General features: G+C 54.5%; 10 protein-coding genes across 10 annotated transcripts; 9 read left to right on the top strand and 1 right to left on the bottom strand.

The window, feature by feature from the left end:
• Positions 1-26031: 26031 nt before the first annotated feature.
• E0L32_012031 (uncharacterized protein) lies at positions 26032-27854 on the top strand (the record flags this gene model as incomplete). The annotated part of the gene is made up of 2 exons (XM_031134827.1): positions 26032-26131; positions 26200-27854. The coding sequence occupies 2 exons, from the start codon at positions 26032-26034 to the stop codon at positions 27852-27854; spliced, it is 1755 nt and encodes a 584-aa protein (XP_030999389.1).
• Positions 27855-38603: 10749 nt separating this feature from the next.
• E0L32_012030 (uncharacterized protein) lies at positions 38604-39201 on the top strand (the record flags this gene model as incomplete). The annotated part of the gene is made up of 2 exons (XM_031134826.1): positions 38604-38998; positions 39090-39201. The coding sequence occupies 2 exons, from the start codon at positions 38604-38606 to the stop codon at positions 39199-39201; spliced, it is 507 nt and encodes a 168-aa protein (XP_030999388.1).
• Positions 39202-40564: 1363 nt separating this feature from the next.
• On the top strand, positions 40565-42975 carry E0L32_012029 (uncharacterized protein; the record flags this gene model as incomplete). The annotated part of the gene is made up of 3 exons (XM_031134824.1): positions 40565-41193; positions 41275-42820; positions 42886-42975. The coding sequence occupies 3 exons, from the start codon at positions 40565-40567 to the stop codon at positions 42973-42975; spliced, it is 2265 nt and encodes a 754-aa protein (XP_030999387.1).
• A 709-nt stretch (positions 42976-43684) lies between these two features.
• E0L32_012028 (uncharacterized protein) lies at positions 43685-47043 on the bottom strand (the record flags this gene model as incomplete). Its single annotated transcript, XM_031134823.1, has 2 exons — positions 43685-44746; positions 44797-47043. The coding sequence occupies 2 exons, from the start codon at positions 47041-47043 to the stop codon at positions 43685-43687; spliced, it is 3309 nt and encodes a 1102-aa protein (XP_030999386.1).
• Positions 47044-47924: 881 nt separating this feature from the next.
• E0L32_012027 (uncharacterized protein) lies at positions 47925-50334 on the top strand (the record flags this gene model as incomplete). The annotated part of the gene is made up of 5 exons (XM_031134822.1): positions 47925-47998; positions 48066-48198; positions 48264-48548; positions 48613-49408; positions 49463-50334. 5 exons carry the CDS (start codon positions 47925-47927, stop codon positions 50332-50334), a joined length of 2160 nt encoding a protein of 719 aa, XP_030999385.1.
• A 720-nt stretch (positions 50335-51054) lies between these two features.
• On the top strand, positions 51055-52839 carry E0L32_012026 (uncharacterized protein; the record flags this gene model as incomplete). Its single annotated transcript, XM_031134821.1, has 5 exons — positions 51055-51344; positions 51575-51816; positions 51873-52124; positions 52198-52639; positions 52707-52839. 5 exons carry the CDS (start codon positions 51055-51057, stop codon positions 52837-52839), a joined length of 1359 nt encoding a protein of 452 aa, XP_030999384.1.
• A 442-nt stretch (positions 52840-53281) lies between these two features.
• On the top strand, positions 53282-53851 carry E0L32_012025 (uncharacterized protein; the record flags this gene model as incomplete). Its single annotated transcript, XM_031134820.1, has 1 exon — positions 53282-53851. One exon carries the CDS (start codon positions 53282-53284, stop codon positions 53849-53851), a length of 570 nt encoding a protein of 189 aa, XP_030999383.1.
• An 895-nt stretch (positions 53852-54746) lies between these two features.
• Positions 54747-55576, top strand: E0L32_012024 (uncharacterized protein; the record flags this gene model as incomplete). The annotated part of the gene is made up of 2 exons (XM_031134819.1): positions 54747-55302; positions 55374-55576. The coding sequence occupies 2 exons, from the start codon at positions 54747-54749 to the stop codon at positions 55574-55576; spliced, it is 759 nt and encodes a 252-aa protein (XP_030999382.1).
• A 417-nt stretch (positions 55577-55993) lies between these two features.
• On the top strand, positions 55994-56629 carry E0L32_012023 (uncharacterized protein; the record flags this gene model as incomplete). The annotated part of the gene is made up of 1 exon (XM_031134818.1): positions 55994-56629. The coding sequence occupies one exon, from the start codon at positions 55994-55996 to the stop codon at positions 56627-56629; it is 636 nt and encodes a 211-aa protein (XP_030999381.1).
• Positions 56630-58680: 2051 nt separating this feature from the next.
• Positions 58681-60612, top strand: E0L32_012022 (uncharacterized protein; the record flags this gene model as incomplete). The annotated part of the gene is made up of 2 exons (XM_031134817.1): positions 58681-58746; positions 58831-60612. 2 exons carry the CDS (start codon positions 58681-58683, stop codon positions 60610-60612), a joined length of 1848 nt encoding a protein of 615 aa, XP_030999380.1.
• Positions 60613-62048: the final 1436 nt, after the last annotated feature.

Raw genomic sequence — 62048 nt, 5'->3', positions numbered from 1 at the left:
GTGATCCATGGTGATGGATCACTAGAGTCCCAAGCGATCCGGTGGTCCGTGCGTTTTCTGCCTATCTTATCTTCTCTGACCGCCTTAGGAGGTGCCCCCGCGGTAACTGCGGTTGGTTTCGTGACACTATCTTTAAAATAGCCTAAGATTTTATCTTTAAGATCCTTAATACTATAGATAATTCTGATCTTCTAGGTAACTACTGACTTAATACTTTTTTAAGTTATTATTAATATATTAGAAAGAAGTATAATAAATATCTTAAATTTATCTATATTAAATCTATTATAAAAGAGTAGTTAGAGGACTTCTACTAATACTTTAGATATTACTAAAAGAGGAAGAAGATTAAGCTAAAGAATATCTATAACTTTAATAAGACTAGAGTTTCTATTAGACTAGCTAGAGATAATAAAGTATTAAAGATAATATTAATAAGATATATATATATTTAGTATTCTAATAACTATAAATAGATAATAATTAAAGAGATAATTTTAGCTAAGAGCTAGTATCTAACTCTTATAGTTATATTTATTAGTAAGGCTCTTTAAGAATAGTAGTTTCTAGCTAAAATTAAAGACTAGAAGTATTTCTATAGTAAAAATAAGTAGATAAATATCTTAATAGCCTATAACTAACTAGATAAGATCTTTTTAAAGAAGATTAAGCTAGATTATCTAGTCTATTAATAGATTCTTATTCTTAATAGCTATACTACCTATATAGGTATTAATTTTATATAGAAGGCTTAGAATTAATAGATTTAGTTAATTTATCTACTAATCTATTTAAGCTATCTAATATAACTACTTAATATAACTATTTTTAGACCTCTAAAGATCTATTATATATAAGAGATAGCCTAACTTAATAGCTATAATTATTTAACCTCTATTTAAAAGAGACACTTTCTTATAGCCTATTTTATAATATTAGAGAGGGCTTTTACTATAGCTAATATTTATAGTAGATTTAAAGATATAGAGATCTAGCCTTTAAATTTAGTAAGAGTCCTAAAGAGTAAAGATATTATAGATAAGACTAAGAGACTATTAGAGAGCTTTAATAAGACTAATAGCTAGACTAAAGAGGCTAGAAGGCTATTTTAGTATAGTAAGAAGCTATAGAAGACAGTTTATTAGATTAAGATTAAACTAGATCTAAAGTAACTAGATATTTACTTACTACTATTTAATACTATAAAAGCTCTTAACTAAAAGAATACTAAAATAGCCACTCTTACTAATAAGATTAAGCATCTAGAGATTAAGATAGAGACCTTTAAACTATATAAATAATCTAGAGTTATTCCTAACCTTAATAATAAATTCACTAATATTAAGGCTATTCAAAAGGCCTAAAAGAAGGCCAGCAGCTAGAAGGAGGACTAGATAGCTAGAAGGCCTAAAACACCATAAAAATAATTGATATTATAAATCTCACAGCAGAAATGGCTTTATCTGGACCTATATACCTATTTGGCAATTTTGCACGATTTTTCCGGATCATAGTAGTGCAAATAAAAATTCTCTTATTAAATTGATGGTGATTCTGGCCCCCTTGCACTGCTGTCCGGGATTGGGGTGTGGCCGGTTGTGGGGCTGACCACACTACCCTCTCCGCACAAGAAAGAAAGAAAGAAGAACCTGGGAGAGATACGGCAGCATCCCGAGCAAGCTAAAAGGACGCTGACGATGGGTGGCAGCACCTGCCGGATTGGTGCTGGCTCGTTGTTATGCGCCATCCGTGGCGTTCACCGGTCTGCTGTTGGGTAGCTTTCCTCTCTCTGCGACACGCGTGCCACTCCGGGGAAGCAGGGGTGGTCCCTCCCGGCGGGACGGCCGTCGCCCCCCCTGCACATTGGTGTTGTGTGCGGCGCGCGTGGGGAGATTGCCTTCGCGGGGGTGATGGAGATACCTAATCAGATGAGCTTTGCTAGTGCGGTAGTGATGGTGGTGGTGGTGTGTGCACCTTTTGCTGACAGAGGAACAACGCACTGATCTAATGGCAACCTGCTTCCTCGGTCGCCAGAGATGGCAGCTCTTGATCCAATCCATCCCACGAGGCTCGGACTGGGCTCCAGGGGATGGGGTTTCAAGGTTGTGGATGGTGTTGGCGATGGTCCCTTTTGGCAAGATCTGGGAGGGGAAAGGCAACCCACTCCGAAAGCCTGGGACATCATCGTTCAATCTATGGCAAGGTACTCGGGCTACATGAGCGGTGCTGGGGTGCCGCTACGCGCCATGTATCGTGGACGGACCTACCTAAGCTTGTCTCGCCTTCTTCCCCCAGACAGAGTTTTGTCGGCAATCCAACGCTTTGCGAGATCTAAACCTACGAGTTAGTCGCGGGGAAGAGGCGTTGCTCCTGTTAGTTAGCTCGTAGATCCCCCAACAAAACACCAAGACAGCCCAGCCCGCTCGGCAAATGCACGAGACGGTGGCCGTTGTCGCAGTGGCGTCGCGGTAGCTTGAAAGCTTGAAGCATCGTATTTGACTAATAACTCGGCGGCGGCTGCTTGTTCGGCAGTAGGGATGCGACGCGATGCGACAAGAACAAGTAGTATCAGAGTATCAGTCAGTCAGTGTGTGAGCTGAAGCGAGCTGACCGCCGTCCACGTCCAAAGGGATAGTTATCCAGAGTCTCTCGGCGATGGCCTGCAGCTTTGCCGGCTAGTTATTCCTGGACAGAAAGAGAGACCTTGCTGTTCTCTCCAAAATTGGAATACCAGGTAACTTATCACGACCAAAATAAATAAATGCAGTCGGGGAATGCTATTTGCAGGAACACACCCAGCCCAGCATCCGCAAGAAAGAGGCACAGCCCCGTGGAACAACGCGCTGGCACCGTTGAAACCGGTGAGCTGTCGCCGCCAAGCTCTAACGCTGCAACCCTCCCCCCTGCCAGCCGGGAAATGACCTGCCAGCGACGCAGATCGGCACTGTCGTCATAGGTCGAGTGAGTGTTCGAGCTTGGTTGCTGTTTTAGCGGTCGGGGGCACACCCGTGACGCGCCTTGCCAGTCTGAGATCGAGCTTTCATCGACGACGGGAAGCAACACAACAACACAATGCTTGTTGCATTTGAGACTGGTCGGAAAAGAGAGAGGGGAGAAGAATAGCTGCCGGGGAGGAGATGCGCATCATCAGCAGACCTTTTTTCCCATGTCTCCCTCTCCCGCCATGAGCAATGAAGCTATGCATCCACGGTCATGATCAACAAATACATCTGAATCATGGGTACGCGATATGAGATGAAGCTGCATTGATCTCGCAGTGGGCACCCGCAAAAAAATGATTTGCAAACAAACCTCAAGGGGCAGCGACGGGACGAACGCCTCTCGCACCCATGGTTCTTCCCAACTGTGGTCGGACACTTTTCTTTCTCTTTTGCACAGCACGGTTCGCGCGGGCGGGCGTGTGTGGCAGCGAAACGAAACGACACACTGGCGACACATGCCGTCCCGCCCTGCCACCGGCTGCGACCTCGCCCGGCCAGTTCTGACACGGTCAGAGCCTGCGAACGAGACCGTGCGCGCGCACGCCGCGCGCGCCAAACAATTTCAACACAGTCGACGAGCGAGCGTGTTCTCCTACGCGTGCGGATCAACCGCCAACTGCTAGGTATTGCTCGGGACACGTTGGCCTGGCTCCGCGGAAATCTGATGGCAGCTGGGGACCGAGCTGTACGTAAGTACGTACTTGTAGATCTGGCCATGCGGCCCGCGATGCGACCATCTTGAACGGCCTTCTCGTCCTGCGACGGCAGATGCGACCGGTCACTGTCTGTGTTCGCACATCTCTTACCTACCTGCAACCAAGAGAATTGGGACTTGGACTCAAAAGACGCTCGGCCGATTTATTGCTGCTGTCTGACTCGACTCGCCGGAGTCAGCTGGGCATGGTTTCTAGGTAGTTACCCTCCATCTCCGCTTCCCGCGTCCATGCTCTCGACGTCAGTGAGGAGGGAACTGTGGGTTCAGCGTGCGCGTGGTGCAAACAAGCATATGCAGGGACAACGCTGCCTGAAACTTGAGCATCATCTACTGGGCAGTCTCGATGTAGGTAGTAACTACCTAACGGAGTAGAGGGACAAGAGCAAAGTACCTCGCTGCCCGCCGCCGGCCGGATAAGAGCTCAAGTGGGCGGGCGGCGGGCGGCGGGGGGGCATCCGCAATGCCGGCGAATCAAGAAGGACAGAAAGGCCGCTAGACTGCCACCGTTTGGTCACTCGTGTTCTTTGCTCACAAGGGACCTCGGAAACGGGAGCGGGATGGGTCCCAGACTTGCTGACCGAGAGAGAGAGAGAGGCCTATGCGGACGGGTGAGTCGTGTCCATGGCCAAGGGTGCTGGCCAGAGCTCGACGGCTTTGTTTGAAGAGGAATGTCCTGGTGACTTTGGCTCCGTTCCCTGTCGGCTTCCTCGTCGGCAAGGACTCAAGGAGGAATACCCATGTTAGTTATTGGCGTCGGAGGGCTTCACACCCTCAATTCTCTCTGGCGCTCCTCCTGCTATGCCCATTGTGGAGAGGAGGAGCTCCGACTTTTTCCTTTGGCGGTTTTCTAGAAGGGATCCAGAATACCCGCCAGACCGGCCCTTCTCTGCCTGGTGTGCCTGGGTAAATTGCACACCAGCCTCTGGGAACCAGGTTTGAGAGATGGCCTCTTGCAAGGGTCCCGAGTCGTTCTCATCCCCACTTGGTACCTGTTTTTTTTTTTTTTTTTTTTTTTTTTTTTTTTTTTTGAATTTATCGATTAATTCGCAATTACACTTTCGCTCACTGTGAGAAAAGAACAAACCAGGCACTCACTCACTCATCCATCCGCCTCAATATTATCTTTTCCCAGTCCTTGGGCCCCACGCCTCGAGAAGACTCGTTGTGTTCGAGATAGCTTTCGTATTTGCGGGCCGTTTGGTCCAAGGGGAAAAGAGGACCCTGATTTCCTTTTGTCTGCTGGGTCTCACGAGCCCTGGGTAAGCGCGGGCGGCTCTGCTGCAAGCAATGTGTTCGCTCGCCACATAAGCAGCAATGTCTTGCATTCTGTTGGCTTGTTGGCCGCTTCCGTCAATCCTCCAACGACCAGGAGAGAGAGAGAGAGAGAGAGGAGAATGAATGTGATTCGTGCGCATTTGTGTGAGCACTGTGAGTGGTCGCCATTGGAGGAAATAAATTGATGCTCGACTCTTTCAATAAGCTGTAGAGGAGCCTCCCTCTGTAGCTCCTGGTCGGGATATCCTTCTGGTCGACTTCTAAAGCACGAGCTAAGCTACTGCAGGCATAAGGATCTAGGTAGCTGCCCTCTGACCTACTTGGACACGGTGACATACTCCGTAATAAACTCCTCCGAGGCAAGGGAGCACTGTATGGAGCAGGAGTAATTCCTTGTAGTTGAGCGAGTCAAACCACAGACACACAGACGCACACACATCCACACACATCCACAGAAAGTCCACATACACAGTCCCTCTCTCTCTCTCTCGGCCCTACCGTTTGCGCCTCGTCTCAACAATGGAGGTTGGCGGGTCGTTCATGCGACCCTCTCGTCTCAAGTGCTCAAACCTTTCCAAGGCTCGGATTCTTGCGTTCGACACGCGCGCGTTATGCACCCGCCCCTCCTGCATACGTGGACACTCCATATGCGCATTGCCACGGTGCATGAGAAAAGTGTTTTCTTCTAGAAGACCGCCTCCTCTTGCAGCGGCCAAACCCGGGTTTCTTTTTTTTCCCTTTTTGCATAGCTCCACAAAAGGAGAAAGGAGGTTTCTCGGAGAATGCGACACTTTGTCAGGCAAGTCCGGTTTGTCTCTTGTCCTCCCCTTCACCCGAAGTGAGTTGCCTCTAGTTTAGCTGGGAAGGCAGCGGTACACACGCGTCGCTTCTTTCGAGGTGGTGTATGTGTGTGTGTGTGTGTGTGCATGTTTTTTTTTTCTTTCGCGGTACCTAGCCGGCCGGAGTGCGCGAACAGCCAAATGTCGGTTGCAACTGCCGGCGCTGCCCCGGATTGGCTTGTCTTGCAATGAAAAGCGCGCCCGTCGGCAAAACGCCAAAAAGGAAGTTGTCTGTTTGGTGAGAGGGAAGGCCCTGAAAGACCTGGGTTGCCGAGCCGGGCAAGTGATCGGCGCTACTATGACATCAGGGCCTCGGGCTAGCCTCGAGGCGGGCCGGGGGGGGGACGAAAAGCAAAGGAAAAGGCTTATTACTGAATCGATAAATTGAATTTTGGATCAAAAAGAAAAACTAAAATAAAATAAGATAAATTGAACAAAGATCTGGGGAATGTATTTCTTGCGGGAGGGAAAAGGACGTGGTGCATGTCAAAAGACATCCCGATATGTTTCTCGATTGGTGGGGGGGGGGAGCCTTTGCCTGTTTCTGGTCGTGATATGCACCGTCTGTGACGCAGCCTGATCTCGATCTCGCCAGTTTTGGGAGATGGCTCGCTGCTATGTTTTTAATTGTTTTACATTCTACGCCCTCTTCTGGCCCTTTACCAAAGCCAGAGAGAGAGGAGTCGCCTCTCCCTCAGCCACCCCGGAGAGCCATGTCCGGGGAAGTGGGAACTGTGCCGTGTCTCTCTGCCCAGCCGTGCCGCATTTTAGATACAACAATCGCTGCCAAATTTGGCGCGCGTCGGAGGAGGTTCGTCACGGCGTGAGACGTGGGAGTAGTATTCCCGTCCTCTTTTCTTTTGCAGGGCCCTTGTCATGACGCAAAGCAGGAGGATGAATTCCGCACGTAGGAGAGAGTTCCGTTGGGGAGTTCGTAGAGTTCGTCGAGTTGATCCCTATGTCATATGTGGGGGGGTTTTCTCCCTCATCTGCGAGGCTTTTTTTTTGAGACAACTGGCCGTTGCCGGCATGGGTAGATCGCCAAGATCTGGAGGAGCCAAGACACGCCTTTGCCCCTGCGTTTGACGTGCATACAGAATAGATTATTGTGGTTTAGTCTTGGTTCATCCACTCGAGAGCCAGAGAGCAGATCCCGATCTTGAATTGCTTGCAAGTTCAAGCGGATGCCAATTCTTGTGCCCATGTTTCAAAAAACCTGCCATAGTCTTAGAGCGGGCTCTTTCCACATTCTCCGCAACTACTTGTAGAACCACGATGCTATGCCACCTCGATCGCACCTGAGCTCCGCACTTCTTTCTCCCCAGCTAGACAAGCCGGGGCCATGATCTACCTGCAAAAAGTATTGAATACCCTCACTCGTGTCCGTCCGACAATATCTTCTCGTTTGCCACGCGGGATGATGTCACGGGTCCCGTGTCAAGATACCTCCCTCCGAAAAGAATGTCGACCGGAGCCATTCCTCCGACTGGTGAGACGCGGGGTGCGTGGAGCAAGGCCGGGGGGGGGGGGGGGGGGGGAAAGCTTGGGCGCCGGGGCCGTTACGGTGAAATGTGGGGCCGAACACCGGCGCCGGCCTCCCCATTTTTTTCCTTTCTCCCTGCTACCGAGGGTCCGACGACGTTCCGAAACGACAGGCCGGATAGGCCGACGCTTGCCGTATACTGTGGAGGCAGTTGCAATTAGACTCGAGCAATAACGCAAACACAGACAATTCATTAACCATCTGATCTCTCTTCTTGTCAACCCGCTCGACGCCACCGGGTTTGTGTCATTGGATTTCGGGATCTTGCTTGCTACCTACCATAACTTACAGATAGTGACTTTCCAAAGATTTTATTGAAGAATTAGAATTGGGGGCATTTTTAGCTCCATTGAGAAATACACGGCGCTCGCCATAAAACCAGATGCTGTACCTAGTGACATTTGTCGCGGCGTGGAAGAACTGCCAGCAAATTGCAGGCGACCACCCTGCACTCGAGTTTCAAAAATATCAAATTTTATATTAAACAAACCACGATCGAGATTCATTTCATCGATGATCTTCTTTTCAATCGTCCACCTGAACCATCTCGTTTTGGGTTCGACGTCCGTACGAAGAAGATCACATCTGACATTAGCCCCGTCCCGTCCAAGGAGGGAAAAAAAGCTGCAGAGAGGGGGACTCGGCTCCCCTTCCCAATGGCCAGGGCCCTGTCCCGGCCGTGGTCACGAGCTGCCATTCTGATCTGCATCGCCCCCCCCCCCCCCCCCCCCCCCCCCGCGAATTGCTGCCTCGCCCGCTGCCGTTCTTCAGCTGTAAGCGAGCCTCGCTCCTCAGCCAACGAAAGGAGAAGCCGTCTGGGGTAGCAAGATCAGCAGGCTATGAGTTTATGTCGGAGGGAGGTCGTTCGTTCGTCTAGACCGCTACTCGGTCGGCTTTTTGATTGCTTACACCCGCAAACTGCCAGGCATGAACTATGTCGATCATGTACGTCTTGTCCACATGGCTCACAGAAGTCGTCCGGTGTCCTACCATACCTTGTTTGGTCCACGGGGTTCATATATCGAGTTTGAGAAAAGGGCTAGACCCTTTTTTTTCCTCGTCCCAACTCCTACATTCTGGACCGTTCGGCCACGCCTCTCTCCCTCACGCTCCTGAGGGGTCCTTCCGGTCGACCGGTCGGGAAACAATTGTGTCTTGGAAGAGAGGGCCTGTCATTCCCAAAGCGGCCGCTGTCTTCGAAAAGGGGGGTTACCGCACGACATCTCCACGAGGCAGCGTCGCCAAAAGTAGAGAGGAGGAAAAAGGCCCATCCACACTCTAAATCAGGAGATCATATGGTCCCAACGCACTGAGGGGGCCCGGGCGCGGCTGTGCACCCCGCGCGGCTTCGGCGCATCGTCGGTCTAGGAGGGAGGGGGGGGGGGCCAAGCGCGGCAGATGAGGAGATGAGTGGCAAGCTGGGGTTCGGTAGAGGAGGGGTGGAGGAGTGTGTGTGCTGTCATATAATCCCTTCTGGCTCACATGGACAAACGCATCCCCCACACTCTATGGGATGGAGGATCGCCTCGTTCAGCCCCCAACGGGCTTGGGTGTGTTGGGGGAGGAGGCGTGCGATCCATAGCAGGTCTCAGATATAGGCAGACCTCTCTCGCTGTGTCGGAAAGGCTATGCGGATTGCCGGGAGGCGGGCTGTCTCCCCTCTTGAAGCCCACGATATCAAAGCCTCCAGGGCAGTCTTCTTTACTGACTGACTGACTGACTGACAGGATTGACTGGGAACACACACCGTCCAGGCTAAACTGCCTACCGACATTTCTCCCACGGCGGCGGAAGGGGGGGGAGTACATACCTCATTGCAGTAGCCTTGCTGGGTGGTTGAACATCGACAGAGCACAACCACATGAAACGAAACAAGAGACACACATCGCCTCCCATTCCCCACGGTACGAGGCGGTGAGCGCAAGGCCTGGACCGAGCTCTTCTCATCTGCTCCCTCCCAGCAGGCAGGTGCACCGTTCGCCCAAACTTGCCTCCTCACCCCCCCAATACAGCGGCGCGCGCGCTCCCAGTCATCGGCACTGCTGGTAGTTGCCGCCGGCTAAATAGAACAGCTGCGCCGGGGGCCCCGGGGCGTGCGCGCCGCCAGCAGTCATAGGGCAGAAGCGCATTCAGCCGGCCACTTTACCCGCTGAACCACACGCCCCCCTCCTCACTTGAGATGGATGGGTGTGTGGGAGAGGTGTGTGTGCGTGGTAGCGAATGGTGAGAGAGTGAGCGTGCGTCCCATGGTACCTAGTGTAAGGCAGAGGGCGCGTGTGCAAGAGAGAAGAGAGAGGGTGTACGGCTCGTCTGTGCGTGCCTGCCGGAGGGTGTGATCGCATGCCGGGAGGGCGGGTGGCGGTCAAGGTCCCCCAGGCCCCCCCCCCAGGACCCTGAAAATAGCGCGCATGCGTGCTTCCAAAACAGCAGTGAGAGTGAGAGGACTCTGGAGTCAAAATCTGGGACCGATCTGTCGGCTCCTGGACCAAAGGTTGCGCCTCCGCATTGACGAGGGAGGACGGGGGAGGGGGGGAAGTATGGGAGCTGCGATCTCCGGGCCGTGTCCAGCGCGGAGGATGGTTTCTAGAAGGGGCAACTGTCATCCGGGGCGCTGGGACACACGAACACTTCCCACCTCTCTGCCGAAATTTGATTTGGTGTTCTGTACGCGCCGAACTTGGGTCATTCAGCAAGGAAAATGCAGAGGTTGGCTGGGTTCAGGGTGCAAGAGAAGCGAACCAAGGAAAATCGACGACCGGTGAGGAGGAGACTCGGGACGGCTTGCCTGCTGACTTAGCAGGCGAGACACCCATCCCACTCTGTCGGTGACGTGGGTTTTTTTTAATATCGATTCCGCAGTAAGATTTTCCGGGGTACATGGGCGAGTTTCACAGGGAGAGCTTTGTAGGTATTCTTTGCTTTGATCTGATTTTATCTCTTGATTTGATCGACCTGGACATTGGTGCGAGAAACATCGTGGCCCCGGGACCAACCAACCAACCCCCTGCTCGTCGTGTAAGCCGGCCATCCGAGGGTTGACATAAGCCAACCTGACGCAAGACATCTGACCTACTACCCGGCCCTGCAGCAATCGTCAAGCAGGCGAGATAGGTGCTGCAAGCCACAATCTTGTCAAAGCTCGTTGCTGGATCTGACACACCGCTCAACACTGGACACGACCCCCGTCCACCGTGGCCCTCGCTTTTAAGCTTGTTCAACCACTAGGAGAGCGGACGAGACACAGGGACGGACCACAAGCGTAATTTCAGATAACATCAGATGAACAATGCCCATTCTCCCCTCGGGAGATATCTGATCCAGTCACTCTTCGTGTACGGCTTCACCAAGTCTTACTCGCAAATAGCGGGCGGTGCCATTCTCGGAGCTATGGTGAATCTCCTTTCGAAGTCTTTCTTCGACCCTCTTGTGACGCAAACGCTTACGGGAAATGTCACCCAAGCCATGCCCTACTCGGACAGGCTTCCTGGGCGGGTAGTCTAGTCAAGTGCTGGGCAGCGATCGTCACATATCAAGTCAAAGGGGTAAGCAATAAAGGAACGGTCCGTGGCATTAGGCTTACTCTGATGTACACACCCGCGACCCCCCGGGTCCCCTGCCCCGGCCGCGCCGCCGTTGTCACTGTAAGATCCCTAATGCTACCGGCTCACTCAGGCCAAAAGGCCTGCGCAGCCGCGCATCTTTTCTTAGGATCACCCCCCCGGGATGCCACATGCCCTCCATGTACATCGTGGGGGCGTAGGCTGACCAATGACCGTTGGCTTTTATGTTTGGGCAGGCTCATTGATGTTATGGTAGAACAGTCGGTGGTGGCGTATCTGATACCATTGTTTGATATGCTCATCCGTTGTTCTCAATCTGCTGATCCCAGCCTGGAAGGTTTAAACGGCTTTGAGGACACATCGGGCCAACAGCAGCAATGTCAAGAGCCTATCGCCGTATGTCAGGGCCGACTCATCACCGCAATCAAAGGTTTTGGCATCCATGTCCACCATCTAATATCATCATTCATTGGCAAAGTTGATAGGAGGTAATACGACTTGCCAGTGACTGCAATGGAATCTTCCAAGTATAGGGATCCTTGGTCAGCAGCAAATGTAATAGTTCAGTTCAGCGCTTCAAAAGTGTAGGGCCGCCCTCGGACGAAGGACCATCCGTCGTCTATGGCTGACCGATCTTCACGATGGCCGCAAGGGCTGCCATCTGACCATGTTCTGTAACCCCAGATGGAGGATTTGAGCACCTCCCGACACCTCGTAAAAAAAGAAGTCGCCGTCCGCACGAGACCGCGCCCTGGGCCACCCCTCATCTCTGTATCCCCAGCGTCGCTTCGCCGCTCGTGGCATTGGCTCAGACTGCCGTCGCACCAAGGTGATTCAAGCGTTGTGACACTTCTTGAGCGCACCCACAAGTGGAAGATTGAGGCCAATTGCACCGGGGTCCATCTTGTCAGCGATGATGGGCTTCAGGCGGTATGGAATTGGGCAGTTCGAACCGGCGATCCTGGATCGTTGTTGTGATTCTGTGTCACAATCAACTGGCCTGCAAGTCTATCGATTGACAGCTTCAGGAGAGGGATGCCTCAAAACCGAGGTGAAACCTCGAGCTCGAAGCTCGCAGAGGTTCAGCCCTCCAGGGGTCAAGACCACTGCAGCTATCAGAAATGATCATCGCCGCCAGCAGCCTCTCTGTGCGTTTGGTGCCACTTGGACCAGATCGATGGGATAGGATGTGCGACCGACACGGCACCTCATCCCCTCTTCAACGATAGGGGTTTCCTGCCACGGAGAGGGTGCCATCCGAACGCTGAGTAACGATGGTCCGTCGATCGTATCAGGCTTTGGGATGTTCGCCATGCATCCCGTCCGGGGCGTTATATGATGCCGTGAGTCGTCAACGTCCGTCTGAGTAGCGGTGTCAGGTCGCTGCTCACAGATCGGGCCAATTGCAAGAATCAGGCCGGTCCCGATCTTTACACACAGGCCAACCGCGGGAAGCGATGAAGGGCAGATCGGGAGTTGACAAAGCTCATCGCAATCTTTTTGACTCTGAATCTGCCGAAGAGACGCTGAGGGCGGCAACACCCTTGTGGCCGTGCTGACTCTGACTCACGTCCAGGCCGTTGTACATGAAAAAAGCAGGAAAGGAGACAGGTGATCATTTATCGCCGGGTTTCCCGACGTTGTAAGGGGGTGCGAGGGGGGCCAGCTGGGAAAGCGTCCAGCGCGGCGCAGTGAGATCATTTCCTCCTTCCCCGGACCTATTGGAGCCCCGGGCTGCCGTGATGACCTGCAGTATGGGGGTCAGCACAAAATTCTTGACCGGTGAGACTGCAGAAATGCTCGTCTGACTCTGGAGCTGAGCGTAGAAATTACGGCATTGTCCCACGTTACAGTCCCCCCCAGGGTCGTAATCAGACAGCGAGAGACAGAAAGAGAGAGAGAGAAGTGTGGGGGGTCCTTCATCTGTAATGAAGTACACGATCTTCAGGGACCCCAGACCGAGTTTTGTAGAGAAATGAATCAACCTGCCATCAGCTTTGACAACGAGTTGAGACCTGCTATGCTGTCTTACCCTCCACCCTGATACAGGGTTTGGGGAGATGGAAAGAATAAAAAGAGATAAATTCATATCCAGAAAACAAAAGAAGAAAAAAAGGAAAAAAAGAAAAAAAGAAACACGTAGACAAGAAAGCTCCTGCTGACTTGTTTGATAACCGTCGCATCAGAACGGTGAATTGCCTATGGAACATGACGGTTGCCGTTGACACGTTAGCTCAACGGCTTTCCAAGGCTCTGCGCAGGCATGGCTCGACGAGAGAGGAAGAGAAAGAGTGTATATGTGTTTTACACAAACGCGATGCGACGCGGCTGTGCGCCTCAGGAAGCCATCCCCCACTGAGCTGCCATTGTAGTAGGCAAGCCGCAGACAATCAACTACACGAGGTTCGCAATGATCAGCTTCCGGTTCAGAAGGATATGACATATGGCGCTTGTCGAGGACATGGCTGGAATTACAGTAGAAGATAAATTCAAAAGTAAAATCATTGGAAGAAGTCTAATAAGAACGATAAAAACGGGACAGAGGCGTACAAAACCCTTACCATTCCAAGGTATCCCTGCTCTTCAACACCCAGCCTGGAGACTGCGCGGGTGCAGAGAGTGGAAATGGCCCGTACTCTGCATGACAAAAGCGTATAAAGCTACTTACTGACAATGACTGCTCAGGTGTTGGCGGCCATTCAAACTTGTCAATCTACACAAATCACGGCTGGACGTGCGGCAGGGTTGGCATTAATGACATCCATGACTGCCTACCCAAGGCTGATCCCGCCTTTCGTAGCTCGATCAAGCCCCTTTCTTGTCCGTAGTATCTCCCTCCTTAGAAGTCATCATATGCATCCTCGAGGCTGGCTGGCGGCCACGTACCTTCAGGCCATGCCTTGTTTCGCGGGGATACGATGACGACGTTGCGTTCGACTTCCCGCGCGCGCGTATACGGTGTGTACATACCAAAGCAGTCATATAAGCTATGCCAACGAATACATACGACACTACTAGGTAGGTAGATGTCATACCACGGGAAGGGTATTCCATGGCTCTGCTGCTCATGCTCATGTCATCCAACTGTCCTATCTCTAGGTATCCGTCATTGCTACCCAAGGACCCGTATGTCGAGTTGACAGACGGCTAGGTATTCTGTCCAACGCTGGGACACAAGTGCCGTCACTTGACAAATGGCCACGGTGGGGGGGGGGGGGCCACTACAGCGGACAAGCGAGGCGTACGCCTCTGTCGCGGGAGGCGCGGTGGTGATGCGGGAAGCGGGATGGAGCAGAGCAAGCCACTCTGAGTTGCGACTTGGAAGCTGGGTCACCTGGACGGCATATGCCTGCGTTGTCCTTTGGAATGCTTTTGACTTGCCGCCAGGATTTCCAGGGTAAGCCAGCCAACAAAACTTGGGTTCTGTTGGCCAACTCCATGGGGATGGGATGCTCGAGCGGGTCGCCCTTCGCCCGCCGCCAGAGACGGACCCCCCTGGTGTGATGAGTGAATGACGGACTTGAATGCACTGTCTGTCTGTCCCTTGTCCTGACTGTACACCTGGTGCCTGGGCAGCCCGCCGAAACTCCATCGTGAACCGGTTTTTGCTGCTCGACATATCGGGCCAAGTATCGTCTACTCGCCCTCGTGGGGTCGCATCTCATCTCACCTGGGCGCGCATGCAAGAAATGGATGGGACTGATGATCCTCTCCACGTTACAATGCATTAGGCGGCCTGACTGACTGACCGACCGACTGACTGACCGCCAAACCTGGGCGGCGTGCCGTAAGGCATGCCACGACGATTAAGTTGTCATGCCGCCGGTGCCACAGGCTGCCATTCAGAGTAGAGGACAAAAACCAAATAAAAACCAATTCATCTCAAAATAAACCGCATGGCGAGAGTCAACTGACCGCTGCGCTGGCAGGTCCTCGGGCGGCAATTGGAGACAACAAGAATAGGGGTCTGTTTCCATCACCAAGGGTCCTTCATAGGAGCCAGCGAGTCAAACCAGTGTCTCAATCATCACACCCTCAAGGGCGGCTAAGAAAGAGTAAAAAAAGGGGGACACGAAGAGAACCGATCTCCATGTCTTCCCCTTTCTCGGGGCGTCGATCACAGGATAACTTTAGAATTATCGGAGAGTATGTCTTTGCATCACAGTATCTGTCTGTCCTATCGTGAAAGCCGGGATGACATAACTCAAAAGGATCACATCGCAAAAAGCGGTGATTTGATGCGTCTTTTGCACGGTAAGCGCTGAAGAAGGGTTATTTTGGGACCACACCACAGGACAGCACAGCACACCTGTCAGTGCTGCCACCTCTGTTTGGCGGAGATGCACCAGATCACAGGGCTGAGCTACAGGTGAAGCGGCCATATGATCACAACGTGCAGCGGCTATCACTGCGTCCGTCGCAGAAAGTGACTTTGCAAACCCCCTTCTTGTACCTATCCCCCCCCCAATGGCGACTGCGCTTACAAGCTGAAAGAGACGGGACTGCCGCTGTGACCCAGAAAAAGAGTTGCTCCCTCCCTCATCAGCCCCCAAACCCCCGTGGTGATGCACTTGTCGCGGTGACCAGCCACCCATAAACCCGGTGTCTGCCTTGTTTAGTTTATTGCGGCCCTGTTCCTGAGGGGGGGAGGCGCGACGATGGTTGATGACGACCCCGTCCAATCTTTTCTTTGCGTCCAGCATCCGATGGAACGACGACAGGGTCCAGGTGACGATGTTCCAACAGGGCTCAACCAAGGCCCCTCGGCCCAGGTACTTTTCACACAAGGCCGAACTACCTATCTAGGTACCAAAGGAGGCAGTTCACTTCTCGGGGAAAGGGGAAAATAGGTACTGCCCCCAAAACATGGAGTTTTACCCAAGTAGTCAGGGTCCTCGTGGCATATCCTGGGGTAACAAGCGGTGTGTTGCTACTTCGCAATGAGGTAATCCAATCCCAATCCCGCTCGTACTGCCAGCCAATACAGAAATTCATATTTCCATTATATTTATTTTATTGAATGGCTGTTGTTGTTTCTCCCACCCAAAGAAGAAGAAGAATAATTCTGACTCGTGCGTACAGAACAAGAGGATGTTCGGGGTACCTACCTGGTCTACCTTACTTAGTGCATCAAGGCAGAAGAACACTTGCAGCCTCACTTGGCTCGTTTCCTCCTGGCTGGGTGAACGAGTTTCGGGCTGTTCAAGGCGAAGCGACTGCCGGGATAGGTACCTACTTGGTTTGGTCTTTGCCTCAGCTATGTTACTTTACTTTGGGGGAAAGGGTAAGTTTCGTCGGCCGCTAAAGCGCCTGGTTCGGGGACTAAGCCGAAGCTCGTCTGAATTGAGGATTGGCTGCGGAGAATCGTCGGGAAAAGTCGAAAGGAACTTGGAGAGCTACGAAGTAGCGCCGGCCCAAAGAGCCTCGGGCAGGCTAGAGCAGAACCCTCGGCCTCACTCGTAGCTCGTATGCTCGGCTTGTGGACCCCGTCACTGTCCTTGTTGTGGGCGGTACTCGTCGGCTAATAGTTCAATTGTATGCCGACAGGAGCCCTCGAAGTACAAGCTAGCAGCCAGACCTTGTGGAGTGGGAGGGCCACCAGAGTCGGGAGAGGTCGGGAAAACCTGGTGCGGAGTCGACTAGGTTGGACCCTGAATGAGAGGACGACCTGCTCTGCCCAATGCGACGCTTCTCATAGGTAAGTGAATGGTACATTGGGTTTGTACCTCACCCGAGAAGACACTAGAATTCGAAAAACCCTCACGGGGCCATGTCTGAACACTGTGGAGTTGGCAGACAGGACCCTGAATGCGGAGAAATGGCCTTGATGCCGGGCGTTGGCCTGATGATCAGCCGCCACAATCGTGGTCATTGGCAGAGCAGGAATACAAAGGACGCTGTTGACGGGCGTTCGAGGTTCCTAAACACACAGGTATCCGCCCTCGAGCCGCCCAGGGCAATGCAAATCGGGGTCTGTTGCTCTTGCTCGCGTGGCCCCCTTCCGACATGTTGCAAGTGTAAACGAGGAGCGCCTGGCCGAGTTCCACCGCCTGTGTGCCGGGCGAGGCGACGGCAGGAGAACGAGTCATCTGGCCGCGCTGGTGCCGCTTCACCTTCTGACTCCTGCAGGCGAGTGAAACCAAGGGGTCCAGCCCCGCCAAGGTGAGAGAGCCGGGAGACCTTGACCGAGACCCGGGCTCCGGTGCCGAGAGCGTCGTGGACGTAGCTAGTACGTTGGTGGCTTGTTCGGCTAAGGAAAGGAAGTGAAAGTAAATCCCGGAATAATGATATGTCCCATTCGTGCCGAGCGAAATAAATAAAACTCGAATTAATCGATGTTGCTGCAAACGCTAAAGAATAGCAAGTGAGACTATTCCCCAGGTTTACGTTCTTGCCTACCTACCTACTCTGGGGTGGATGATGATGGCGCCCCCTCAGGAAGCTAGAGACCTGGAGTTGTTGCTATCTCAACCTCGTCTCGTGCTTTCTGCACGAAGGGTCCCCCATCTGTTGAGGAAGCCCTTCGGCTAGAAAGTTCGGCCCCGATCACTAGTGATTCTGGTCGCGGGGCAAGGTCACCTACCTATCCCAAGCGTTTGGTAATGGCCAGAAGGCGAAGCAAGATGATTGGGGCGATGGCCCATTGCCAAGCGCAATAGGCCCATCCTGCTTGGAGTCTTGGAGGTGTTCATGGGGAGAGGTGTTGGGAGGGTGAGCTTTGGGATCTTGGTGACGACAGACAACTAACTATTGTCCTGTCACTTTCTCTCCCTCGCGAATAGCCCGCAAAGCTGCGCGCAGAAAAGAGGATGTCGATAAAGGTCTCAGCTATTGACGTCCGGATACACTGATCCCTGCAGCTGGTGGAATGTCACTGGTGCTTCCAATGGCTTCCGGAACGTTACTGTCGTTCCGAAATTAGAGCGGCGCGAATGAAGCTGAAGAGAGTCAAATTGATCACAAGCAGACGGAGAATTCCCCGACGCGGGCAGAGCTGTGGTGCCAGGTGGTATTCCCGACAATTATTACCAGCTCCCTAATAATGCTCTGACGGTAGGTACTGACTGGCAGAGGTGGAGAGAGCAGGAGCTGGCTGACTCAAACAGCCAACCATCTGTGGTCTTGGCCAGGTGTGGGGGAGCAAGAGCAACCAGCTGTCAATCGCCCACACAGATCGGCCTGGACACGTGGGAATTATGGGGATCGAAATACATGTGACTTCCCAGGGCGGACTTGCCACTGCGCCAGGCCAACACAGGCCAGTAGAAGAGGCAGCCTTGCGGGTGTCGGGGCCAATTTCCAACTCCGCACAATCACATGCTCGCTCACTGAAGCGTCTAGGCAGCGAATCCCCAGGGTTAGGTACTTTACCTAACACAGGAGCACGATACCGGCCAGACACAAGGTTCTTGCTCTCTCGGAGAAGCCCGCTTGGATACCCTCCAAACAATGTGTAAATCTTTGTTTGAAACAAGACGGTCTCTGGTTGGAGGGTTTTCTTGAGGCGTCGCATCAAGATCCAGCGGCGCAGCCTTGGAGGGCTGGGCGGATTTGACGGAAAACAGCGTGCGAGGTGGCGGAAAAACTTGGTCCGCGGCGAGTCGCATAGAGCCTAGGGGCGACATCAATAGCACTCTCAGCGGGGTACGTACACCATGGTCGAATACGAATTCCGGGCCGAGTTGCTGTTTCCGGTAGAGTAATCCGTACGGCCCGAGACCATTGACTTTTTGCGCGGCGAAGCGCCTAGTTGTCTGTCGCAATTGACAAAAGAAACAATCATCATATTTTATCGCATTTAATGCATCTAGTCAATAAACCCCAATTGAACATTGATGGCGCATACCTGGAATGGGGTTTGTTGCAGTCTATCGAGATCGCCGAGCCCAGCGCGGGCGTGTGAGGCTAGACCCTCTCGCTCTTCTCCTTGGATTGCGGGGGAGGCTGTCCAGGTCTGGGCCAATTGAGGCAGATCTCGGTCTCACTTCGCTAATCTGGCATCCACCAGCCTGGACTTGACAGTTGCTTTTCTCAGCCGATGGCATGATATCTTTTGGGGGGAATCCAGTGGAGTGGGCGTTGCGCGGTTCTTGATGAAGCATACGCAACAAAAGAGAGACGACCGACTGCCACTTTCATCTACTCTCATGATAAGAACGCCTGAAAAGGGGAGCGATCGCCCACGCGCTCATCAACGAAAAAGCAGGTGATATTATGGCGCATGCTAGCGATCTCGAGAGTGGCATGCCCGTCCAGCCCACGCCTGCAGTGATCAACAAAGCTAGGTCTGCGCGGCAGCCCTCCCGCGCTTCCGTGGCGCCAGGACACGCCGGTAGAAAGCCACCCCCAGTCGTCGAGAGCATTGAGACACCCACACACAAGCTATCACCTGAGATATGCTGGACATCTTCGCGCGCGCGGAGTGCCTGGAGACGCACCCACGCCTGATCGCAAGGGAGCTGGGGCATTTCTGACTGCTCACAAATCCCCCTTGCTGGCTGAGAAACAAGAAAGAAGGCCCTTCTCTGGAAGAGCTACGAAACACATGCTTGGTACTTCGTTTGCAAATCATGTCGAAGATATGCGCCACATCGACCAAGCCGATGACTGCTGGCACGAAAACACTCCTGGACGGACGATGCCTTGACAAGTAAGGGAGGATGTGCATGACAGATCCCCCTGGCTACGATAGCGCATTCCCCATCACCAGCTTTCGAGGCTCGTGGTGGTGTGCCTCGATCTGGACTCAAGCCCGCATCCGCGCCCCCCTACTGGGTGTTCCCGATTATGTTTGGGAAGCTGTTCATGGAGCCTCCCCAGCTAGGATGCATGTGAGAGTGCAGACGGGGGCGAGCGAGATGCGTCATCGCAATTTTCGAGGAACATCAATAGGCTCAACACGCCTGAATTATCAATTGCGGGTCTGTCCTGGCTGGCTGGCCCTGTAATTGATTGATTAAGACGGAATGCGTGTTATTGCAGCACTGCTGCTTATTTGATGATGCAGGCCGCCTGGCAAGCAATGGAAGGTTGCTTCTCGTCTACGTCAGTGGCTGCGACTGCTGATGCGCGTAGCAGCAAACCGGAACCAGCCCGATAAACTCAATGCAAGAAAAGCGAAGCAAACACGGGCGCTACCTTGCTGGTGAGGTGTGTAAAAACAAGAAATGGTCATTTGATCGCAGTAAAATGAGCCCTGGCGAAAAGAAGCAAAGCAAAACATGCACAACCCTTGCTTCTCCTAATCTGTACCTGCGTCGCGATCATGCCCGCTAACAAACAGCAACGCAACTGGACATTAGGTACGTGAGAGTGGTGGTGGAGGGCAAACTATTAATCCTGCAAGACGGTGACTGCCGCCAACAAATAAAAACAACCCTGGAAAATCCCCCTGTACCTGATCCCTTCCTACCGGCCGCCTCGTCTGCCCAAAAGGGAGGCTGACCACCATCCCAGTCGCCGGGGAAGCAGCGCCGGCGCATCCCCGTGACCAGGAACTTTTCTTTTTGGGTGGCTTGAAGGCTTGCTGTCGCAGCTGTCATAAATGACAGATGACTTGGTGGCAGATCTCTGGGTGCCGCTCCAGGCGACGCAGCCGACAGAGCATGAGTGTTGTGCTTTTGGCGGGAATACAGACCTTCGGTTGCAAAACTACCGACCTGTTTCTTAGTAAGGTGCTGACTCCTGAGTAGTGAAGCTGGAAGGCATTGTCCCAATGTGCCATGAGGAGCTCCCTGCCTGCTTCACATACTGTACCTAAAAGAAAGAAGAGAGAGATACAATAGAGAGAGCGAAAGCAAGGCTCAACGCCTTGCCCGTGCTTCATTTGTGCCTCCCCGTCGCTCCCCGTCGCCTGCGACAGACGTCGTCACCAAGAGACAGCAACGACCCCAGGGTCCCAAGGGAGATGCTGGCACAGGGGAATCACCGGTTTCGCGAATTGGCCGTTTGGGTTTGGTGTGGGGGAACATCTTGTCCCCTGGAGCCCTGGGGTTGCAGCCCAAGCATTTCCAGCCATTCACGGAAACAGTGGGGGTCCCCTCCCTGCTCAAACGTGTGGCCATGGGAGAGATCCTACTGGTGCGAATTGATCGAGACCCCTGCTGTCCGCTGCGCATCTCGACCGTGCACCCGTTTTGGCTGCGTCCACCTGACTGCAAATCCCCACGGTCACTCCCGTCCACCAAGCGCGTCAATCATCGCCCCCCTCCCCCCAATCACCCCTCCTCGTCGCATTCTCCCACGCTCTGTGAAGGGAAAGCGCTGCGCCCAAACAGGCCTCATGCTCCCTTTTCTCCTGATTGAAACGGTAAAAGACATCCCCTTGTTTGGAGTCCTACTCGGACTCTCAATTCTCTTACTTGGAGGAGTTGACACATCAACCCCCACGTCTCTTGTTGGACTTGCATCCCTACCTTGGGTGGATGGCCTCCTCAGGCTCAGGTAGGTAGCTGTGCAGCTCAAAGTCCAACGTTACCTCCAGCCTCTCCCTCTCGCTCCAACTTTCCCCGACTGCCCACTGAAGCAGACAGGGGATTTGATTGCCTGGCATGGGGTCCAACCTCGCTAGCGTTCCCAGAGCTCCGGACACGGGCTCCAATGCCCTGGATATCGAGTCCCATCCCCATGATCCCATCAAACAGTCCCATCATGTCTTTTGGATGGCCTGGATCGGCTCCTGCTTCGGGTAAAGTCGACATTCTGACATGTCTTAGCGATGGCCTACCGGTGAGGAAGGTCACGACCAGTTGCAGTGCAGGGAAGATCACAGTCGCATGTTTCGAGATACCGTGACATTCACGCGCAACTTATCACACCTTCTCGAATAAGCAAAGAGCGATGCTGCCTTTAGGACTCCTCTCCCTGAAGCTGGAGGTGGATATTCTACCAATGCTTCTTTCAGGCTGCTGTGATAGGCATGTTGATGGGTCGTTTTGGGCTGCAAAGGTGTGTCCTGCAACATGGTCTACAGCCCCAAAAGAGTCATGAACCTGGGAAATTGAAGCCATGGGTTCGGGCCCGCCCGCCCGCCTGCTTGGTTTCCGGCATCTCTCCGCGGCCGCCTCGGTTTCGTGATGCTCTGCACAGCCGCGCCCCTTGCTGGTGCTGGGATACATGCGCCTTCTTCTGCTTTCTCCCCCCGACGACAGGGGATGAGAGAGAGAGATAGCGCCATCCGATGCTTTGGAAACTCCGGTGGAGATTTTTCATCCTGTCTCCCGGTCCCAACCCATGATGTCGGGCCTCAAGCCGCTGCAGCTGGTGGATATTTTGCAATCTCGCCTCATGTCATGACGATACTCCCAGGAGATGAGCACGGGGCACCCGTCCGACGTCAGTGACGGCTTGTCCGCGCGATCGACAGACGTTATCTGCCCCATGCCGTTTCCTCGTTGTTTCTAGAGAGAAGAGGCTCGTCCCGCAGGCGGGACAAGCATCATTGTCCATGGGATCCTGGAAGCCCGTTCCTCTCTGCTCTGCTTATCTTTGAAGCCCTCATGGTTCACAGGAGAGTCCGCGCGCTCATCAGATGAGGAGCCAGGATCGAGGTTTGCGACATCTCTTCCCCTACGAACGAACTGCCTACCTGGGAAATTCGGGGGTGGGATTGCCTACTCGAGCAATTCGGTCCCTTCCCTATTCGGGGCAAGATACCAGAGGCTCGCCTCGGGTCCTGAAAAGGAAAAATAGCGGAGACTTGGGAAATCCTGCCCATGACTTCGTCTCGCTCCATCTTCATGTGATGATTGAGGAATTTCGAGCAGGGGTCGCTTGTTCATGCTTTTAGGAATTTATTGACTCGAAACTGGGAAAAAGCAAAGCACTGGCAATGCTGAAGCAAGAGGTAGTTACCTAATTACCTATGAAGAAGGATTCACTCGTCACGTCGTGCCCACCACTTAGACGGCAGCTCGGGGCGTCCTCGAAAACGACAGGCCAAGTCCCAGCGCATCCGAGTTTACGCGGGTCAACCATGTTCCCCCAAACCAGGCGCTGCCGGAAAGCCTCACCACGACATGACCATTCTCCTTGTATTTATTTCCTACCCCCGCAGGTCGAGGATTAGACGACGTTGTTCTTGAAGCGTCGCGGGCTGGCAAGGCACTCCCTGCTCGAAAGAGCGAAAGAGACCAAAGACCACTCCACCTGCGCTGATGTGGAGGAGTCAGAAGCTCCGCCTGACCTCTCGAGCCATCCGTTTGGGGAATCTAGATCTGGACACGCGGGGAAACAGAACAAGCGCCGAAGCTGGCCGGGCCTGCGAGCCAGCGCAGCCAACCGGTGGCCCAGGACTCGAGGTTGTCTGCCTGATTTGAGAGACGGCTGCGCCAGTTACAGAACTCATGTATCCTGTCACGGGGGGATCATGCATGCAGTGTTGATTTTCCTGTGGGAGACCCATGGGCGCGCAACTTGCGATCGAGGGCGAAGAACCTGATTGACTGTGCCTGGCCCGGATCCCACAAATCAAGCAGCAGTGAGCATGGGACCTCAGGGGACCCAGCCCTGGAAAGGGCGATAATTGTCAAATATCACAACAAAAAGCAATGCATAACAGAAACAACATCAACCCGCGGCGGCCGGAAGGGCTATTGCGGGGCAGAGGAGTGATAGGCGGCATCACGAGGTCAGCTGGGGGGGCAAAAAATACAAGTACAGGTGCTGGCCATGGGAGCGGCTTGGGCGTCTCCGGGGACGAGAGCCAGTCAATCCAAGCCTCTGCCAGGGGGCCCCGCGTCAGCGCACCGCCGCTCGCCCTGTGCGATTCGACGACGGGCTGTTCCCCTGACCTGCGACAGCTCACAGAACTGACCTCATTCCACCCTGTCACTCCTGCTTGTTTCTCGTCGTCCAAGGCACATACACACAAAAAAAAAAAGCAGGCAGCCTATCCAGCATCGGGAACGGGCAGATCGCCAGCAGCTGTGCATCGATCGCTCCGGGCATGTCACGTCTTCCCCCCAAATGGCAGACCGGCGATCGGGTCGCAATTAGATTTCAGGTCACGATGCATGGCATGGCATGGCATGGCTCGCTGCTGGTGCCTCCGACTCATAAGTAATTTAAACAACAGCAGGCGGGCGATTTGCATTGCTTGCTGGTCGCTTGGTGACATGGAAGGGCTCATGTGATGGCTTCTGACACGGACGCGAGCGTCAGTGAAATTGGGGGCGGGACCCTGCTAATCGTCATGCCTTTTACGAGGGCGCTCGGGGACTGGGGGGCCGCTACTCTGCCTGCCCAAGAGTGCTGATGACCTCGCTGTTGGGTGACGAGAGGTGCTTCCAAGGTGCTGTGCTTCCGTGCTTCCTAGGAGGATTCTGGGGTCCACGGGTGCCTGTCTGGAAGCGGCAGCACCTGACTTGCAAGTCGTCGGCAGAGTCTGGCCTGATTTGGTATCGCGGGCCAGGCGCCTCGGGGGATCTCGACGACTGGCCCCGTCAGGCATTTGGGCCATCGGGATCACCTGCGTACCTACGGTATCGACTCGGTCGAGCTTGGGGGGCCCTGTGTTCTGCTGGGCTGGGCTGCGACGAGAACAGGGCCCCAGCCACCTGTGTCTCTAGGCTAGAATGCCAGTGCCTTACTCCGGAGGCCATCCTATGCCGTTCTAGGCAGTATTTAGTGCCTTTCGGGTAATTGGAGAGACGGGCGGGGCGACATCCAGGCTGGACCGATGTGGTGGTGCTGCCGAAGACAATCATGTGACCGAGGTACCTCCTCCAGAGCGGTCGAGTCCAGGCGAGGCTCGTCGAGCTGAAAGTGCTACCATAAATGGCTTAGCTTGCGAATGACACACTACTCCAAAATAAGAAGTATTTACGCAGCCCTTCAGGCAATGCTGGACTCCACATACTGTCTCTTTGGGAACAGCGCCATCTCATCCCACCCAGAGACTCGAGCTGGTCTAGGTAACTACCTACTCCGTAGGAGACTCGCACGCTCCATTTGAACAATTGATTCCCGTTGTTTGCTCTGCAGCTCATACCACCCGACTTGCTGGAATTGAAGGGAAAACCCAACATGTTTTCCCCGTTCCCTGCCCAAGGCAACACAAGCAAACATCGATTCGAAGGGGCGGCTGTTCGGTATCCAGGCCGGTAATTAAGGTGCGTGCCCCTGGAAGAGTGGGAGAGGGAAAGAGACCTGGGCAAAACAAGTTCAGTTGAGATGATGGGTTGCGGTGGGACGGTGGGACCAACGGGGAGATATCACATTCCCTCCCTTCTGAGAGGTCTTCTCTGTGCTTGATGCGCCAGCAAAGGCCCCTCCGGCCGCCACCCTCCTCCCCGTCCTAGTCGGGTGGGGAAGCGAACCTGAGCAGAAAGGTACGTACCTGGGTACGGAGGTACGGAGGTACGGGGGTACGGGGGTACGGGGGTACCTGGCCGGGTAGGTACGTACCCTCCTGTGCCCCATGTCATGTGTACCATGTACCCGACAGGGTTTTTGGCGGCGGTGGAGTTGGGTGGGAATGGCTTTCACCGCGACTCTGGCTCTCGCTCCTCCCTCCCACCACCAGCACAACGGGGAGCCCACCCCCCCCCTCCCCAATCCCGCACCCAAACTGGTCGGCCTCTGCGCTCTCCTGCAACAAGGATGGGCAATAATTACATCTACATCTCCCTCCCCACCGGCGCCATCCCTCCTCTTCCCCATCTTCCAAACTCCTGGGAACAGCTGCACAACTCCACGACCGCTTCGAGTCGACTACACACGCATTCGCACAGGTCCAGCATAGAGCACTCGGACCTCAACGCAGAGCAGCAGCATCGAGTATCGTCCTCGGCTCTTCATCACCACCACGCTTCCCGAGGGAGAACACCTCGTCGTACCGCCTTGGGACGAATCCACTCGAGTGAAAACCCAGGTCCGCATACGATAGAATAGCGCAAACATACTCAGACTCGACAATTACCAGCCGGCTCAACCCTCCAGCTATCGGTGTCGACTCGATCCTCTTCTTTCTCTCGCACAGAGAATTACATCATTGCCGACTCTCGCGATCGGCTATCGCGAAATCCCCGTCACGATTCATTCTGATCACCTAGACTTCTCTGCTCGAGCCTTCGAGCAGTCACATCCAGACTTCGCAATGCCTTCAAGATTAGAAACACCTGTCTTGCAGGTAGACGCCAATGTTATTCACAAGGTCGACACAACCAATGCCCAGAACCTCTTCAGCATGTGGACAGGTGAGTCGCTGCTCCTACCGGGCCCCTTCACACGCCAGCCAATACTAACAGACGCCACCACTTCTTAGTCTTTGCACGATGCGCCGACTCTGTTGCTCAGGGCCGAAGACTAGAGAACCTGTCTTGGAGGTTATGGACGCGCGAGACCTTCTGCGTGGACAACAGCGACGCCAGCAGCACCGCCAGCACGGCCTCCCTGCCCAGGAATATTGAGCACTCCGAGAGCAATTCGACCGAGGACATCCCCCAGCTGTCCGGCAGCGTCGACTCTGTCGCCGACGAGGAGGCCGTCGAGTTCAGCGCACAGTCAGCACCCATGGAGATCCTGCGCCCCAGGATACTGCGACAAGACTCGTGTGCCAGCAGCCGGAGCCGAGGCAAGGAGCGCCACATCACATCAGATGACCTCGAGAAGATGGTCGCCTCCATTGTCCAACAAAAGGAGCCTCTGAACGCGCCCCTCCCCGAGATTGCTTCTTCCTACAACCCGCCTCAACCCGAGACCAAGGAGCCCCTACCGGCTTTTGAGCACTCCGGGTCCACCACGACCGAGTCGCCCTCCAAGGCCTCGGACGCGCCGTCTTTCGAGTCTCCCCAGCAGCCCTCCTCTCCCGAGCTCGCCGCCTCCCGCAGCAAGACCACCGTTGTCCGAGGCTTCTCTCCCTCCCAGATGCCCACCTACCGATCCATGCCGACGCCGCACAAGGCCTCTTCTGATGACTCTATTCCCGAGCCCAACTCTTCTATCGCACCCAAGCTTGTGCAGCCCAAGAAGCAGCCCAAGTTTGCTCTTGGTGGTTCTTCATGCGAGGACTCGATGAGCGACCAGGCCCACAGCCTGGACCTTCGCAAGCAGCCTGTGCCTCCGCCTAAGCGCAAGATGTTCCAGGTCGGCGGCTCGTCCGAGGAGGATGGCTCCCTCAAGAGCGCCATGCACTCCTCGCGCAACTCCCTCCTCACCGCCCAGAAGAAGCAGGCATCCTTCAGCAACCAGCTGGTCACTCGCATCCCATCAGCTCCCGCCGTCATTGACGAGTCGGAGACCGAGGGGGACGACGTTGACGAGAGCGCCATCGACGACGATGACGACTCGTCTGACTGGGAAGACTCGATCGAGGACAGCGGCAAGTCGAGCATTGACGACAAGACGTTCTTCCAGCGCGTCGACTCCAAGGTCAACCTGACCTCGAGGCGATCGCTCATCACGCTCATGCTTGCGCAGAATGACCGCCAGCAGAAGCTCGGCAACGCGGCGTCTCAGTCAACCTCGGCCATCAGCCGGACACGTGGCGCCCGCCAGCCTCCATCCCTGGTCGCCTCTCCCAACGACTCGGACGAGGCTCCCCTCATGATGCGCCGTGGCACTCGTGGTGCGCCCCTGCGGCCCATCAACGAGGTCCCTCGGTCGTCTGCGCAGCCCATCATGACCACCACCAACAACATTGCCCACCAAGCCGCCCTGTCCCCGCGCACCACCCGCCGCAATATGCTCTCCACCGAGCTTACCGAGTCTCTCCGCCGCCACCTGCTCTGGGAGAGGTCGCAGAAATCATCGACTGCCAATGCCGTCCTCAAGCGCCGCCACACCTCGCACGATGTGGCCAACCTGAAGCAGTACCCGGAGAAGGTTCACATCAACAAGGACACCGATGTGCCGGCTAGCAGCTGGGACCAGTACTTCAACAGGGATGCATTTAACGGCTACCACTCCAAGGGCTGGTAATTCCATCGGGCTCCCTTCCACACAACCACCACAAAGTGTACATCATATATCCATTCGGCATTGCGAAGCGTTTTCACACATCAGCACCCGCCGTGACCGGGTCGGCGTTTACTCATTTTGATTTTCATTGAGAGCTTTTTTCTTTTCTTCGACAAACATTTGGCGAGCTCACGCATTGCATCATTATTTTATCATCTGCCTGCCATGGCCCGACACCCCCTCACACGTACTCGACAACCATGGCGGAAGCGCATGGTTGCCTTTCATTCTACCTTATACCACCAAAGCACGGTTCGGCGTTGCTTCCAAACCACATGATACCAGGTCTATGAATTTTTTTGTTTTCCTCTCAAGAGAACCGCCCACATCGACTCGGATGGGGCGGGCTTGTGTACACCCTATGGCTCTTCAAAGATGCGGAGGATGGATGTTACAGGCAGTGGGCGACCAATTGGCACTCTACGGAGGGAAGGGGAAAAAGAAAAGCCTTGTTTTGCTACGTTGATGATGCCAAGCAAACAAAAAATACACACACTACAGAAAAAGGGCGAGGCACCAAAAAGATACCCTACGAACTTTATGAAGACAGATGCGTCTCTCACGGTTTAGAGAATCAAGCGAAAGAGAAGCGGGGGTGGAAGAAAAATAGCAAAACTACTTGAAGAGCTTCATTCAGGTCGAACTACAAAAATTCTAAAATATTATCAAAAACTAATCATGTCTTCTTCTCATCTCTGATCTTTGTGTGATTGTCAAGATACGCTGTGTGTGTGTGCCTATGTGAAAAGTGTAAATTCGGCATGTGTTTGTTGTTCTTTGTTGGTCCCGGCGACACCTCGTGACACGGATGATGACCGTTGAAGGACTGCAACCCAAGGACTTGTCCACACCTTCAAGGCCGGCGGCATGTGGTTTTAGTCAGGGCGGCGGGCGGCGGGCGGCGTTGGTGTGTGGTGGTGGTGGTGGTGGTGGTGTTGTTGGGTGTCGGTTTGTTGTTTGCAGCAGGCTTTTCGGCATGTGGGAGCAGGGAGAGAGGAGAACCGGAACCCTCCTCGGCCGCAAAAGCCTTGGGTCTGTCGGCACTCACCGATGCCGCATCACATCACATCACCTTGGGCCCGCCGCCCCTTGAGCTGTCAGCGCGCGCGAGAGAGATCGCATGGCTGACCGAATCGCTCACCTGTGATTTCCAATGTTGCTTGGCAAACCTTGACTAGCACATGCAATTACGAGGTTTTTTTCCCCCCCTTCCTTCCTTACGATGAGGATGCATTCCTTGGAGGAACAAGCATGAAGCAGCAACATGTGATTGTAGTGAGTCTTTCTTGCTCAATGGTCTTCTTCCCTGTCTGGCATCTGCTCCCTTCTCTTCTCTTCTCTTCTCTTCTCTCCGAGGTCAGGGAGTGAGTTGCGGCGCCACCCGGTCTTTTCTTGGCCGGTGTTCGGTGTTTGTACGGGACGCGTTCCTCTTGATGACGGGGTTGCGACCTGGTGAATCTTGCCACTACCCCGGGGGGGAGGTTCAAGCTTCTCTTACCTACTTTCCCCTCCCTCGAGTATCCCCTATCCTCCCCTTGCGCCGGGGGACGTTTCCTTACCTACTGGCCCAACTAGGTAGTTCTGACAACAGGTCTACTGAAATCTTGCGTGCAATGCGTGCGCGCGCGCGGTGAGCGCGTTTTCAGTCTGTTCGCCGTGCTATTTATGACCGCGTTGGGTAGCGTGTAGGAGTATTGGTGGTGGTTCATGCATGTGAAGGACCCCCCATCGATCGAATCAGCAACGGTTGTCTACCTAAGTAAACTAATGATGATTTCCTTTCACCCACACACTTTCAGATCACACATAAAAAAACGCGTCCTTTACACGCGCTAGGTTTTTTTTTTTTTTTTTTTTTTTTTCGTGCAATTTGATGGAGAGACGGGGGGAAGATCAACAAAGAAGATATCTACGGAGTAGGCAAAGCAAGCAAGTGTGTCCCGTGGAACAGGTTTGAAAAGGCGTGGATCGCCGTTGGGCGGCGGCGTGCTCCGCGTACTAATACGAGTTTCAATCCTCCTTTGTTCGTTTTACCCCATGGAGAAATTTCCATTTTAGGTCTTCGATGAGACTTGTCACTCGCCTCCCATTGTTCTTCGACCCGGCCCTTTTTTCCCCCTTCTTGTTCTTTGCGTAAGTCTGGCAACTCCTCTTTAGACTTGGTCCTGTCTATTTTGTGTTTTAGGCGGCTTTGTCCGAGAGTTGATTGTTTTGGTGGTTACTGTTTGCGGGGATGGAGATTCTGGTTTGGCGGCCGGACCTTTTCCCAGCATGTAACCGCGGAGGTGTTTCTCGGGCATTTTTCTTTTCTTTTTTCTTTTTAGATAATTCTCTTTCTAGTTATTTTCCGGGTCTTGAATGAAGATTCGATAATTTATCTCTTGGGTCTAAACAGATGCTCTATATCCAGTGGTACCATCGATCTCCAGGCTGGAAATCCTCCCCGTTCGGGAGTGTAGGTCTGTCTGTTGAGATCAGTTTCTTACGGCCCGCCGGCAGTGCTGACAACGGGTCCTTCGGAGGCATCGCCAGCTCCAGTTAGCGATGACTCTTCCCGGAAACAGCTTTGGCACGCTGAAGACAAGGTATGTTTGGTGGTAGCGTGCCCCGAATCAGGTTGGCAAAACTCTGACCCAAGGGTTGGCAGCTATATTTCCCCTTTGTTTCTTTTCCTTTAGGTTCATCATCATCATCATCTACTTGCTTCTTAGTTGAATTTGTCTCTCTCTTCTACTACGTTCCCGTGCCGTCGTCCGCGGCGGCCCTGATGTCACCGTCGTACCTGTCAAATGACCAACGTGCAGCGAACAAGTTGGCAAGGGTGCAACAATTAAACTTTTGCCGCCCCAAATTGCGTCGCTGCCAGGCAATACCGAAACTCGGTAGAGAGAGTCCCCAGTCCTCTAGATTGAGCAAAGTGTGTGTGTGTGTGTGTGTGTGTCGAATAATCTACCGGGGCGGCGCATCCGACCTGCTCGATCTCGTTCTGTCATTTCTGATCTTTTCTGATGCTTCCACACCCCCCCTTCTCCCCTCTTCCCCGCAAGATTGACACACACAGAGAGAGACAGAGACACCTGGATCGTGCGTCCCGACGAATTGATCCGCCGCCCCGGATTCCCCTTGAGCCCTCTTGAGCGGCAGATCAATTCTACCACAGGTCTGGATATATCTGCTGAGTGCTACAGCAGGTCGGGCCATGTGACCCTACTTGCAATATCTGCCCTCATTTTTTCCGCCCTGCTATGGGAGACTTTCGAGGTGGGAGATATTCCGGACTGAACGCTTCTCTCAACACCCTGAGAAATGTGCGAGGAGAGACGAAGCTAATGGCGAAAGCCGCAAGGCTGATGTGGCGTCTATAGCCTGAAGCCCAGGCCAGAATACAAAGTTCCTAGTCTCCGACGAGGAGCAAAAGGTCGACGGCACCACCGGCCGGTATACGAGGAGGAACTAGAACTGCAAGCGGACCTCGCTCGGAGCGTTCACTTTAGGGGCGGGCCTCGCAGCCGCGGGCCTAGAGAGGTTCTACCTACTGCCTGCCATTGTAATGGGGCACAATATGCTTAGGACCTAGCCCTACTCTTTCTTGCCTTACAAGTTACGGAGTAGTCGACGTAGATCTCACTGAGAGGGATTTACGAAGGACTATGGGGACTGAGAATGCAGAGTTCCCTCGGTTAAGCCTGAACGAGGGGAGATTGGTCCTCCGTCCAAGCCTACCTACAAGTACGTAGCTGGGCTGAGTGCAAGGCGGCGGCCCCGCGTGCGCCTGGGGCATGCGATGCCGTGGCTCTTTTGGACCCCTAAAACGGTCGCAGGGCTACTCTCGTTGACCTTAGGCGCCGTGGCTGGCGGGCGGGCGGCCGAAGAGGGGACATCATCGGAGGGGTCGGTCCTCCTCTCCGCCACGCGCCCCCCCCCCCCCCCCCCCCCCCCCCCCCCCCCCCCCCCCCCCCCCCCCCCCCATCAAATGCTCCCAAGCGCCCCGGTGTCGGCATCCCGCAAAGGGACTCTGTGAACCCCCGCGGGTGCAAGTGCACGCTTATTGTGACCAATTCCCTATGTTAAGAGTCACTTTGAGATCTTGGCATAACCATGGGCAGGACCGAAGACGAGGAAGGTCGTCGGACAGAAGATAACGCTCTTGCAGAGGGGACAAGCCCCTCCCGGGGAAGCGAGGGAAGCGCCTTCACCGCCCATGGGCAAAGTTTATGCGCTCGGCCAACTAGTTACTGCGAGTTTAGCTATGAAAGAGCTTGGTTGCCGAGTCCTGAATGTCCCCGCTCCCTCGGTGTCACCGCTACTGCGTGTCATTCTCTTCGTTCGATACACTTTGCAAGGGTTCTCTTTCCCTAGTAGTTGTACAGACAGACAAGCAGACTGCGCGCCATGCACGACACCGAGGACCGGACCGGGCGTGCCCTGCTTTGGTGTTACCGGTACTGCTGGTGCGGGATGCATGTTGGGCAGATGGGACTTCAGGCGAGAGGTAGTTTCTCTCCGCTCGCGGACCGCACTGTTTATTAGCTCGCCGATGAGACTGGGTTTGCGAGCTAAGGCCCATACCGGGTTGACGTGCTTGATAGTTCCGATTTTCGTTCTCGCCATGTTCTTGTTCTTGTTAGTCAAAGTTGTTGACAGTTGGGATCGGCTAGGATAGGCATACGGAACTGGAGGGGGCTTCCCTGCCTCTCTGTTCATCTCCTCTTCTCTCCCCCTCGGCTAACAAACAACAAGGTTGGGACGGCTCCAGGCAGGCAGGACTGGCCTGTCTACTCCATAGATGCATGATGCCGTCTTTTTGCAGGCGGTGTGTGTTTTTGCGGCATGGGGCTTGCTTGCAAACAGCTTAGATGCATGGCACATTTTATGCCGCTCTTTTGTATTTTATGTCTTTTATTTTTATCTTACAACTATTCATTTATTCTTTTTTTTTATTTTCCTACGGGGGAAAAAAAAAAATAACAAGCCGTTCCGGACTTCAGCTACCCGTTTCCCCTCATGATCTTCTGGTGGATATGCGAGTGTGATGGAGCTTGACTGGCAGTATGAGCGAGTTGTGGCTTACACGGGCTGGCCCTGCACCCGTCGATGCTGACCGCGCTGATTAGCGAGAGAGATCTGGCTATCGGCCTTTGGGGACGCCCAGATCATATTGTGCAGCAAATCAGACTTGATGTATCACAAAGCTACGTTCTTTAAAGAAGTTGCAACGGATGGATGCCCGTGTACTCTGTCTTTGCTTCTTCTTACCCGCAACACGGGACGGTGTCCTCTCCGGGGGCTGGCGAGCACCTTGGCTTTTCTAACACAGAATAAAAAGGCACAAGAGTCAAACCAATAAAAAGACCAAAAAAAAGAAAAAAAGAAATAAAGTCCCTCTTTCAGCGAAATACAGAACTTGGAGGGCGACCAAGACTTTGTGATGGGAAATAACACCATCATTAATGACATGGAATTTTCTGATCCGACACCCCCAACAAAGATATCATGATGGAGGTGAACCTGCAGGCCACCTCAGTGTAAGTGGACCAGGGTGTTGAGGGAGGAGGGATTGGCTCTCAGCATGCCCGGGGAGCAGCTTCAGCGCGTCCGTTGCCGCGATAAGCCCTACCACAGCCGTTGCAAGTGGTTCCAGGCTGTCGTGTACCAACCAAACCCGCATCCGTGATGGAATTCTTCAGCCCAACGGCCCACCGCCCTGCGCTTCTTGTCGATACATTGATGCCTCTGCTGCCATGAATGGACACTCACCGACTTTTGTGACTCCTTCTTCTCCCTTCCTGGCCAGGGCTGTGTTTTCAAACCTCTGTGTTTTTTTTTTTTGGCCCGCCTTGGGCCTTGAAATGACTCGAGTTGGGGGGAGTGTTGGGACTTGGGGATGCATCATGACAACTCAAAGTAATTGTGAGACCACCCACCGAGAGCATCACATCAGAGGCAATACGACAGGTCAACTCCCGGAAAGCTCCCCCGGGCCCGGCAACTGGCCTTTGCAAATGGCGATGGTGTTGACAGCCAAAGTAGCGTATAGCAGCGTTGCGAGTCGCGCGCACCGTCCCTGACAGAGCTGCGAGGGGCCTTTCCCCATGTCCTTTTTTTTTGCGTCATCGACTGCACCACTACTTGGTCGCACACATCTATCTATCTCATGATCTTGGGGAATGAGGCCGTGGGGGGATGGGGGATACAGGCGAGAGTGTAGGTACTTTTGCTAGCAAATCACCAGGAATTCGCCGAGTATTCGCGCGGCCAAGCATCAACAAAGAGAGGGGTGTGGGTGTGGGGGTGTGATAATTACGACATGACACTTGATGATGCAAACCCCACGATGTTGGGTCATCTCGGGAGTCCAGGGCCCAGGACAAAACTTGACAGCTCGGGCCCAACCAAGCTGGAGCCAGGGGGGCTGTCGAGTCGATAAATTCCCCCCAGGGCAGGCCAAGGCAGAGATCGATTTTATCTCGTATGGAATTAACGACTGATTAACCAAAGAGTTGCTTGTAAAAGAAGAATTAAAACGACAAGGTATGCAAACGGCGCCTTGGCCGAGACCCAGTACCAACCTGCCGGCGCGCCTGTGGATGTGGATGAGATGTCAGTGCCACGCCGCCGCCGCCGGCCGGCCATTCAGCGGCCAGCATGCCTACACCAGGACACACTCCCGTCTTGTCTTGCAAGGAAGTGACGCCGACGGCATCTAGGTCGAAGACTTGTACCTGAAACAAAACCCGCAGGAACCATTCCGCTGGCCATGGTGCACAAACAATAGGTAGGTACAGTCCAGGCACCCAACCACCCACTCCAGGCTCGTTTGTTGGTCATGACGTAAAACGAGGGCTGCTACAACATCGGTCCTTCGTCGGCCAGCATCGCCGCAGCCTGGACCATCATGCCCTCTCGCACGTCCCTCGTTGCTCTCGGAGTGTATCCTCATCCGGCTAACGTCCCCCCAAGGAGAAGAGCCGCAACTGCTTTGTAGACCCCCAGTACCGCCGAAGCATTGAAAAGAGGCTGAGAGATCTTATCATATCAACGATCCATTGAAGCAAGATCTCCCTCAGGACTCCGCCAAATCTCCGCTCCCCTCCCCCATCTCCGCTACCCCGGTTGATCCCGCGACATGGGCTCGTGCCGGGCGGAAACGTCAATGATGCTGGGGGCTATGGGATGTCAAAGTGTCAGCTTCGCCGTTGCGACTCCACGAGGCCCTTCTGCGGTCGAATTGGAATATTTGTTTTATTAATTTCTTTTTTTGTTTTTTGAGAAAGGGGGAATGCTCTGCAAGTAGAGCTACTTCGTTCTGTCTGGGGGGATTCCCATCAGTCTGTGCAGCAGCCGAGACCCTGGGCTGAGAACGGGGTACCCCAGGTCTCGTAAAACTGCTTTTTTTGTACGACTGCTCTGCCGTCGGCGGTAGAATTTCGAGGTCACCGGGCCTGGGTGAGAGAGAGAAAGACAGGACTTCTATGCGAAGTACGTACGACGGCACGGGCCCAGGGCTGATGATCGATGGGTTGAAGAAGTGCGGGCGGGAGCCGTGTCCTTCCCACGGAAATGCTCCCACACTTCCTGACCCCAGCGCCGTTCTTTTGACGGTATTCGCAAAGCCACGCGCCCGGTAAGCATTGTCGACGCCAGTAGGTATCGAGGGTGGCTGTCATCTCTCCCCTTCACCGTGGTGATACCTATGGATGTGCAGCAGTCTTGGGTGTGAGACGGCCCACAACTCCGGATCTCATTCCGCCGTCATATCCTTCTTCATCTTAACACTTTTTTTTTTTGGGAGCACGGGGCGGCCGCGACCGTGCTTCTCCGCCAGCCATGTGTCGGCTCAGCTCACTGGTCACGATGGCGTGCGCGCGGAACGGTAGGCCGCTCTTGGGGAGGGATCAATGTTGAGGGTCCTTTACTCCTGCCGCGCCGCTGGCGTTTTGGCGATGGCACGCAAGCTGGGAACTTGGCAGCTTTGCCGGGCATGGGTGAATACATCCCGGTTTGGTAGGACATGGCCGAAAAAGGGGAGAGTCCGCGATCCGATCTTTTGGTGGTTTTGTTAAAAGAAAAAAAAAAAAAAGAAAAGCCGATCTCTCTTGTCTCTTCTTGTTCTATTCTCGGAATCAATGGGGTGAAATGTGTCTCGTGATCGTATGGACTTGCGCCGCCTCCGGCGTGCCACGTCGTATATACACTGGAGACTACTACCGGTGCAAAGACTTGCCGGAGAATGGTGCGTGTCTCAGTTCTACTTGGTGTCAGTCAGCGCTGGAGGCAGTGTTTCTGCATCTCTTCTGGGCAGCCGCTTTGGATCGACGGTGGCACGAACAGGGCACTCCTGCTGCGACGTCCACAGCGAGACAGATCCGTCCGGGGTCCGAGGCGCTGGACACGCTTTTTTCCCACACAACTTCGGCCCTCCTCAAGGGAAGGAGACGGCAGTGCACTATCTGTGTGACGCACGTACATGTACGTCAGGGGATCACCAGGTGTCACGGGACGTGCGGAAATCCAAGCGCGCAGTGGCCCTCCATCCTTGATCAGTATACCTGGTTCGTCACTGTGTGACGGTTGTCGAAGATGAAGACTGGGCCGGATTCACTGTGCTGGTTGTCTCTGGACAGCTGAAAATAATCGTTGCGGAAAAGGAGAAAGTGTCAGAAGGACTTTTACGGACAAAAGTGAGACTGACCATCTCGACTGCAAGCACTACGACTTGTCTTCATAAGCTTCACAATGGCCTAAGACCCGGAGGCACTCCGGTATTCCACTCTTGAGGATTCGACATCTGCTCCGCTCTGCTGATTAATGACTGCAGTCCTAGCCATCGCCGCGCCCCAGTATGCTCACCTGAAACTGCCGTCCACCGAAGTAGAGGTTAAGAATCATCTTCCTGCTTGCATGTACGTAGATGGATACCACTGCTTGCTGATGTGGTGAACCTGGTAGCCAGGTTGAAACCTAGAACGCTCTTGACCAGAACAACAACCCTCTCTTCAGGATTCCATAGTCTACATCTCTACTCTTAGTACATGTTTCCTATATGTTGATTCACTCATGGATGGTTCCACCTAAGCGATGAGAACCGCCTTTAGGTTAGACCTACTGTATGAGCGACCTCGTCGTAGCATCTGAAGCTAGGTCCTATCTTTATGAGGGAATGACCTTGAGCGATTCATGAGAGCTATTAGATGATCTATATCAAGTATATCGTAAATAAGATTTGTGCGTAGACGAACCGTCTCTTATCTGTGTTGCAATGACATGCCATAAATACCATTCATATCAGGATCAAATTGTACTATGTGCCTGTCAACGGTGATGCGGATAGATAAGGCTGCTCGTCCTGAGATATACTGTGATGATCTTTGGCAAATGATGGCTTGACTTTTTCTGTAATCTTCCTGTTTGACTAGAAAATGTCAAAGCCTTCCAAGAAAGATGCCGTTCCCTTCCGGTTGTCTCGCGAGCCTTGTCACTGTTTCGGCCTTGGCAAGTATAAGCATCTATCTGAGTTGGTATTTAATTCTTGGTCTACCTGTTAGGTACAAGCCAAGTTACACTGTCGATACGACACAGTTAAAGAGACACAATAAACACAATACCTGTGTTCTAGAGACACTGTGACAGTGACCAGTGATAAGGACACAATTGTCATCGTGGATTGATCAACCACAGCCCTCTGACCGCAAGGCCCTCAAGCCTGACAGCCGTCTCCGATGTGGGTCCGAGGCCCGGAATCGGTCCCGGACTTTTTGACCTCTTGACCATGGTTCGGCTGCCCTCTGCAAAGTCAGACTGTGTATGCTCAATGATCGGATATAGTAGCAATGTACTAGGCTCCTATCCTGTGGCCGATGGGTCAACTCGTCCGGACGTCCGTATGCGCGAGTTTGCGAGGCCGGATGCGCGAGATATCTCCTCAACAACAGACGCCACAAAATTATCACAATGAACGGTCCCTCGGCGGTGAGCAATCCGCCCTGCAAGCCACTGACGAGAGGTCGTTTGGATGCGTACAAAATGGCTGTCCTCCCGCTCTCTCGAGTCCGTCTCTCACACTCATTCACACCAAGACTCCAGAGCCTATTCTCCATCAAAGAACTCGACCTGCACGCGCAAACATACACACAACACTAGCCCACGGGCACAAGGCCAAAGAGAATGCCGACCTTCCTCATTCCTATCGTACCCAACAAGGACACTCAGGAATGAGTTGCTGTATAATAAGCATAGACGGTTTAGCTCGGATTTTCTTTTATGAGTATAAGCATACCCGAGAAGGTTCATCGCAATCCTATAGTGCATTTTCATCTGAAGTATGTTCTTTTCAGATGTTGCGTTAAATACTGGCCCCCATATCTGCTGTCAAATTTGAAAACTACTTCACTCCATTCCCCGAGGACTGTATGCAATGCGTATTTGATTCCACAATAATAGATTGATATTGCCTGCAAGGACGGAATCCCGCCAGGGGTGATTCGAAGCGTGTATGTATGTGTGTCGTCTGTTGTTATCAAAGCCTTATCGGGGTTGTCGACGTCATCAACTTATAACGTTATACTCGCCAGTGGCACGTCATAGCTATCCCACCTGCCATCTATTAACACTCTTATACATCGACTGAGGGCTAACCTGTGAGATCCTAGAATCTTTGAAGATTGCAATCTATCAATTCTCGCATTGAGTGTCAAAGGTACATCATATACAATGGGACCCGCCGCCCAGCCTCGAGTTTCCGAAGCCTATACGACCGCTGGTAACCCGGCCGAAATCAACCCGGCCGAGGAAGCCGCCGCATCCAAACAAACGCGCGGGGGACCGGTCGTTCAGAAGCTGGGGCCTGACGATGGTCCTGACAAGAATGACGCCTTGCCCTCCTCTCTCGGACAGGGAGTCACGCCCTCTGGCCATAGCGACGGCAGGGGTGTGATCGGTGGCGAGAGGTCTTCCCAGCAGGTGAAGCAAAACGAGAACGTCGATGCCGAGCAGCTGGCGACGTTGTCAGAGGGCAAGGTTGCGGACGCAGTGCAGAGGAAGAGCGGGACACAGAGGCATGGCGATCAGGACGCGCACTCTGACGACTACGCCGCCGATCTCGACAGGTAGGTGGATATGGGATCTGAGCTCCCTTCTCTTTGTCAAGCAGCTCCTGAAGTTTCTGTGTTCAAATGCTGATGAGAGACTCTGGAACAGGAAGAAGGCCGAGCAGGCGGAGGCAAGAGAGGCCGTGAAGGAGGAGAGAAGAGCTGGGCAGGGGTTCGATGATGGCATGGGGGCTGGGAGATCTGGGGTCCAGGTTGACTGAGAAGGTTGCCTTTCGGTCTCTATTTCCCAAATTTATCGAAACAATCTCTTGTGCGGATAGGACTATTATGGGACATGGCAATGCATGCTGGATGATGTGTACTCTCTCTGACGTCGTTGTGCGTGTTAGTTATGAACTCCAACAGACTTCATCACATATCCAGAGGCGATGCCCTCATGAGTCTTTTGAGAATTTGAACTGTGAGTATACTTCAAACACTGCAAGTGTTGTCTGCTACGTTTATAGATCGCTGCCGAGGCTTGATGGTGGGCTTTTTAACAGAGTTTCATTTTGGGCCGGGTGGGGAGCATCTCGGGCAAACCCGAAGATTTGCAATCTCTGTTGCGGCGGACGGACCGAGGCTCTCGTGAGAGTAACGACCGTAGGACATCTGAAGTGAGCACGATACGCCTTGCTCACGTTAGGTGATTATACGAACATGTAAATATCGCGGCCAGATTTCATAAGTGAGAGGTCAGAGCAAGAAGACCGTCTGGTCCAAGACATGGCTCGGTCCAGACACTCCGAGCAAAGACACTTCCAATCACATCAAGCAGCTTCAGCTCCAGGGGGGTTCAAGGTTGGCTTAGCGCGCTGAGCCTAGTGCCATCTGGAGCTCCCAGATCCCCCGCACGCGGAATGCTTGGCTGAGCTTGGCCTGGCGATTGCTGGGGCAGCTGAAAGATTGATGCCTCGGCTCCGGCGCTCAATTCTGCTGCTGCTCGATGAGAGCAAGCAAGCTCTTGGGTAGATTCTCGCTCTGCATGTGTTGCAGATCCTTCAGGCTAAGCTAGCACGCTTTTTCAGCAGCGAGAACGAGCGTCTTGTTGCAATCAAGTTGTGGAGGAGTAGTGGTGGAGGTGTGGCGGAGAAAGCAAAACCCCCGGGACGCCGGATGCACCAGCACCACCTCGACCACAACGATACATTCGACGAATCTTGACGAGCACACCTTGCATGAAAGTTACCGAGGTAAGGCGTGCAGTCAGATAACGTAGAGTTATAGAGCAGAGTCAACGTCGAAATGCCTCAAGTGCTTTTGAATAGGAGTCGAGATCTTTAATATTCAGATCGTAGCTTGGGGTCCACGCCGGATGGAAGGATGCCAATTTCTGCTCCTAACGTACCGCGCAGGATGGCACCCGTACCACCCATACCACCCATACCACCCTGAAAAGCAGGGCTAGGTGCCCACTATTCGCACAGCTACACCACTAGGAACGCCCGTAACGTGCAGCTACGGCGGGCATCACGAGGAGCTCTTCCAACCTAAAATCATTGCGTCATCCCCACCTCCCGGCCTGCACGGCTGGCCTCGTCCAACGAACAAAGCAGGTAGGTGGCCAGGTGCTCGAGCTCCCCCATGCGACCTGTGCCAACCTCCCGCCTCCGTCCTGCCTATCCTTCTCGTCGCCACCACTCCTACAAACCCACGACCTCCAGAGATTTCTCTATCTCGAGCTCGAAAACCGCTTGGCTGCTCATTTTCTTGGTCCCCGTTCTCGTCGCTCTTTGCCTCCAGGACGCACGACGCAAGCAGGCTACCGCCATGTCGCATCAGGAGCAGGGCCTGATGCCGCTGCACATGGTGCAGAAGCCGCCATTCACCGTCGAGGTATCGGGCTGCCAGCCCGTCAAGGGCGAGACCATTCCGCGCCGCCACCCCAAGGCCCAGAATGGCCTGCTCAAGTACCCTGCCGAGGGCGTCGACACCGTCTACAACCTCCTCAAGCGCAGCGCCAAGGTCTACCCCGACGAGCCTGCTATGGGCAGCAGGAGGCTGATCAAGACGCACAAGGAGATGAAGAAGGTCACCAAGGTGGTCGACGGCGAGACCACCCAAGTCGACAAGGAGTGGACCTATTTCGAGCTCTCCAAGTATTCCTATATGACCTACTCTCAGTACTGGGAGCTCATCCAAAAGCTCGGCGCCGGCCTGCGCAAACTCGGCCTCTCTAAAGACGACAGGCTTCACATTTTTGCAACAACAAGGTGAGTGTGGCATGCACAAGACGTTTTCAAATAATTTGCAATCACCAAGTCGCAATGATGGGCTGACAAGTCTACCGAAAGTGCGCAATGGCTGGGTATGTCCCATGCTTGCGTCTCGCAGAGCATGACCATCGTGACGGCATACGACACGCTCGGCGAGGAAGGTGTCGAGCATTCTCTCCTCCAGTCCAAAGCTACGGCCATGTTTACCGATCCCCATCTCCTCAAGACGACCATCAACCCCCTCAAGAAGTCAGCTGTCAAGTTTGTGATATACAACGACCTGAGCAACCAGGGTGTTTCGGAGAAGCAAGTCCAAGATTTTAAGGACTCTCACGCACACATCAAGGTCATCAGCTTCTCAGAACTCGAACGCCTAGGCGAGGAATCACCAGTGGACCCGACCCCTCCTACACCCGAAGACCTCTTCTGTATCATGTACACCTCTGGAAGCACTGGCAAGCCGAAGGGCGTACCGATCTCGCACGCCAGCTTCATCGCCTCTGTCGCGGGCCTGCACGCGGTCGTTGCCGAGACCGTGTCGCACCGTGACTATGTCCTGGCCTACCTTCCTCTAGCTCATATCTTCGAGATGGCGCTCGAGCACATTGCGCTCTTTATTGGGGGCACGCTTGGCTACGGGTCCCCTCGGACGTTGGCGGACACTTCTATGCGCAACTGCGCCGGAGACATGCGGGAGTTCCGCCCTACCATCATGGTCGGCGTCCCGCAGATCTGGGAGACGGTCAAGAAGGGTGTCGCGGGGAGGGTCGACAAGTCTGGCGCCTTGATAAAATCGGTGTTCTGGGGCATATATCACCTGAAGTCTTTCCTGGTCGACTGGAACCTCCCAGGACAGACTGCGTTCGACTTTGTCTTCAACCAGGTCCGCGCTATGACCGGCGGCCGGCTCCGATTCATCTTCAACGGCGCCAGCGGGATCGCGGACGGCACACTGCACTTCATGAGCATGGTCGTCGCGCCCATGATCCAGGGCTACGCTCTGACCGAGACGTGCGCGAGCGGCGCGCTGGGCACCCCGCTGCAGTGGACGGGCACCGCCATCGGCCCCGTCCCCGCGGCCGTCGAGGTCAAGCTCGTCTCCCTGCCCGAGCTTAACTACTCGGCCGAGAGCGAGCCGCCGCAGGGGGAGATCCTCATCCGCGGCAACGCCGTCATGACCGAGTACTACGAGGACCCCGAGGAGACCAGGAAGGCCCTCACCCCGGACGGCTGGTTCAAGACGGGCGATATCGGCGAGTTCGACAGGAACGGCCACGTCCGGGTCATCGACCGCGTCAAGAACCTCGTCAAGCTGCAAGGGGGCGAGTACATCGCGCTCGAGCGCCTCGAGGCCATCTACAAGAGCGCCGACGCGGTGCAGAACATCATGGTCTACGGCGACAGCTCGCACGCCCGGCCCATCGCCATCATCTGCCCCGCCGAGAAGGCGCTGGCCGAGACGGCGGCGCGGCTCGGCGTCGACGAGCACCGCATGCACGGCGACCCCAAGGTCAGGCAGGCCGTGCTCAAGGACCTGCTGGCCGTGGGCCGTAAGGCGGGCCTGTCCGGCATGGAGATGGTGACGGGCGTCGTGCTCGTCGATGAGGAGTGGACGCCTGCGAATGTGAGTTTCTTTCTTTTGCATCGGACCAATTGTACGGACGCGAACTGACTTGACACTGCGAATAGGGAATGGTCACGGCGACCCAAAAGGTGAACCGCCGGGCGATCAGGGAGAAGTTCAAGAAGGAGATTGACGAGTGCTTTGGATCCGACTAAACCGCGAGGTCACGGGCGAGGAATGATTGATATTGATACGGAACGCATCATGATTCATTTCTTACTGTTCAGTACTACCAAACATGATTGGCTTTTCCTATGTTCTGTCTGGGAACCCAATCCATTCTTACTCTGGCTTAAACTAGCGATTACTTGGGTAAATGAACATCAGGCTTCTTCTTCTTCTCTCCCCTGGGAACATCACATCGCTGTTTCCGGTTGGACCTGGCTCATCTCGATTTACTGAAACACGCGTGGGCATTGATTGCAAGGTTTTTGTGAACTGTTTTATTGTGCTTTGCTGACATGGCCACGTTCCTGAACATGTGCCCTTCCCCCCCCTTAGACAAGAAAGGTACCTTCCCTTCCTTCCGTGTCCAAACTCCTGCCAAATCGTGAAAAAGAAAAAGAAAAAAAAATATGAACAAAGTCGCTGATGATGATGATGGTGATAAAATAGGTTATCGACAAGAAGCAGAAGACAGAACAAGATGGACGTTTCAGCTATGAGTCTCGCTGCAGATTCCGCGCCATGAGCGAGACGATCCACATACTCATGTAATATGCTTGTAAAAAAAGAAAAGAGAAAAATCGAACTCTCATTAAAAAAAATCAGAAGACCTCAGAGAGATTCACAGAGCAAGAGGATCCCTGGACGCCGCAGACACACCCTGTGAGCTCACTAGGTTACAAACCCCCGACCCCCCCTTCAATGGGAGCGGCGCTTGTAGAACAGCATGTACGCGCTGGACCCATTATACTCGTCCATGAAGACCTTCTTGAGCGCCTCGTTGGGCTCGTTGCGGCCATTGAGGGCGAGCTTGACGGGCTTGACCTTGTGGTCGTCGAACTGGTGCCAGGCCGAGGGGTCGTCGGATGCCTCGTCCCGCACAAAGGCGCGGTAGTGCCCGCTGGTCAGGGTGCCGCCGTGCACGATGATGCAGTAGCAGTCGTAGGCGAAGGGTGCCGTGAAGGGCTGCATGTCGTCGACGAGGTCCGCCGCGATGCTGGCGCCGGCCTTGGGCGGAGGAGGAGGAGGCGACAGCGGCAGCGACAGCGGGGCAGTGCCGTTGCTGCTCGTGCTGTGGTGGCGGTGGTGGTGGCGGTGTTGATGGTGGGGGTGGATGGGAGACTGCTGCTGCTCGGTGGCCTGGACGGTGTAGGGCGTCAAGTCCAAGTTGCGCAGGGGGAAGGTGACTGTATTGTTCTTCTTCCGCGACATCACAGTGTCGGAATAGTAGTTCATCTCGAAACGCTTGATGGCGATGCAGAGGCGGTCGGGCAGGCGGCCAAACCTGTGCCGGCGCTCAGAGCTGCCTCGCGTGCTGCACTTGTCGCATTTGTAGTCCTCGAGCTGCTCGGTCCCATTGTCTTCGTCCAGCAGGTTGTACAGACTGACCTCGCCGTCGAACTGCGGGGGGATCGACGTGAAGACAATGTCCGACGGGGTGATGTTGCTATTGTTGTGGCCGCAGACTGTGCAGTGCGTGGTCACGACCTCCAGGCAGCGCCAGTACTTGTCGATAATGCTGTCATTGTATTGCTTCCAGCTCCTCCAGTACGTGAGAGCGCTTGCCAAGGCGCTGAGGCCGGGATCAGGTTGTTGAGGATGGCCGGTCCGATTGCGGACGCGGTTGGTCTCGTCGTGCAGCTCGGCAAAGAGGAAGGCCATGAACTCCTGCGCGTCTTGTTGCGCGGTGCCCCCAAAGATGAGGTGTTGGCCCTTGCGATTGCCATTGCCATCCTTGGAATTTATGTGGTAGCAATAGTCCTACTCTAGATTAGTTGAGTACAGGTACTGAGCCTTTCGGGGAGACTTACCATAAGAGTCTTAGCCTTGATGGCTTCAAACTTGCCCTCCTGCATCCAGTGGAATAGGCTCGAGATGATCTTGGCCATGAGTTGCGGGTGCGCTATCTTTTCATCTGCCTTCATCGGTACTCTCCAATTGTTGACCCACTGCCCGCTCGACAACTCGTCCGCAAAGGCCCCAGAGTTGAACAGCGCTTGGAAGGAACTGTTGCCGTAGCACCAGTTGCCTGGGTTGTACAGGCCGATCCTGTTCTTCTTCTTCTTGCCCACGCCAGCCGTACTTCTCTTAATCGACACATAGCGGTCTTCGTCTTCTGTGGCGAGCGTGTCGCTGTGGTTCTGGCGAGGGACCGCGGGCGCCGGCCGAGTTGGCGGTGAAGGCAAGGCCGCATACGCATTAGGCTGGCGAGCTGAGGCAAAGGAGTGGCGGGGACTCTCGTTGTCTCTGACGGGAGATGTCATTGACTCCTGGAGGGCGGACACGGGTGGGAATCGTCGCAGGAAGTCGTCTTTGGTCCGTATGAACCCCGCCTGTTCCGGGTCCTGAACGGCTTCCTCCCATCGTTTGGCTTCTTCCGCATCCTGAATCGGTTTGGTGGCATTTCGCCGCGGCCCAGGCCTTGGGCCAAGCGGCCTGGACCTCTTCAGCTGCCGAGCACCAACGCTCGATGTTGTCTGTAACGAATTGGGCCCGACGAGATCTATCCAGGCTTCGATGCCGCCCTTCAACAGCTTCAAAGGCCTTGTCTCTGGACTGGAGCTCTGCGTGAAGTCATATAATTTGAGAGCGTTCCAGAGGCTTGACAGTGCTATCTCTGCAGGCGTCTCCGGGCTCTTCTGAATTCTCTCCGACGCATCGTCGTAGAAAACGATCATGTCAAACTCGTGCCTCCTATCGAAGAGGTTGTGTTCGGCCTCTGGTGCGAGTATCATGCTTTCAGCAATCTGACTAGCAGATGGGTTCTCGCGCTGCAAAATATCACGCTCAACACAAATGGTAAACTGGCTAGGGATGTGCCCCTCATCGTACTGATCACGAGCTCTCACGTCGATCAGGAGAATACTGATGTCCCTGGTACCTGCCTGCATCAGGTCGACTAGGTCCTGAGCATTGATATCATCACCGGGCGGTATCACGGCTTTGGCTTTCCGAGCTGGTACATGGCCACTTCCACCGGTATGTGTAGCGTTGAAGTAGTCATGGGTGCCCGGGGTCTTGTTTTCGCCGGAAATTGAGACTACCGAGTTCGTCCTGCTGTACATGCCTCTTGGAGTTCCTGTCAGCGGCGCGTGCCCAATATCACTAGAAACAGAGCCCCTTGCTGGACTTGGGCTGTATATCGCTTCCGGCACCTTGGGCATGTCTGGCAGTGCATGTGGCATTGGAATATGCGACGGGGCACCCGGCATGCCTCTGGGGCCCGAGGGCCGCGCTTGGTGCGTCCGAGGTTCTTGGCCCAACGCGCCGTTTGCACTCCGAAGTTTGGCGAAGCGTTCATTCAAGTCCACGGCAGCCTTGCTACCCTCGACTCCACTGCTGACGACCGGTCTGATACTGTTTCCGTGGAGCGCTTGCGGTTTAGGCTGGATGGCAGGTCGAGGTTTCGGCCTCGGAAGAGATGTTGGCCTTTCGTCGTGATCTCTCGAGATATGCTGAACACTCGAGTCCACAGATTGGCTGTGGGATCCATTTGAATTGGGTGCGGCCCTGCCAGCAGCATGAGGAGCTGTCTCGTGGGAACCATTGGCCAAGTGGAAATTTGCTGGTCCTACGCCTTGTCCCTGATCCTGTGAAGATGGCCGAACCCCAGTGCGTTTGTTATCTTCCTTGATCACCACTTTGACCTGGTCAAACTCGGCACTTTTGGCGTCGATGCGGCCTATGAGAGTATTGTACCGTGCCGCCTTTCCCTTGTTGTCGGATCGAAGTCGCAGCCAGTCTTTATGGGCCGGAATGACATGTAAGGTTATGATGGACGCCTTCACGTATTCTCTTAGAGCCATATCCGGCCGGCCGAAATCCTTCAAAGACTCGGCCATCTTTATGCTGTGCTCGGCGGACTCGAGGACCTTCTCGATCGACAGGTTGTCCATCTTGACATCGACATGGAGCACGTCGTCAATGTGCAATAGGGTACGCTTGGGGCCCCCTGAAGGGGCCCTTTTATGGAATGGCCCCGGTGCGCCATTGGAGAACGTTCCCTTGGGCCCATCAGTCAAGGCGGTGTTTGTGACGGCCGTGGTGGACGGGCTCATCTTGACTGGTGGCGATGAGCGGTTTCAACGGTGAACACAAATCATGGCGCGAGAGCATGACTTGTTCGTGCGGGGGTCGAACAATTATGTACTTGAGCAGGCTCTGGCAATTGTCGCAAGGAGATCTGGGTCTTGGGTCGAGGCTTTGTTTTCCGCAAACGTGAGGTCGAGGTGAAAGGCGAAAGCGAACAAAGAGATAGAGATGTGATGAAGGCTGGTTGCGAATGCTCACTTGGTCACCAGCCGGCTGTGGTGCTCGGGGGTGGGGAGCGATAAGGTACACTGCCAATACCTTGCCGATAAGGCCTGGTGCAGACCATCTGACCGCAGGTCTTTCTCCAAAATGGAGTACTGGCCAAGTACAGGCGTGTGTTTTGGCGGACTGCCCCGTCATTGTGTCAGTGGATTAGGCCACGCATAGTACCCAAGACAGGCTGCGCTACAGGGGAGGATCCAATTCTAGGCAAACACTGGGACCAGCTTCGGGCGGGCTTCTGGTAGTCCCCGCCTGGGGGCGAATTGCATGTGCGCCAACACCGCCGCGTCTCCAGCACTGACGCAAGCTGGAACAAGGCTCCAGCCAATCCAGACCTCCACCAAACCCGACCTTGGAGCTAACCTTGCCTTGGGAGAGGCTGAGCCAGGACACCTGGATCATCACTAAGCTGTCTCCAGCCTACCACTCTTTCTGCGACATCATTGCGCATTCCCACTCAAGCTTGCAGACTACAAGTACTTTTCGACCTTCCAGGAGATCCTCGCTCCTTGGCAACAAATATTTTGTTTACTCGGCCGCCCTCCCGGCTCTTCTTTGTTGTCCGAGACAGACACATCTACACAAACAAAACGTCATCTGCATCCCCAACCCCGTCGCTGGCAGGATGATGGGCTGGTGGTCCTCCGGGGCCAACTCGGCTCTCGACGAGCAGATCGAGCGCGCTACAAGTAGCAGCTTGTACGTTTGGAAGGCTGCGCATTGCTGATGTCCATGAATTTTATACTGACCAGGCTCGTCGCTGCAGGGAAGATATAGCTCTGAATCTCGAGATCTCCGACATCATCAGATCCAAAACGGTCCAGCCCAAGGAGGCGATGCGCTCTCTCAAGAAGCGCATCGGCAACAAGAACCCCAACACGCAACTTTCCGCGCTCAACGTACGCTTCATCTGCAGACCACCGACTATCAACCTACTTCGATGCACCGGCTGACACCTTTCTAGCTGACGGACACTTGCGTGAAGAATGGCGGATCCCACTTCCTCACCGAGATTGCCTCCCGGGAGTTCATGGACAACCTGACATCGCTCCTCAAAGTCTCGGGCCCTGGCGCGATCAACCAAGATGTGAAATCCAAGATCCTTGAGCTGATACAGCATTGGGCTGCCGCGACGGAAGGCCGGTACGAGCTGAACTACATCGGCGAGGTCTACAAGACGCTGCAACGGGAAGGATATCAGTTCCCACCCCGCGTCAGCGTCGCCAGCAGCATGATCGACAGCAGCGCAGTACGTTACAGACCCTGCCTGAGGTTAATGTCCATCTTCCCGAAGCTAATCATGCCTTGACCAGCCTCCCGAGTGGACCGATTCCGACGTATGTATGCGATGTCGAACCGCCTTCACCTTCACGAACCGCAAGCATCACTGCCGTAACTGTGGCAATGTTTTCGACCAGCAGTGCTCCAGCAAGTCGATCCCATTGCCGCACCTTGGCATCCTGCAGGCTGTTCGAGTGGACGATGGATGTTATGCGAAGCTCACCGACAAGTCCTCTCGCGGCAGCGGTCCGCCTGGCTACGACAAGTCGCATTCGAGCCCGACGTATCCCCACAAATCGCGGACCTCGTCTTCTATGCAGCCTAGAAATGCGCGTGTCGATGACAGCTTTGACGAGGATCTGAAAAAGGCTCTGGCCATGAGTTTGGAAGAGGTTCAGAGCCATTCAAGGGGGTATGCGCAGCCTTCGGGCAGTGATCGAACTCCAACGCAGGCGAAGGTGAATGGCCGCTCGTCATCTCCTGCGCCCAACCCCGCAGACGAGGAAGACGAAGACCTCAAGGCAGCCATTGCCGCTTCTCTCGCCGACATGGAAGAGCAGAAGAAGAAGCATGCTGCTGCATTGAAGGAACAGACGCACAGCGCGAACAACACGACCTCGACACCATTTGTTCTTCCAAAGAATGACTACGAACTAACTCCTGTCGAGGCTGAGAACATCAATCTCTTTTCTACCTTGGTGGATCGACTCCAGTCTCAACCACCCGGCACCATCCTCCGCGAACCACAAATTCAGGAGCTGTATGATAGCATTGGAACTCTACGGCCGAAACTTGCTCGCACCTACGGTGAGACTATGAGCAAGCATGGTGAGTTGCTCCACGGATCATTGACACGAAGTTCGGGCTCTAACGCGCTTGCAGACACCCTCCTGGACCTACACGCCAAGCTGTCAACGGTGGTTCGCTACTACGACCGGATGCTGGAGGAACGGCTGTCAAAGGCATACAGCCACCAGACGTTGGGTGGCTATAACTTGCCGCCACCCAGGCAATCTTCTGGCCCCTACCCGAGCCTGCAGGGACCTGCGCCTACCACTGCCGGTCCTGCCGAGAGCTTTTATACTGGAGAACAGCAGATTGATTATTCCAGGGCAGCGTCGCAGGCTTACCCACCTCAGGGGCAAGGGCAGTTCGGCGGCTATGATAAGAGAGCATCTGTGTCCATGCCCTCTGCATACCCTCAGCAGCCCCAGAGGAGTGACAGCTGGAGGGAACCGAGCGCTCCAGGACAGCCATATTCTGCTCAGCCAGGTTACGCCCCGCGGGATTCTGCGCCTGCTCAGGCTCCCCAGGCGCCCGATTCGGTGGGGGCGACTCCCATCGCCGACCCCAATGCGAACTTCTACTTCAATCAACCACAAGCCCAAGCTCCTCAAGCTACCCCGGGCCCCTCTGAGCCTGCTCAGTCCCCATATCCAAATTTCCAGCAACACTACCAACCATCTCCTCTTCAGACACCAGCCACGCTACCTGCGCAACCATCCCAGCCGCAACCTCCGGTGGCCCAACAAGCACCACCGCAACAGCATGCGCCGTACTGGAGTCATCCGGCAGCGCAGCATCAACAGGTTCCGGCGCCGGCTCAGCCGGCTCCGCAGCAGCAGCAGCAGCAGTGGCAGCAAGGCCAGGCTGCTGGGTATAATGCGTATGGGCAGGAAGCATTCCCATCAGCACCCCAGCATGCCCCTAAACCGCAGCAGCCTGTGGTCGAGGAGAGCTTGATTGAGCTCTAGTCCAGGGCGTAAGATAGAATAGGCCCGCCTGGCTGGATTTTTCGATGTGTTGTTGGTGCCACAGAGGCTCGCAGAGCAGGTGACTGCTGCATGGCACAATTTGTTTCGCAGGAGGACGGCGGTATCTGGTGGGCTCGTCCACCAGGCTGGGACTGCATCTGTTGCATAGATACCTTACACTTTCCTGTTTGTTAACAGCGACAGAGATCAATATTGAGAAAGCGCTTCCTTGAATTTCTGTCTCACATTGCATCGAAATGGTATCGTGAAAAGGTCAGGGTCCCTTCCACTCGTGGGGAAACTCCACTTCGGTCACCTATCCCATACGTGGAATTACTATGTTAGCTTGATGCTGAGTTGGGTTTATTATTTTCTGTTTCATATTGACAATGGCCCATGGCTTGCTGAACTGTTGAGGTTGACAAATTCAGCAACAGTCACGTCATGGCTAAATATGCTGCTGGCCATTCAACCGGGATCGTCCAGAGATAACCTGGTCGTCAGGCAATCTCCACGCCTCACTGCCCCAAGATGACCCCCGATGCGAGGGGCCATCGTACGCATTGAGCAAGGTCCCAGGCCTATTCCGCTACTCTAAATCGGGGCCTGATCATCCGATTGCCGGGTTCCTCGGAGCCGATGATGAGCGATCCCGGTAGTTGAGCTCATCGTCTGACACATGTCTGGGTTTTCGTTTTTATTCCCCGGCGGCCCCCATTGATGCGAGTCTCTCGCCGGGCCAAGCATCGCCAAGCAACCGTTTCTCTCCGCAACAAGCTCCGGGGGGAAGAGAAGAAGGAAAAGTATGCGTCCCCCGTTGTGTTTCTTGGCAGTGGCCCTGCCCACCGTGTTGGCCCAGCTGAGCGGCCGGGTCGGCCCCACGACCAGCACGGCCAGCAAGCGTGCCAAGGTCTGCGATGTAACCAAGTACGGCGCCACGGCTTCCAAGACGGCGGACATCGGGCCGGCGATCGTGTCGGCATTTGCGGCGTGCAAGAGCGGAGGGACGGGTGAGTTGCACTTTGACTGTGTGGCACAAGGGAGCTGCGTTCAGGGGCTGATGTTGAATCAAAGTATACGTTCCGCCAGGAGACTATGGTATGTCGACCTGGGTCAGTCTGAGTGGTGGACAGGACTGGGCTTTCCAGCTAGATGGGATCATCTACAGGACTGGGTAGGTTCTTGCGTCGTGGCAACGGAGCTTGTTTTTGCTGGACTTGCTAATTTCCTGTTCATGCAGTTCGTCCAGCGGAAACATGATATACATCGAAAAGACCAAGAACTTTGAGTTCTACAGCAGCACTTCGAAGGGAGCCATTCAAGGAAACGGCTACGAGGTTCACAGAGGTATATCAAATCAATTCTGCGATTTAGACAAGGCTGGCGGACTAAATGAGACCAAAGCTGGCAAATATGGCGCTCGCATCCTAAGGATCAGCCGTGCGCAGGACTTCTCGCTGCATGACATTGCTCTTGTCGATGGTAGGATCCCCTCGGAGAGAGGCTTTCAAACTGGCAATCAGCTTACGCTTTGACAGCACCCCAATTTCACCTATTCTTCGAGCAGTGTACTAATGGCGAGGTATACAACACCATCATCCGCGGAGGCAACGAAGGAGGACTTGACGGTATCGACGTGTCCGGCTCCAACATATGGATTCACGACGTCGAGGTATCCAACAGGGACGAGTGTGTCACGATCAAGAATACTGCCAACCATATGTTGATCGAGAACATTTACTGCAATTGGTCTGGGGGATGCGCCATGGGCAGTCTCGGCACAGGTATTGGTAAGTCATTTCTTCTCAACCCCTGTCGGGCCAACTTCAAGAATCTCCGATCGCCTGACTCGAGAAACACCAGACATCTACAACATTATCTATGACAAGGTCTACACCGTCAACAGCAACCAGATGTTCATGATCAAGTCCAACGGGGGGTCAGGCACCGTCCGCGACTGCGCCTTCACCAACTTCATCGGGCACAAGAACGCGTACTCCCTCAACATCGACGCGCACTGGACCCAGCTCAAGCTGCAGCCGGGCAGCGGCGTGCAGTACGAGAACCTCAACTTCACAAATTGGAAGGGCTCGTGCTCCGACGGCGCCCGCAGAGGACCCATCAACGTGATCTGTCCGGACGCACAACCGTGCCACGGCATCACGATCAGCGACTTTGCCATCTGGACCGAGTCTGGCTCGAGGGAGTACTACAAATGCGGGAGCGCCTTTGGCAGTGGTGGGTGCTTGAGACCGGGGGCGGCATCATCGTATGCTGTATCGACCAGCACCGTTGGTGCCACACCGTAAGTTCATGATTTGACTGACTCATTGCGAATAAAGCAGAATTCGCTAACATGGGAACTGCTGTAGGGCTGGGTGGTCTGCGCCCACTATGGCGGCAGATCTCGCGACGCTTCCTTTGACAAACAGCATCCCGATTCCACCCATCCCAACAAGCTTCTTTCCAGGAGCTACACCCTACAGCAAGCTTTTGGGAGGATGACAGTTGTACATGTTTGCGACAAGCCATTAAATGGGCTACCGAAAGCATCAATCCTTTCTTCACAAAATACAAACATTGAATTCACAAAAGTTTGCAAGCCTTCTTTGTATACTTGTCCATGGCTTCAAGGCCAAAGCTGACTAGCTGCGAGCTGCCATAGACTCTTTGTTCTTGAACAAGGAATATCCATAACCGTGTGAATTTGAATAAGCCAATAAAGAATCAAGTAATTTCCGCTTTCGGTAATCTTACCATTACTAGAGTTGATCATACCGACTTTATTTCTCATCTCAAAAAGGGAGGAATTTGAGAGAGTCTGGGCAATCATCATATTGCGGCACATCCTGTCTTCTCGTCTTCGACTGCTACAACAGCTACAGCCCAGCCGCGCAAGCCAAGACATACAATTCATTACGGAAACACACCCAACTTCAAAACCACAATGCTGAAGTCACAAATCAACGAGCCACAGTTTGTGCGAGGGGTCAAGCCGAACGTCGTCGAGGATCAAATCGCCATAGACGATCTCCAAAGACCCGTGCACATCGTGGGGAACGCCGAGGAACGCCGCAAATCCAGACTTTTCAAGCTCGTGGGCCCGTACGCAGAACAGCAGCTCGAGTGGCTGGAGCCCAATCCCGCGCTCGGCGAGGCGCAGCACGCCGCCGACAAGCCGGTCCTCATGGAGTACATGAAGCGAGTCGGGAACAAGTCGCAAAGGACTTACATGGAAGGCAGGAAGATCCTGGCGCTTGTGCGGGAGAGGCGCATCGCGCTGCACGGCTTGAACCCCGGAGTGGAGGTGATCAAGGTGCCGGCCCTGCCGGTCGGTGACGGGGGCCGGAAGAGCAGGGTCTACCCGGTGTTCAATCGGTCAGAGGCGGGATTCCATCGCTACCGAGTCGCGGGGCGGGGACTGCAAATGGTGGATTCGTTCCCCGCAGAACTTGAGGAGGGGATTCGTGGTGAGGACGCCTTGGAGGCATCTGATGTTGAGGAAGCGAGCGCTTGAGCGGATGACCACTGGAGTGTTATTGGGGCTGATGAAGGACCTTGCGTTCGATGCTGTGGATTACTTGTCAATATTGAGCTTCTTTACACTCTTTGAGGCACTTAAGTAGGTAGTTAAGCAAGGGCTAGAGCAGTTGACAGAAGTTCATGCAGAGAAAGCACAATGCGACTCTGCATATGGTTACTGAACATGATACCGGCTATCTGTTCATTTTATTTTTGAATTATTGGTAGGATGAGGAGGTAATTCTGTTATTAGCCTGCTCACTAATATACTACGCTTGTTAGACAAGTTGGAAACAACGTTGACACTGCTCCAATGACATGAGGTCTATTTGGTGCATCGTGGGCGCCGACACGCTACCGTCGTATTCCCCAAGACCAATCGCCGCGACCGGATCCATCCCGTGGCGAGGTGGAGATCGCCCCAAGGCCGATCAGAGTCCGGATCCCACTGAAGAGCTGGATTTCAGTGGAGACCCGGTCCGACGCCGGCTTCCCCTGCAGCGAGAGAAGGTCCGAGAGGGAGGCTTAGTTTTCTGCACCAGCTGGGAGATCGTGACTGAGTACAGGAACGCGGCCCTCATGACTCACCGCGGGTTACCCCTTCAAGAAGCTCCGACAACTCATATCTCGTAACAGCATTGCTTGACAAACCTACGTTACATAGCCGGCCTTTTCATTCTCAATAATTTGAGATTTACCTGTCCGATCCCGTATCTCAGACTTTAAACATCTCAAACCCGCTGGAAATAACTCATCTGAACCGAGTCCAGGACTAGGACACCCTCACCTCACAACACCGGACCACCAACCATCGGCCTCCTTGAGCCGATTTCACTCCTAACAAGTCATTTGTTTACTTGGCCGTAAACCCCTCTCCCACGGAACCAACAATGGCACCGACGCTTCACCTAGTCCGCCACGCGCAGGGCTTCCACAACCTCTGCATCGAGAACCACCAGCTCCCGGACCCGGACCTGACGGAGCTCGGCAAGCAGCAGTGCGAGACGCTGCGCGGGCGCTTCCCGCACCACGACCGCATCACGCACCTCGTCGCCTCGCCCATGCGCCGCACCATCTACACCTGCCTGCTGTCCTTCGCGCCGGCCTCGGCGGCGGGGAGGCCCGTCGTCGCCGTGCCGGAGCTGCAGGAGGTCTCGCTCTTCCCCTGCGACACGGGGTCCGAGCCGGCCAGGCTGCGCGCCGAGTTCCCGGCCGCCGAGGGCAAGGTCGACCTCGGCCGCGTCGCGGAGGGGTGGAACGACAAGAGCGAGGGGTCGCCCTGGTTCCCCGAGTTCGACCGGCTGCAGGCGCGGGCGCGGAAGGCGCGGCAGTTCCTGCGCCGGCTGGCGAGGGAGGCGGGCGAGGACGGGCACATCGCCGTGGTGACGCACGGCGGCTTCCTGCACTTCCTCACGGACGACTTTGACGGCCTCGATGTCAACAATGGTAGGTTTATCTAACAACAATATGTCCCGACCTATTCTTCGCGCAAAGGAGGCGCGCTAACGTTGACGCAGGAACTGGATGGTCAAATACCGAGTGCCGCTCCTACGAGTTTGTCGACCTCAACGGCGAGGATGACAACGCGGCCCTGCAGGAGACCAGAGCCAGCTCACGGGCTCGTCGTGGCAGTGCCACTGGCTTGACAGAGACTGAGCACATGGAGCTCAAGGCCGTAGTGAGAGAGCACCTTAAGGATGAGTTTGGCGGGTCGAAATAAGGTAGTACAGTTACGAAGGAGGGGGGTTTCGGGTAGCTATCACGAGAAAGCGGAGTTTGGCATAAATCAGAGGCATAGATTTGTTCCTTTCGTCAGCAGTACGCGGGGTTAGACTCTGGAAACTGATAGAGAGTGGTACTGGAAGTACTTCCACGTCGATAGTGCAGTTCTAGAAACATCGAGGGGCGGTTGCGCGTCGTATGAGCTCTTTTCCTGCCTGGCGAGGAGCTAGAATTGACGAACCATGGTTCCCGTAAACACACTGTCCGACGTCGAATGGTATATAAGGGAGTGTCTACCACTCTGTCAAGGACTCGCTGTTGATATTCTGCTATCTTTCTCCCAGTTCGGATCTTGCCACTGCACACTTTAGCCTCGAGAGACCCAGGAACCTACGACTGACACTTCATCTCGATAATGTTCTCCTCAAGCACATATAACGGCGGCATCGACATGGAAGCTCAAGGAGGCATCAACGCGACTCCACCGCCCTACCAAGCGGACCCTGGACCCGGAGGGAACAAGGATGAGGCAGCATGTTTCTTGAGCAGTAATCTGTGTCCAAGTTTGATGATGTGTTTATCTCCTCAGCCCTGCCAAGACTGGGAGGGACAGGACTGGTTCGGTTCCATCGAGTTTAAATGCAGCGACATACCTGCGCTGATGAGAAATGGCCTGCATTTTGCAGAGGCCAATGTTCAAAGAGAACAAGGCTTCATCGTGTCGCCACCTAAAGGGGTCCCTTCTCAGACAGAACCCCTGACCTACTCGAGAATTTGGTTCCTTCGGAGTACAGGACCAGGAACACCTAGTTGGACTGCACGGCTGGAGATCGACGCGAGGACGCTGAATACGCTGTCGTCGATAAGAATGGACGACCTCTCGGCAGCCAACGTCGCCATGTGCAAGGCCTGGAACAGGAGAGGAGAGATGGTCTATGTGTTTGAAGCTATGGACCCGGATCGGCGGTGCAATGCTATCTATGGCGAGCTGCCACTGGAGGGCTGGTGGCCGTGGCCAAAGCAAGACGACAAGACTCCGAGTGGTTACTGAGCCCGCGGAGGAGGGCGTCTTTCCGGGGAGTCATCTTTCGGGTCTGGGTGGGACGCAGACGGAGGCGTCGAGAGAAGCGCGCGGGTCGGCTGCTTGGTAGTCAATGGGCAGGAAGGCAACTTGGTTCTTGGGCGCTTAACTGAATGCATGGAAACTTGGAAGGATACCCAGTTGGAGCGACTGTCTAGAGAGAATGATAAAACGGCTGTCAAGGTCAGCAACCTGTTAACTGGTGATGCTTACTTACTCACCAGGCGATACCTCAATGCTACCACTGCATGTCTGTGCTCTAGGACTCGGAAGGGCTTTCCCACTACCTACTTGTAAAACCGAATGGCTTTGATAGATAACTAGTCAAGTGCTTCTGCTAGCAGCCTGTCAACTTGAACTACCTATTAGTCTAGGTAATCTGACCATCACTTGCTTGTTTCGTACAGAGAAGTGAGGACTCCCGGAGAGCGCATCGCCGTTGGTCCAGTGTTTCAAAGATAAAGCGCTGCCCGCTGTGCACCAATTGACGGCTGGCGGCGCTGTCTCAGGACGTCGGAAAGAGCTTAGCGCCCATGTTCCTGCATCCCAGTGGCCAGTGGGGGATCCAGATTCGCCAGGCTCGGCCCAGGTCTCACAAGCTCGACAAGGCAGCACACAAGACCCAACAAGGCACGGCCGGCCACTGGTTGGCACTTCCCCAACCCCTCCGGCCCCCCCCCACAGCGGATAAAGCGGCTAGCGGCGCCCTGGCTTAAGCACGCGTTAGGCCACATTGGACCCCCAGCTCCACCAAAACCCCCTGGACAGGACCCCTGACAGCTCTGCCATTCTGCCCAATCGCCTTCGAATCCTGCCCCGGCTTGGACCTCGACTCGGCCCCAAGTCAAGCTTTAGGAGAGATTGTCCTGATCCTCCGTGCTCACTGCGTGCGTGTGCTGCCGCTTCTTTATGCGAATCGGGGGAGGTGGTGTCAGTGTTGGGTGTCCTTCCCCTTTCCCCTCTCGCCATTCATTCATTCCAACAAAGGGCCGGCCGGACAAAGAGGCCTCTCTCTCTCTCCATCCTCGTCGTCTGATGTCCATCTGAACAAGACATCCATCCATTCCTCAGCGGTTTGCTGAAGTCCACTCATTCATCATCCATTCAGCCATCCGTCAATTGACTCGACTTGCTTGCTATTGTCGCCCACTCTCTCTTATTGTTTGCGAAAAAAAGCCCCGACCAGCAAGGCACGCACGGCGCCTTGTCTCATCCCTCCCTCATTTCTGATACCCCATCCCCTGCGTATACTGCTCGGCGATCAAACACCAGCTCCTCGGCACCCCGTCAATCATCGCCTTGCGTCTCGTCTGCCTGGCCCTCCTGCGTCCCTCATTGCTTTCCGTCACTCTCTCCGGCGCTGCATCCAGCATCTCAGCACTCTACCGACCAAGTTGGTAGTTCGCTTGGGCCTGAACCAGGCTCGCACCCTGTCCACTGTCGGCCCATTCTCCAGAGGAGAAGCTATGCGTTGATCCGCCAAGAAGAGCTGTTCCCACGGAAATGTCGCCCACAGTCTGAAGGAAGACCAACACGTCTCGCCGTGTTTCGCATCCCTACGCTCGCTCTGCCTCGAGGCACAAGGGGGGGGGCGGCCCTCAACAACAACAATTTGTTGCGTTCCCTGGTTGACGTCTTTCCCTTCTCTACCCTGCACCGGACCGGCGCTTGCCCCATATACCATCGTCGTCGTCGTCTCTGCGCGACTTCGTTCCTTCGTCGACAACAGCACAGTCGACTAACTTCGCAGGCGAGGAACGACTGTGCGGACGGCGGGACCGGTTCTTTCACGTCTTTCAGCGATACCGGTATCTCGAACAGCGACACGATACCCAAGGGGAACGACCGGTCGACCTTGACCGCCGACACTCATTTCAGTCCAATTTGATTCTAGGGACGCCTTCTAATCAGACCGTGCGACTGCGTCCACGGCTGTCCTTCCTTTTTTTGTTTTCAACTTTACATTCTCCATCTATTAGGCCGGTTCCTTTTGAAGCAGCTCGCTGCGTTCAGTCATCGTCATGGGTTTCCTGAGCCACTCACGGAAGAACGAAGAAGTTCGCCCCGAACAGAAGTGGGACTACATTGTAAGGCACTGTTGATCCCACATGGATGTCCAATTCGAGATGCGGCTTGCTAATCGTTGTGTGTTTGTGTGCGTCGTGGTGTAGAGCATCAATGACTTCAAGTCCACATCTTGCTTTACGCCATTCGCCTACGGGTACCTCTATTTCATGCTCCTCATCTCCATCGCCGTCTACGCTGTCGATACCTTCACTGCCATCAACTTGTTGGTCTTCGACAGATGGTCATCTGAGATCGACCCTACCCAGCTGATCCCGCGTACTGTTTCGAAATGGATCTTCTCGATCTGTATCATTCTGTCGGTCGTGAACCTGGTGTATGAGCACATCCGTGCGCAGCGGGTCATGCGGCGCGGCAGCGTCGCCGAGTGCTACCTGGACAACCTCGCAGTCCGACTCGAGAGTATCCGGATGGGCAAGGGCAGGGGATGGAAGCGCTTTCTGGTCTTTGCCGAATTGACTAAGAGCAAGAAGGGAGCCGAATACGTCGCGCTGTTCACCTACTTCAGCTTCCAGTCGTGGGTCCGTGTAGTCATATGCTCGGGTCCCCGACAGGCAGTCAACGCCCTGACACTCCTCTCCGTGTACAATGCTAAGATCTCTGCACACGGTGAGACCTTCGAGGGAACGCTTCTTGACTTCTTCGACAAGATCAGGGCGCTTGCAGAGCAGGACTACCGGCAGGCTCTGATCCTGTCCGGTATGTGCTTCACTCTGGTCATCTGGGTTTTCTCGGCTCTCTCACTGCTGCTCGCCGTTCTCTTCTTCATTTTCTTCCTATGGGGTTACATTCCTCGCGAGGATGGAGGTCTGACTGGCTTCTGCTCTCGCAAGATTAACAAGCGTCTCATGACCATCGTCTCGGCCAAGGTCAACAAGGCCATCGCCGAGGAGGAGCGGAAGCGGCAAAAGGCCGAACTCAAGGCCGCCAAGAAGGCAGGAGAGCTCCCGCCCATGGAGCTCAAGGCCACCATTCCCAATGTCAGCGTGGACAGCCTACCGCAGATGCCCACACTTTCGCGCAACGACACCATGAACTCACTGTCTGGCCAATCCGCACCCCCTCTGGTCTCGGCTGCGAGCTTCGAACTGGGCTCGATGGACCAGAAGCGCCCGGCGCCGAGCCGCAGCGGAACCATGGCCTCGACTGCTTCCAGCTTCTCCTCGAGGGCTCCGCTTCTGGGGCATGCCGCCGAATTCGGTTCGGGACGCGCATCCCCGGCTCCTTCGATCCCCGCCATCCCAGACCTCGGTGCTCTCCCACCTCCAACCCGCACTGGCACGGCTGCCTCTAACCGCAGTTTTGGCGCGCCTCCCTCTCAGCTAAGCCGGAACAATACCAACGGATCCGGCTTTGGTGCCGGCTACACCGCAAGCCCGGCTACCTACTCGTCAGATACAATGCCTCCCATGCCATCCATGCCCCAGCCCATGCGGTCACCGGCTGGTGGGCCTGGCGGATACTCGCGACCCCCGTTTGCGAACCACTCGTCCAACCTGTCCGGCTCGAGCATCCGCTTCAACCAGGACGATTACTCTTCGACCGGCCGTGCTAGCCCCGCGCCGTCGATGGGATCGTACCGTTCAGGACCGACCTCGCCTCGGGGATACGGCCCGGCCAATGGCGCCCCGTATCCCGTCCGGAGCGCAACCGGCCCCATGCCGGGACCGCGTGGACCTGGCCAACAGTACCCCCAGAGGAATATGACAGCTCCCGTCCACCAACAACAGCCGTCAAACGGCTCATTCAACAGCTTCAACGACATGCCCTCGCCAAGCAGCCAACGAGGCCCCGCGCCCTCGAGGCCGGGTTTTGGAAGCGGCTGGAACACGGATATCGAGTCGCAGAGGGGCCCTGGACGGTACTAAGGATAGACACGGTAAACGGGACGATACGATAGAGAGCTGCGGTTCTTGCATCATAATTCGACTTAATGATATTTTGTCAATGGTTGGCAGGGCGGAGGAATTACGTCTGCCCTTCATGCATTCTCATCATCTGGCATATGCCTGGCGGTGATCTCTGGCTCAGCGACATTTGGCGAGGGGAGGTGGATGGAGCAAACCTGGATTGGAAACGGCTTTTGTGTAAAGAGCCAGATGGATGACTTCTGGAAAAAGAAGCAGAGGGGATGGATATCCAGGCATTCTTTCTTTTCTTGTTCACCCACGACACACACGCCTCTATTTGAAGGGGCGTATACATGCAGCATTAACTTTTTCACAATATCATGATTTTCCGCGATGATACCAAACAACTACTTCCACCCTTTGGCATCTTCTTGTGACGTTCCTTGGACAGGCACTGTGAGAGAGAAGGAAGATGGCAAGGAACAGAATGGGTGGTGTTATGGCGTAGCTGGTGGGCGCCATCCATTACGAATCGCCAGCCGGCCCCCGCTCGTCCACATTACTAAGGAAGCTTACCGGACTTGTACCCTTTGGGAAAGTTTGTTCGAGATGCGCCAACAACAAGCGTGTGTCGAGATAGTCCACCAAGATGCTCGAGTCTCGGGACCAAGTCTGTTTCTTCCATTTGGAATCTGGGTTCATGCGCCCTTTTGTAATTTTATTTGCAATTTCGTGATTATTCAGCAGAGCGCATCGGGATTTGCCTGGACTCGAAGCGCCGAGTACTCTCGTGCAAACTCGACGGTAATTTGTTGCAACGGGTAGGCTATTGATCATGGCTACCGGCATATCACCGATTTTCGCCTTTTGACCTTGACGAAAAGTCATAGTTAACAGGCAAGACGACAAATATCATCACGGATGGATGGAATGACGAGTGAGCGCGCTACGTGACACTCAAGCACTCAGTCAAGGGGAAAGAAAGCTGGATATATATCTAGCTGGGCATGCCATTCTCACCGTCTCTCACGAGACAATTGCTTGCCCAATACACCTACCTGATATTCCTGATATTCCTCCTCTTGATCTCACCAACGATATCATCATCATCCTCGGCACCATCCCACAACCACACCCTCGACACCCGGCTCCTCTTCCTTACCCCGCACATCTCCCCGGACTTCGCCTCCTTCTCTTCATCTTTCTCCCCCTCCTTATCACAGCACAATAACGACGGGATGTCCGTCCTGGACGAGCACGCCGCCGCCTGGCACCCGGGCGAGTCGGCCGTGCGCGCCATGCTCCGCGTGCCCCCGGACCTCAACCCCACGGCGCGCCGGTTGAGGTACTTGGGGCAGTTGCCCAGGCTGCCCTCGACCAGCATCGCGAGCTGCACGTCGGCCAGCGCCTTCTCGCCGTCACCGCTGCCGCCGTCACCGCTCGTCTCCGCCAGC

The sequence above is a fragment of the Thyridium curvatum genome (genome assembly GCF_004353045.1).
Source record: "Thyridium curvatum strain D216 chromosome Unknown NODE_131_length_62048_cov_80.332860, whole genome shotgun sequence".
Taxonomy (NCBI): Eukaryota; Fungi; Ascomycota; class Sordariomycetes; order Thyridiales; family Thyridiaceae; genus Thyridium; species Thyridium curvatum.
Note: the sequence above shows the minus strand (reverse complement) of the source record. Positions and strands in the feature narration are given on the sequence as shown.